Below are 72,089 nucleotides of genomic sequence, written 5' to 3'. Positions count from 1 at the left end.
TAACAACCTAGAACAGGTGCTCACTAGACTACGGGAACATGGGCTGCGAGCCAACCGCCCCAAGTGCGAATTTTTTAAGAAACAGATATCGTATTGTGGCCACGTGATTGATGAAGAGGGGTTACATAAGTCCCCTGACAAAAGTGAAGCGGTTGTTAAGGTCCCAGCGCCTGAAAATGTGTCGCAACTGAGGTCATTCCTCGGGTTGGTGAATTACTATCATAAGTTTTTGCCGAATTTGTCGACAATTCTGCACCCACTGAACGCCCTGCTGCGAACGGGGGTAGCATGGAAATGGAGCGATGATTGTAAACGTGCTTTTCAGAAGAGTAAGGACTTAATCACTTCGAAGGAAGTATTGGCTCACTACAACCCAGCACTGCCAATCAGGCTGGCGTGCGATGCGTCTCCCTACGGCATTGGGGCGGTACAGTCACATAAATTCCTTGATGGTTTGGAGAGGCCGATAGCTTTTGCGTCACGCTCGTTAACTTCTGCCGAGCGTAACTATGCCCAGATTGACAGAGAGGCCCTCAGCTTAGTGTGGGGGGTGAAGAAGTTCAATCACTATCTGCACGGTCAAAAATTTACTCTACTAACCGATCATCAACCTCTTGTCTCCATTTTCAACCCTCAGAAGGGCGTACCGATAATGACAGCACAACGGCTGCAGAGATGGTCCCTTTTCCTAGGGGCACACCAATATGACATCGAGTACAAAGGAACTAAACAGCATGGAAATGCTGATGGATTGTCACGTCTACCGTTGCCGACGGTGGAAGAAGAAGACCTTGCAGTGGATCCAATGGAGGTATTCCACTCGACCATAGTCGAATGTCTCCCTGTGACGAAGGCAAACATAGAAAAGGAAACACGGAATGACGCGACACTATCACGGGTCTATGATTTAACAGTGAAGGGATGGCCAGCACATGGAGAACCACTGCTGCCAGCATTTTCGCCAAGAAGAGAACAGCTGTCAGTGTGCAGAGGAACCTTGATGTGTGGATCCAGAGTAGTAATTCCACCTAAGTTGACGGATAGAGTGCTCAATGAGCTTCATGAGGGTCATCTGGGTGGGGTAAAAATGAAGAGCTTAGCCAGAGCGTTTGTGTGGTGGCCGGGAATCGATAGAGAAATCGAAGAGATGACCAAGAGCTGTGCAGGATGCCAGAAGGTCCAAAACGCCCCACCACAAGCTCCTCTGCATCCATGGGAGTGGCCCTCATCTCCATGGCAAAGGGTGCACATTGATTTTGCTGGTCCCTTCATGGACTCGATGTTTTTAATTGCGGTGGATGCACATTCAAAGTGGCCAGAGGTAATAAAAATGTCCTCAACCACCACGGAAAAAACTATCACAGTTTTACAAACCATATTCGCCAGGAATGGGTTGCCTGAACAGATTTGCTCTGACAATGGCCCACAGTTTGTGTCTGAAGAGTTCCGGAGGTTCTTAAAGAACAATGGTGTTAAGCATTACACATCTGCACCATATCATCCAGCCACTAATGGATTGGCCGAGAGGTTTGTCCAAACATTCAAGAAGGCTATCAAGGCAATGTGTAATGAAGAAATACCCCTACAACACAAGGTGGACAACTTCTTGTTTGCCTACCGGAATGCGACACATGCGGTTACCAACCAAACTCCAGCCATGATGTTCTTCAATTGAAGACCACGATGCCGCTTGGATTTGGTTAAGCCAAACGTCCGAAGAGATGTGGAGAACAGGCAGTTTCAGAATATGAATGAAAGGCCGACCAGGAGTTTTAAGATAGGTCAACCAGTTTTGGCCCGGGACTACCGCACTGAGAAATGGCAGCCAGGAACGATTTGTACATGACAAGGACCTCTCATGTATACCGTGGACGTTGGGGAGAGCATTGTAAGACGCCATGCTGACCAGATTCTAGAGTCACTGGAAAACGTCAACTCCACACCACGATCTGATACACCTGGTAATGAAATCGACGTTCCAATTGCAGCTACCGCAGAACCGGTAATATTGGAAGCAGATGAACCAAACAACGACATTGATTCTGACTCGACATTGATTCCGACTCAACATTGCCAGAAGAACCTGTTACCCCAAAGAGGCGTTATCCAGACAGAATCAGGAAGCCTCCTCAAAGACTGAACTTATAATTGCTTAAACTTAACCACTGTATCTAGTAACAGTAATTGTGATTGTAATTCGTTATCATTTAACTGTTAAATGAATGTTATGTACTGTTTATCTAAAAGGGGAGGAATTGTTATGTATGTACCTTTAAGAGAATAACTGGTCTCAGACTGCAGTACCGGCAGTGACCACCCCTGTATAAAAGGCGCTAGAGAGCCTCGGTTGTTTAGTTTCGTTATTGCCTTTCACCAGTAAAGATCTGTTGTTTTCACTCCTGCTAGTCCGTGTCTAAATCATTCACGGACTTAACACGCTCCCCTCAGATAGCCAGTGTGTCGTCCGACCATGGTGCAGGAGACCACTGCACATGCCAGCACTGGGACGTCTGCAGTGCAGCTGCCACCACCTGCAGGGCACACTGCTTCCAGCCATGGTCACATCAAGCATCCTGCGTCCACACCCTCCAAGCCCAGAGGTCGGCCAGGCCGTACCTCAGGGGCTTCTGTGCTTCCACACAGTCAGCAGGCGTCCCCCAGCCTTGAGCCCGCCACTGGGGTCCAATTACGTAGGAGCAACAGGGAGGGAAGGGGCCGGGCGCGAAAGAGAAGTCGTTCTCCCTCAAGGGGCCAGTTGTAGAGGGAGGTGCTGAGACGTTTCTTTGTCCAAATTCAAGGACACCCTCACCTGTTGTTATATTTGCAGAAGGTTTGTTGAGTTTTGCGGCTTTGCCGAAGAGTTCACAGTTATTTTGTAACTCATGGTTTCTGTTGACATTACGTTGTTTTGCTGTAATGAAAGACTTTTGTGCCAATAAACGGAAGTTTCAATGTGGCATGGTGCACGTGACTACTTTCAGTGATGCTGGCATTCAGAGGCTGTCAAACATCCAAAGTGCGCATGAGTTAAGACTCTCATCATTCCGCCACAGGGGTCTCGAAATGAGTCCTGATGAGCCTCTGATGTACGGCCCTTCCACTTTCAGCAGCCCTTCCATCTTACTCCTCCTCCTCCTCCTCCTCCGCCTGCGCTTCCTCCTCCTCCTCCTCCTCCTCCTCCACCTGCTCTTCCTCCTCCTCCTCCTCCTCCTCCTCCTCCTCCACCTGCTCTTCATCCTCCTCCTCCTCCTCCTCCGCCTGCTCTTCCTCCTCCTCCTCCTCCTCATACTCCTCCTCCTCCGCCTGCTCTGCTGGTCGTTGAGGGACAGCTGGAATTGGCTGGGTGCGTCGATTCGCCAAGTTGTGGAGCATGCAGCAGACGACGACGATGTGTCCCACTTGCTGCCGCGAGTACTGCAGGGATCCCCCCGAATGTTCCAGACATCGGAAACGCTTTTTGAGAACACCAATAGTGTGCTGTTTACTGTGCCTGGTCGCCTGATAGCCGCTGCTGATCAGCTCTTCTGCTGGGGTGTCGGCCACACGGAGTGTTGTCATCAGCCATGGGCAGAGAGGATAGCCCTTGTCCCCAGTAAGCCAGCCTCGTGTTCGAGCCAGCCCCTCAAAAAGGTTACAAACTGAGGTCAACCGCAGGATAAAGGCATCGTGGCTGCACCCTGGGAAATGCACGGTGACTGCCATGATGATTGGCGGTGGTCACAGACCAGCTGCATGTTGAGGGAGTGCAATCCCTTGCGGTTGCGGAAGTCCTAAAGATGATGGCATGGCGCCCTCAAAGCCACATGTGTGCTGTCAGTCGCCCCCTGCACCATGGGTAAGTCCGCAATAGAAGCGATACCCTGCGCGCGCTCCGCCTGCTTGTGCAGGGTCAGAGGGAAGGTCATGAATTGACGCCTTCGCCTATAAAGGGCATCTGTAACTTGTCGGATGCAACAGTGGACTGCAACCTGAGCGACAGTCGCAATGTCCCCAATGGCTGACTGAAAGAATCCGTTGGCATAAAACTTGAGGCCATCAGTCAGTTTAGCGATCACGGACAGAGAGGTTCTGCACCGTTCACGCGGCTGCAGATCCTGACCAAGCAGGTGGCACAGATCAGTAACAATGTCCCTCCAGAATAGGAGCCTTCCCAAACACTGCTCCTCCGACATGTCAAGGCTTGTCACCTGCTGCCTAAAGACCCTCGCAGCATCCCGTCGGATTGGCCGACCTCCATTGCCCCTCCTCCTTCTGGCCAATCCTGGCCCTCTCTCCCGCCATCTCTCTGCCCCTTCACAGTGTTGGGCGATGAGGCTGTCGCCCTCCAAAGCAGCTCCCATTCCGATGCCAGTTGGTCAAAAGGCTTTTAGGTGTAGTGCTGCAAGTGCTTCGGACAGGTTTGAAGGTCCCAAGTACTCTAAAGCTAAATTCCCAAAACTCTGCTCCACAGTAGCTCGCCAACTCTATCCAGCAACAATCGCAATGAGCAGGCCAAGTGGCTGAAGATTCTGCACTAGAGCTGTCCCCTTTAAATAGTGCCCCCCTACTCCAAGAAGGGCCTGCTAGCCCTCCCTCGAACTGTCACTAATAGCGCTAGGTGTAAAGGCTCCGGGCGCCACCCAATATGCGCTCAGGCGCTCCTAAAAGGCGTTGCACACTGAAATGACGTCATGATCTGCTTGCGCTCGCGCGCAAACACTTAGCGCAGGCGCTAAATGTATGGTCAATGTCTGAGTTGTCGCTATCTTCATAACGACCGCCCCAACATAGGGTATCGCCCCAATTCTAGGTCTCTTTAGGCGCTCAGCGCCGGCGCTACCAACTGAATTTCTAGGCCCATGTCTTTCAGGTAAAGCTCTAACTGTGATGCCTTGATTGACATTTTGGGTTGTATACAATTGCTCTGAAAATGCAATGTTGGCAATTTCAAGGCAGTGCCCAGCCATGACATGGTACTTTGCTATCAGCAGCTAAGAGGGCTGGCCGTGCTGAAAATTATGAGGCTTGACTCTCCCACTAATTGCAATAGGCTCCCAGAGCCTGGAAAATGGACACCTGGACCTAGTCTGGAAGCACAATTGGATGCAAAGCAGGATATACAGCGAAGCAGCAGATTTTTAAAAGATGAGTGCTTGCCCTTAAATAGGAGTGCTTCTTTCTGAATGAATAGATACAATTTAACAAAGCTGCAATTGGGCCAAAGGGCAATGTCGGGAGAACTACCCTGTTTATAGAAAACACATTGGAGAAGCAAGTGCATGAGGTTCAGCAAAGGAAGATGGCATTCTTTGGAACAGAACACCATCCCCTAGCAAAAGTAGAGATGCAAGCTGCATGGATGGAGGTAGCCGAGCACACACGTGGGCTGGAATTTTACCGGCACTCAGAGTGCAGGTTTGGAGGCGGGTCTGCTGTCAAAATCACAAAGATTGACAGCAGGTCGGCATCCCTCTGTAAACCTGCCGCCTTGTCAGTTTCCCAAGTGTCGGGTCAGTCACCCCTGAACAGACCCGACACCTAGCGGCGGGTCAGCCAATGGATACTTAAAAGCTTGTTAAAAGGTTGTTAAGAACCATTTTTCCATGTACTTACCATTTTACCAGGTTTTTAATGAGGTTCCCAGTGAGTGGGTATCACGTCAGGTAAGTAGGTCGGGTGCTGTGTCAGCATGGTATGATTTACTAACCTGACAACTGCGAATGTTCTATGAAAGCTCCCATTTCATAGGTCTTCACTTTCCAAGATTAGAAGCTGTTGCTTACTGCATTTGGAAGACAGATTGAGCTTTATGCAGCTAGCAAGTGTTTGAAGCAAAAACTCTATCCAGTGCCACTGTAATGTATATACCTTTAAGGGGGGAACTACTTTTTACAGCTCATGTATACTGTAGTTCCAGAGTGAGCCACATTGAGTAAACAGCTGTTATACCGTTCTCCTGCAGTCTTGTGTCATACTACTGACGGACACAACATTGGCGACGAGGCAAATTTGATCCTACCTGCAACTCTGCATCACCTCCCAGGGATTCCTTCCTGGAGACCTGTAGATTGGAGGTCAAGGCCAGAGACACGGGCGTCGACCATGGGCAACCGCCCAGTCATCCAGCAGAGACTCGAGAATTGCGGGGGAGGCTGTTGAGAGCCAGGCTTGGCTTTCCAGTCGTGGTGGTCCAGCAAAACAGGCTGGCAACAGGTAGTGCGCAGACCCTTCCCGGGCAGCAGCGGGCTAGAGCCCGACTGAGCGGCACAGCAAAGGGCCGAGCAGCGTCGACAGGAGAGAGAGGGCAGAGCGCACAGGGTGCAGCCGGTGTTCAGGGGCCGAGCAGCGTCGAGGAGAGGGAGAGAGATGCGCAGAAACCCGCGAGGCACTGCCATTGCCACGAGGACCGCCGAGAGCGGCGTTGGCAGCAGCGCAGGAGAAGCGTGCAAAACCTACAGGGCGCCGCCATTGCCATGAGGACCGCCGAGAGCGGCGTTGGCAGCAGCGGGGGAGGAAGGAAAGCGCGGGAGACGCCATTTTAAGCCATTTTAAACCACACCCAAAATGCTGAACAGTGGCTGCATCACCGCATTTGACAATGAAGTCGAAGATTGGACTACATATGTCGAACGAATAGAGGTATACTGCAAGGCAAATGAGGTGTCAGATGACAAGAAAGTGCCGGTATTGTTAAATTTAATGGGTGCAAAGACGTATGGCTTATTACGAAATCTAGTAACCCCAGCGAAGCCAGTGGAAAAGAGTTTTGGAGACATAGTGACGATACTACAGGAACATTTAAACCCCACACCGCTGCTGATAGCAGAAAGATTCAAGTTTCACAAACGGAACCAGCATAAGGATGAAAGCAATGCTGAATATTTAACAGAACTGCACAAACTATCGAAACACTGCCAGTTTGGAACGGGACTGGCAGATAACTTAAGGGACAAGTTTGTGTGTGGGCTTCAAAGTGAAGGAACCCAGAAATGGCTTTTATCTGAAAAGGACCTTACGCTGGACAAGGCTTTCAGCATTGTGGTATCATATGAAGCAGCAGCACGGGGCGCTGCAGAGATACAACAGAGACTGCAAGAATATGGCACAAACGAAATGTCATACAGAACAGAGAAGTGCTATCGCTGCGGCAGAACAACACACGACCACAATGATTGCTGGTTCAAAGACAAAGTGTGCAGACAGTGTGGAAAAGTAGGACACATAGCACGAGTCTGCAGGTCGGGAAAGAAAACCAGCAATAAGAAATCTCCAAAAGAAAAGTACAAGAAGGTACATAAGGTGACAGAGAATGGTTCAGATGAACAAAAGAGTGATACCGACTCCGAAAGCAGGGAGCTGAGTTGTCTGAAACTACATAATGTGATCAAAACGGAGTATCACCGAACCATTTGGGTCACTCTCAAGATAGCAGGAGTCCAGGTAAAAATGGAATTGGACACAGGATCAGCCCTAGCAGTCATAAACCGACGGGACTACGAGCGGCTATTCTCACACATACCCTTGAGAGACACAAAAATTATTTTGAAGACGTACACGGGGCAAAACGTCTACCCCAAAGGAAAAATAAGGGTGACCATTATATATAACGGTAAGGAAACACCAAAACTAGACCTGTATGTATTGCAAGATGGAGGACCACCATTACTGGGACGTGAATGGATCCGGAAAATACAGCTGGATTGGCATTCCATACAAGCACTGACTGTGGCTGCCAAAAAGGATGACGACGTCACACCTCGACGACTGTCAAAGATCCTAACCGACGCGCAAGAGGTGTTCCAGCTAGGACTCGGAACACTTAAAGGCATGACAGCAACAATTAAAATCGAAGAAAACGCAAGCCCAAAATTTTTGTAATGCCAGACCGGTACCTTATGCGATCCGCCCAGCCATCGAAGCAGAGCTGGAGAGTTTGGAACATTCAGGAGTACTGTCCAAGGTAGACTGGAGCGAGTGGGCTACACCCATCGTCCCTGTGATGAAAAAGTCGTTGAGCAGCACGCCTGGGGAACCAAGGAAGGTTCGCATCTGTGGGGACTTTAAGGTAACAGTGAACCCAATCCTTCACACCATGCAATATCCACTTCCGCGGATTGAAGATATTTTCGCCTCACTATCTGGAGGGAAACGCTTCACTAAGATTGATCTGGCCCAGGCGTATCTGCAAATGGAGGTAGAAGAAGCATCTAAAAAATACCTCACAATCAACACCCATAAAGGTCACTACCAATACAGCCGGCTGGTATTCGGGGTAGCATCAGCTCCGGCTATTTGGCAAAGGGCAATGGAACAAGTCCTGCAAGGGATCCCAGGGACCCAGTGTTATTTGGACGACATCCTGGTCACGGGCAAAAATGACAGTGATCACCTCGCCAACCTGGAGCAGGTGCTCACTAGATTGAAGGAATATGGGCTCCGAGCTAACCGCCCCAAATGCGAGTTTTTTAAAAAACAGATCTCGTATTGTGGCCACGTTATCGATAAAGAGGGGTTACATAAGTCCCCAGAAAAGATTGAGGCAGTAGTCAAGGCTCCAGCACCGGAAAACATGTCACAACTGAGGTCGTTCCTCGGGCTGGTAAACTACTACCATAAGTTCTTGCCAAATTTGTCTACACTACTACACCCACTGAACACCCTACTGCAAACTGGAGTGCCATGGAAGTGGAGTGACGAATGTAAACGAGCTTTCCAGAAGAGCAAAACACTAATCACATCGAAAGAGGTATTGGCCCATTTGAACCCAGCACTACCAATTCGGTTGGCGTGTGATGCATCACCCTACGGCATTGAAGTGGTGCTGTCGCACAAATTCTCAGACGGCTCAGAGAGGCCAATAGCCTTTGCGTCACGATCACTAACCTCAGCCGAGCGTAACTATGCCCAGATTGACAGGGAGGCCCTCAGCCTAGTGTGGGGAGTGAAAAAGTTCAATCACTATCTGCACAGGCAGAAATTCACCTTGCTGACTGACCACCAGCCTCTTGTCTCCATTTTTAATCCGAAGAAGGGCGTTCCGGTGATGACTGCGCAACGACTACAAAGATGGTCACTCTTTCTAGGGGCGCACCACTGTGAGATTGAATATAAGGGCACGAAACAGCATGGAAATGCTGATGGGCTATCATGCCTGCCACTGCCTACTGCGGAGGAAGCACCAGCAGTGGATCCTGTCGAAATATTTCATTCGACTATAGTTGAATACCTACCGGTGACTAACGCTTGTATAGAAAAGGAGACCCGAAATGACCCGACACTGTCTCAGGTATATGATTTGACGGTGAAGGGATGGCCAGCACATGGCGACTCACTGTTGCCAGCATTCGCGACAAGAAGAGAACAGCTGTCAGTGTGCCGGGTGACCTTGATGTGTGGATGCCGAGTTGTAATCAAATCAAATCAAATCAAATCAAATCAACTTTTATTGTCATTGTTAGTGCACAAGTGCAGTACAACGAAATGTAGGCTTGCGGCTCCCGAGAGTGTACATTTGGATTAAGACATTTAAACATTCAACATACATTTGGCTTGTAGTATATTAACATAAACATAACCATAATAAAGTGCATTGGCAGATGTGCAGGCTTTAGAGTTTATTTGTGGAGTTCAGTAGGATGACAGCCCTGGGAAAGAAGCTGTTCCTAAATCTGGTCGTACGGGTGCGAATGCATCTGTAGCGTCTCCCAGATGGCAGGAGGGCGAACAGACTGTGGCTGGGGTGGGTAGGGTCTTTGATGATGGACCGTGACCTCCGTAGACAGCGTTTCTGGTATATGTGCTCTATGGTCGGTAGCCGGGTGCCAGTAATGCGTTGGGCAGTTTTGACTACCCGCTGCAGGGCTTTCCGGTCATAGTAGCTACAGCTGCCATACCATACTGTGATACAGTTTGTCAGGATGCTCTCTATAGTGCAGTGGTAAAAGTTAGAGAGGATCAGGGGTGACAGGTTACATGCCTTCAGCCTCCTTAGGAAATATAGGCGCTGCTGGGCCTTCTTCACCAGAGAGGAGGTATTGAGGGACCAGGAGAGGTCTTCCGTGATGTGGACTCCGAGGAACTTAAAGCTGTCCACCCTTTCCGCCACAGCCCCATTTATGTGGATGGGGGTGTGACTTCCGCCTTTGGACTTCCTGAAGTCCACAATGATTTCTTTGGTTTTCTTGATGTTAAGGGCCAGGTTGTTATCGGCGCACCACTTCACGAGATGCTTCCACCCAAGTTAAGGGATAGATTGCTCAATGAGCTTCATGAGGGCCATCTGGGAGGGGTAAAAATGAAAAGCTTTGCCAGGGCTTATGTGTGGTGGCCGGGAATCGATAAACAAATCGAGGACCTGACCAAGAGCTGCTCAGGATGCCAGAAAGTCCAAAATGCACCACCACATGCCCCTCTACACCCATGGGAGTGGCCCTCATCTCCATGGCAATGGGTGCATATTGATTTTGCTGGTCCATTCATGGACTTAATGTTTTTAATAGCCGTGGATGCGCACTCAAAATGGCCTGAGGTCATCAAAATGTCCTCCACCACCACGGAGAAAACTATTGCAGTCCTACGGACCATTTTTGCCAGGAACGGCTTGCCAGAACAGATTTGTTCCGATAACGGACCACAGTTTGTGTCCGAAGAGTTCCGGAGGTTTATGAAAAAGAATGGGGTAAGGCATTACACATCTGCCCCGTATCATCCAGCCACAAATGGATTGGCTGAGAGGTTCGGACAAACCTTTAAGAACGCAATAAAGGCTATGTACAATGACAACATTCCGCTGCAGCACAAGGTGGACAATTTCCTGTTCACCGACCGGAATGCGACACATGCAGTCACCAACCAGGCCCCGGCCATGATGTTCTTTAACCAAAGGTTAAGATCTCGCCTGGATTTGCTCAGACCAAATGTACGAAGAGTTGTTGAGAGTAAGCAATTCCAGCATATCCATGAGAAGCCAACAAAGAGCTTCAATGTAGGGCAACCAGTCTTGGCCCGCGACTACCGAACAGAAAAATGGCAGCCAGGAATGATATGCACACGGCAGGGCCCACTAATGTACACAGTGGACGTTGGGGAGAACATCGTGAGACGCCATGCTGACCAAATCCTAGAGTCACAGGAACAAGTCAACCCCATGCCTCGCCCATACGTACCTGGTGAGGAACCCGACGTACAGGTCGCTTCTACCCCAGAAACAGTAGCATCGGAAGCTGATGACCCAACCGAAGACAGGGTGCCAGAATCGCCTCCGCACCAAGAGCGAGACACTCGGGAAAGGCGCTATCCAGAAAGGATCAGGAAGCCTCCCCAAAGACTGAATATATAAATGAACTATTTTCAGCTAACATTGTATGTTAAAAGTGTTCATTGTAATTAGTTGATATTTAATTGTTAAATGAGTGTTATGGTACTGTTAATCTAAAAGGGGAGGAATTGTAAAGTATATACCTTTAAGGGGGAACTACTTTTTACAGCTCATGTATACTGTAGTTCCAGAGTGAGCCACGTTGAGTAAACACCTGTTATACCATTCTCCTGCAGTCTTGTGTCTTACTACTGACAGACACAGCAGTCACCTCATTGGAACAACCTCTCTCACCATTAACAGATCGCTTCTGTTATCTCAACCTTACCTTTAAACTATCTCACCTTAGTCCTCAGAATCCCACCACAATCAGCCCCAACACCAGCATCACCGGGCACACCAGCAGCACCAATAACCACACCAACCTTCTCCTCAAACAACTGATGCTGCACAGGACACAGGGCATCATCACCCATGCACATTGCTGCCTGGGATGCCAGCGATGGCCTCACCATGTCCAGATTTACTTCACTTAACACTGTACACCCACATGATGCACTAGGTTGGCACCACCCCACACCAGCACCATAAAGCATACCTACAATGCCATTCCTTTCACACTTATCATCACTGAGGGGGGAGGGGGGAGCGTTATGTCTCACCATTCACTGGAACACACTAAGACACTACCAAAGATGCACACAAATCTGTCCAAGAAGACAAAGTGTTGAAAATAAAGATTTCAATGCTTGACAACACATTAACAGAAACTTTACATGAACATTGGCTAAAGCACACAAATGCTTACCCTTTTGTGTTGTTAGTTTGAATGATTGGACAAGGTGAGTGTAAGGGGTGGCTATGTAAGGGGTTTTCCTGAGAGATGTCCCTGAGGTTTCTCTCTCTAGAGGCCTCTCACTCTTGCACAGTAAAACCTTGAGTGGTTCGACCCACTCACCCCTTAGATTCTATACTCTGGACTTTGGGGCAGGAACTACAATGTAGAGAAAACTCTTGTAGACCAAGTTTGATGAAACAAAATGAAATTTTATTGCATAAGGAAAAATATCAAATGAAATGCAAGCAGATAAGAGAGTACATGGGAGGGAAAAACACAAAACAAATCATAATGACACAGTACTAACTAAAGCAAATACAGGCATCTTATACTCTACAAAGATCATCATGAAATAAGGAAACACACGGAACATCGAGGGACAACAACTCATGTTAATTGTACCCTTAAATCCACCCCCTTATTAAACCTATCTAGATCTGATTGTGAAGGGCCAGAAACATGCTCACCAATCCCACTAGGAAGTGCAAGGTTTTGAAATCGAGTCTGTGTTTGGTCCTTTCAGGCGTTTCATCTCCACGTGGATCGTGGAGCCCCTGCGAGCTGTGCCACACCTCTCTCCTGAGGTGGGGGTTGGGGGTGGCTGGACACCGGCGGGCCTGGATGTCGGCGGGGTCGAGGATCGTCGGCTCCACCCTGGTCAGAGGAGCCTTGGGCTGGCTCCCATCGCTTCTTCAGTTTGTTTTTATCTCTTCTCCTTCCAACCGGGGTGGCTGGAAGGTTTCTTCTCTTGGGGTTTTTATTTTTTTGTTTCTTCTCCCAAGTTGGGTCGATGGCCTCTCGTTCCGGCAATGGCCCAGGGATGGTCGATGCTCTCCCGATGTGTTTCCCCGGGGCGGGACGCCGGCTTCGAGACAGCCTTCTCGATGTTGGCTTTCTTCTTCCTCCTGCGAGTGCCTCTTTCTTCTTCTAGCTGTCCAGATTCAAACTCAACACAAGCTGCAACTGTCTCCAAGCTTGCAACTCTAACCCCCTCCAACTGTAACTCCAGTTATACCTTTTCTTCAGAGGCTTCACTTCCCGCCCAAAATAAGGTTAGTCTTTGTTTTATTTTTGGCGGGCTGGGAGCACAGCGGGGTAGTTATTATATTTTAAAATGTCTTAAACAGCTGGTAAAGGCCCATCTCTGGTCTGGAATTACCTTCATTGTTTTTAATGTCCTGCTGATCTCGTTATCTAGTCCTGGGTGCTGTTCTCATGAATATGAAATTGTCCCCTTTTGTCTGGGTCAACATTTTGATGGCCTCTGTCTCCAGGCCGATCTCGACTGGATCTGCATCTAATCCATATGCATACGTGTTGGTCTGGTTTCGTTCTCTCAGGAACGGCTTCCAGAACTTGCTGTAGGTTGAATCCACAAAGCTGTCTGAGGTTGCGCAGGAACCATTTTAAAGTGTCCCAATAAGCTGGTCACATGGTATGGTGGCCATTTTGTATGCCCCTTTTTCTGGGCTTCTTTTAAAACAGTCTTTAAAATTATGGCCTCTTCTGCCTTTTGACCCTTATTAATACAAAGTCCAATTTTGTGAATCCTACACTCCCCCCTGATGATACTGTAACTTGCTTGAAGTATCATAATTCTGGGTGAGCAAAATTTTCTGACTTTCCACAATCTAACCATCCCCAGTATTTACCTATCTATGACCCCATGACACATGCATTTCCTATTCCAGAAAAATCTAGTGTACATCAAGCATCTATAGATGGCAATACATTGGAGTTAAAAAATCTAACAACTTACTTCCAGGCATGGAGGGGCTCCTTATACCCCTACATCACCTAGTGCATACACATTACCTTCTAATAATAACATCACATCTAATTCAAATGCAATAATAAAATAAAGTACACACACGAAAAATTCAAAATGCACATGAATACATATCAAAAATAATACAGAGGAGGGAGGGAAAATTTTAACTTTATACAAAGCAGCAAAATCTAAACGGGTGTCTCTTCTACCCGCACATAATGCTCCCTCCATTCCCCCCTATTCACATACTTTTGTGAATGTTTGACCTTTTTACAGTGTACAAACAGTAAATAAACTACAATGACAACCTGGCACACTACAAGAATGTGGGAGGCTATCCTAATCCAGGAAGGGACTTCTATATTAGTGAACAGGTCCCACCATGGTGGGGTCACTATATCCAATATGTCTGCCCCTATCTCTAAAGTCTTCTGCTCCAGTATGTAGATGTGTTTCTGTGAAACAACAACGGCTTTTAATATCTTGGTGAGGTGTTCAGGGAGAGGGGGAATGATATATCCAAAATGTGCAATGAATCGCTGCAAATTGGTGAAATTCTCTTTCACAGTGATGTGAACAGTGGACGGTTCAGGAATGGGGACAATTCCCTCTTGGGCCACTTGAACTTCTGCCCTGGGCTTGAAACAGAAGCTGCTGTCACTAACTGGACACCAACTGTGCTGTCCATGCTGGTAGTGGGGCACTGCAGTGGTGACACAGTATGTCCCACCTCCTATATATGCCACCTGCGGGGGCACATGGCCTTGTGCCATTGCCTCCATGGTGCAATTTATAGGCTTCGCGCCAGCAGTTCTGAACCCGCACTGTGGTTTTGAATGGGCATTCAAGTGGTGGGGACACAGGATGATGTGTGCTCCCCAGCTCCGGCACCCCGAGAGGTCGGTACCCGTCATTGCATGCTCCCATCGAATGACGTAAGATGGGACCCCCGTGTAGCGAATGTGCGCACCCCCTGAATGACTCCAGTGTTCTCCACCCTGTATACCGGGGCGGGTTTTGCTGTCTTCCCCATCACCGGCATTCTTACCACAATACCCATAATGGTGTGATTAGACCGCCCACAGTCCACTGGGACTGGGTAGGCCTCTGAAGCTAGTCTGAGCTGGCATGGACTCAATGCATTCTCAAAAGGATGGAGGGCTGCGAGGTGCTTGTTGCTGATCCAGGAGGGGACTAAACCTTGTTTTAAATCCTCCAGATTACTGCGGCCCTCGCCCAGTAACCACGCCCCGTATAGCACACAAGCTTCGTTCTGCGCAGCCTGATCGGACGCATTCCGATCCTCCCTAATGAGGGCATTTACCGTTCTGGTGTGTTTCTCCAGCTCAGCTAAAGTCTCTTTTAAGTGTAGTGTCATGGCCTGGTCCTCATGTAACTCAGAACCCACTACCTTATTCTCATCAGTCAGTATCTTTCTTAACTGTGTTTTCAAACCATTGATCTGGGTTTGCAGCTTCACGTCATCCAGTGTGTTGATGACAGAAGTTCCTGTGTCAAAAGCTGTGAAAATATAATTTACTGCACCCCTTCATTGCCTCCCTATTCTTTCCAAGGCCTCATGTGGTGTGGTGTACAATTCGGCTCTTTCGACATCGGCAAAGTCGAATTCGTAAAACTGTTTAAACATGTTTGTTAACAGGACCTGGTATAATGGGAGTATGATATTGTTGCTATCACGGAGACATGGTTGAGGGAGGGGCAAGACTGGCAGCTCAATATTCCGGGGTACAGAATCTTCAGGCGAGACAGAGGGGGAGGTATAAGAGGAGGGGGTGTCGCAATATTAATTAAGGAGTCAATTACTGCACTAAGGAGGGATGATATATTAGCAGGGTCCTCTAATGAGGCCATATGGGTGGAGCTTAAAAACAAAAAGGGGGCAAGCACTTTGCTGGGAGTGTACTATAGGCCTCCAAACAGTCAGGGGGAGATAGAGGAACAGATATGTAGGCAAATCTCAGAGAAATGTGCAAATAATAGGGTAATAATAATGGGGGATTTCAACTTCCCCAATATTAACTGGGATAGTCAAAGTGTGAAAGGCTCAGAGGGTGTAGAATTCTTAAAGTGCATCCAGGAGAGCTTTTTGAGCCAGCATGTAGAAAGTCCTACAAGAGAGGGGGCGGTACTGGACCTAATTCTAGGGAATGTGGCCGGCCAAGTGGAAAAAGTGCTAGTAGGTGAGCACTTTGGTGATAGTGACCATAATATGGTAAAATTTAAGGTGGTCATGGAAAAGGACAGGGATGGGCCGGAAATAAAGGTTCTAAATTGGGGGAAGGCCGATTTTAATAGGATAAGGCAGGATCTGGCCAAAATGGACTGGGATCAGCTACTTGTAGGAAAATCCGCATCGGAGCAATGGGAGGCTTTCAGAAGGGAGATTGAGATCATACAAGGGCAACATGTTCCCATAAAGGTCAAGAGTGGTTCCAAAAACCACAGGGAACCGTGGATGTCAGGGGATATACGGGAATGGATTAGGAAAAAAAGGAGGGCTTTTGGTAGATACAAAAGGCTAAAGACGGAGGAAGCCCTAGAGGAGTACAAAAAGTGCAGGGGGATACTTAAAAAAGAAATTAGGAGATCAAGGAGGGGCCATGAAATAACACTGGCGAGCAAAATAAAGGAAAATCCGAAGATGTTTTATAAGTATATTAAGGGTAAAAGGATAACTAGGGAAAAAATAGGGCCCATTAGGGACAAAAGTGGCAATCTGTGTGTGGAGCCGGAAGATGTAGGAGGGGTTCTAAATGAATTTTTTGCATCTGTTTTCACTATGGAGAAGGACGATGTAGACATAGAAATAGGGCGGGGGGACTGTGATATGCTCGAACATATTAACATCGAGAGGGAGGAGGTATTGGCGGTTTTAGCTGGCCTAAAAATGGATAAATCCCCAGGCCCGGATGAAATGTACCCCAGGCTGCTGTGTGAGGCAAAGGAGGAGATTGCGGGGGCTCTAACACATATATTCAGGACCTCTCTGGCCACAGGGGATGTGCCAGAGGACTGGAGAACCGCTAATGTAGTACCATTATTCAAGAAGGGTAGTAGGGAAAAACCGGGGAACTACAGGCCAGTGAGCCTAACATCAGTGGTAGGAAAATTACTGGAAAAAATCCTGAGGGACAAAATTTGTCTCCACTTGGAGAGGCAAGGATTAATCAGGGATAGTCAACATGGCTTTGTCAAGGGAAGATCATGTCTGACTAATTTGATTGAATTTTTTGAGGGGGTGACTAGGTGTGTGGATGAGGGTAACGCAGTGGATGTGGTATACATGGATTTCAGTAAGGCCTTCGATAAAGTCCCGCACAGGAGACTGGTCAAGAAGGTAAGAGCCCATGGAATCCAGGGTGCCTTGGCACATTGGATACAAAACTGGCTTAGTGGCAGAAGGCAGAGGGTGATGGTCGAAGGTTGTTTTTGTGACTGGAAACCTGTGGCCAGTGGGGTACCACAGGGATCGGTGCTGGGTCCCTTGCTGTTTGTGGTCTACATTAATGACTTGGATATGAATGTAAAGGGTATGATCAGTAAATTCGCGGATGATACTAAAATTGGTAGGGTGGTAAATAGCGAGGAGGGTAGCCTCAGTCTGCAGAACGATATAGATGGGTTGGTCAGATGGGCGGAACAGTGGCAAATGGAATTTAACCCGGAAAAGTGCGAGTTGATGCACTTTGGGGGGTCTAACAAGGCAAGGGAATACACAATGAAGGGAAAGACCCTAGGCAAGACGGAGGGTCAGAGGGATCTGGGTGTGCAGGTACACAGATCCCTGAAGGCGGCGGAACAGGTGGATAAGGTGGTAAAAAAGGCATATGGGATACTTGCCTTCATTAGCCGAGGCATAGAATATAAGAGCAAGGAGGTTATGATGGAGCTGTATAAAACACTGGTTAGGCCACAGCTGGAATACTGTGTGCAGTTCTGGTCGCCACACTACAGGAAAGACGTGATCGCGTTAGAGAGGGTGCAGAGGAGGTTCACCAGGATGTTACCAGGGCTGGAGCGCTTCAGCTATGAAGAGAGACTGGGCAGATTGGGTTTGTTTTCCTTGGAGCAGAGGAGGCTGAGGGGGGACATGATTGAGGTGTACAAAATTGTGAGGGGCATAGATAGGATGGATGCTGAGGAGCTTTTCCCCTTAGTAGAGGGGTCAATAACTAGGGGGCATAGATTCAAGGTAAAGGGCGGGAGGTTTAGAGGGGATTTGAGAAAGAACTTTTTCACCCAGAGGGTGGTTGGAGTCTGGAACTCACTGCCTGAAAGGGTTGTGGAGGCAGAAACCCTCACAACATTTAAGAAGCATTTGGATGAGCATTTGAAATGCCATAGCATACAAGGCTACGGGCCAAATGCTGGAATATGGGATTAGATTAGACAGGGCTTGATGGCCGGCATGGACACGATGGGCCGAAGGGCCTCTATCCGTGCTGTATTACTCTATGACTCTATGACTCTAATTGCTCCATTTCCTTGGGGCACCACGCTGGCAAACTTACCTCTGTAATGATATCAGCAAATAGTGATGGTATTTGCCTGTTTGATTATGATGCCTTACCAGCATGTTTGCCTGATTGATTACTTATGCCTGACCAGCAGATGGCATGTGAGAGACAAGCAGTTTAGTTTTACTTTTGTTTTAGATGGATCTCTAAGATGGTGTCTCCTGTAATGCTGTTAACTGAGTTGAACATACTTTAGATAAAAAGACATCTCTTTCATGAATGTGTCGTCATTGAACCCACATACAAATCGATACATGGTGTCAGAAGTGATTGAAAGAGATGAAGAGGAAAAATCTGAAGTTAAATCAGCTCTCCACATATTAGCAAGCCAAAAGAGAACATCGTTACTTACCATTGGAGAATAGCTAATGAAGTGAAAAAATGGAAGGTTTACACCCACCGGCGAAGCTTCAGTTGACAGGTAATGTGGCTGAAAATTGGAGAAGGTTCAAACAACGTTTGGAGTTGTATTTATCAGCAATCGGAGCTGACGAGAATAGTGATAAAATGAAAGCGTCAGTGTTCTTACATGTCGTGGGTGATGAAGCGCTGGAGGTGTATAATAACTTCACATTCGCTGCTGATGGAGACAAAATGAAGCTAGATAAAATAATGGAACAGTTTGAGGCCTACTGCATACCTAAACGTAACGTGATGTTTGAGAGGCACAGATTTTTCACATGTGTACAGAAAACATGTTGTTAGTTAAAAGTAAAATACTTTTATTTTAAGAAAGGGAGATGTAATGATATCAGCAAATAGTGATGGTATTTGCCTGTTTGATTATGATGCCTTACCAGCATGTTTGCCTGATTGATTACTTATGCCTGACCAGCAGAGGGCATGTGAGAGACAAGCAGTTTAGTTTTACTTTCGTTTTAGATGGATCTCTAAGATGGTGTCTCCTGTAATGCTGTTAACTGAGTTGAACATACTTTAGATAAAAAGACATCTCTTTCATGAATGTGTTGTCATTGAACCCACATACAAATCGATACAACCTCGGTGAGGTTTAACATCACTGAAGCCATCGTGTAGTGGACCCCTTGGTACAGTACCTGACCTGTGGGTACCAATACCAATCCATTCCTGGGTCCCTTTGTCATGGTGGGGCACCCTTCCTTGAGGGCTTTAGCTACCGGAGTTGTGGGCAGGGGCTTGCGGGGTCGGGTGATGAGCTCAGTGGCATTTACTGGGATCTGAGAGTATGGGACTCCGCACGCCCGTGTGCTGACGTCCCACCTCATTCCTTGTCCAGCATCCTGCCACTGTCTTTGGAAAAAGATGGAGACGCCTGTGGGGCAAGCGCGTTCTGAACCCCACATACAGATGTAGATCCCCTCATCTGGTTCCCACCATTTGTCCCAACAGACACTCAACCCCCCGTGAGTTCCCGTTATTGTCTGATGGGTGTTATTACCCAATCTCTCCCATTCCACCGTGGAATTCTTCATGGTGCTGCTCAACTTGCTCAGCCACCACCAATGGTCCAAAGGTACATGTCCGTGCCAAACAAGACAAATCTTCTTGCCCACGGTGACGCTGATCCTGGGTGCAATGATCCGCACCCTGGGGCACATCAGAGACGTTTCTCTGTATGCAAATCCCGTCTGGCTGGAGTATTCAGTCGAGTTCGACCCCAGCCAGCCTGGCCAGCTCCCTTCATGGAAGTAGGCAGCAGTCTCTTCAGCGTCCCGTGAGCCAATTCCGCCAGTCGCGATGGGGCCTCTATTTCCAGAGCACCCATAGATGGTGGAGTCCTTAGTGCGGCCCCGATAGGCCCAGCTCCACCCGATCATCACGAACGCGATGAGGATCCCTCTCATCTTTCTCCTGGTTCCTGTAATAAATCAAACAATATAGCCAGGCTCCCGAGAGATTCTGGCTTAGGTGACGGCATTATCGGGTCTTTCGACCTCGATCCAAAAACACACACACACTGGGCAGATTTTAAAACTACTTAAACTCTAAATTCCCTTAATATTTACACACCTTAAACTTAAACCTAAACTTATGTACAGCGCCGCCCGTCCCCGGGCGGCTTGCCTAATCCCTGATTGGACTGCAGCTCGCCGCTCCCTGTGGCGGGGCTGCAGTGACCTGTGGCTCGGGTTCCCCACAGCCTTTTGCTGTTAATCGGGGACTGTGTTTTTTCATGGATTTCTGAAGTTGGCATCTACTGGGGGCGGGGGAATCGGGCCAAGGTTCTACAGGCTGAGGCGTTCGAGTCGACCTGCGAAAAGGTACTTTGGGCGTGGCTCCCTTAGCGAGTGGACCTTCGGGTGGGACCTTAGCTCTCACAGCCCGTGGCTCTTCCACGACTGTAGGCTTCGGCTCCCTTCCCTCAGGCTCCGCCCCTTTGGGCTTTGGGCAGGCTCCCTTGGCGAGTGGACCTTCGGGTGGGACTTTAGCTCTCACAGCCCGTGGCTCTTCCACGACTGTGGGCTTCGGCTCCCTCCCCTCAGGCTCCGCCTCTTCGGGAATTGGGCCTGTGGCAGATGGCTCCTCCTTACCTGTCCCTACAGGTGGAGAATCTCTGCCCCCAATTTCTACCTCCCCCACGCTCGAGTCGAGGGCGGGATCTCCGTCCTCCGACTCCAACTCCTCCAGAATCGTGTCGAGGGCGGGACCTTGTTGTTCGGGCCCCTCCTCGTCCGAGTCCCAGGCCATAGGGGAAGCCTCCCCACAGGTGGGCGGGGCAGCTTCTCTTTCCAAGCAGGCTACAATGCCAGCTTGTGTGGTCTGTGACTCATCGCACGCCACAGGCTGAGGATCTTTACCCTCAGACCTGGCTTCGGTTGCTGATGTTCTTGCACCCGGTTTAAACAGTTTGCACTGATTGATGTGAAACCATTTACAAGCCCTTAGCGGACCCTCTAAACTGCCAGCCTTCACTGTTAACCTAGCGTTCTCCTCCCTTAAAGCCTGCTCAACTAACTTAGCCTCCGCAACCTGGCACCGCAGGTATTCCTCCATTTTACAGGAGGTCTCTTCCTGTGCGTGTCTTTCTGGGGGACACAGGTCAACAGGCTGCGCTGGTTCTAGTCATGTGGGCACAGCGGTCGGGGTTTCGGGAGTGACAAGACCAGTGGTGATGGCTATTTTCCCCTGCGAAATCATCAGAGACCGCATTGTCTCTATGATCGATTCAATCGCAGCGGGATCCATAACTGCACCAGCTCCTTGCGTTGGGACAGGAGCTATGGCTTGGATTTGGGCTGGTGCTGGGGTGGCGGTCTGGGCTTGGGCTTGGGCTGCGGGAAATCTCCCTTTACTATCCTTCCACGGATTTCTACAGTCCTTGCGCCAATGTCCATCCTTCCCACACCAGTAGCAATTGAGCTTGGCTTGGACAGGGCGATTCCCCTCCTGACGCCACTCCTTCTTGCTTGGGGCTGCGGGTTTTGCCTCATGCACCTTTCCTTTCTGGGGAGGTGTTTCCTGACCTCTACAATTCTTGTACGCCACATTAAGCTGACGGAGTACCGTCTCTTCCGTGATGCCGGGACCTTGGGGATCAAACCAAGATCTGGCTAGGGCCCGTAGTATCTCTGGCAAGCTGTTGGTAACCAAGCAACGGAGCCAATGAACCCGCTGTTCGTTGCTCATTAGAGCCCGTTCAGGCATACCCGGAAAGCTGCGTCGATATACTGGCAACAGCGTTTCTGCGAAAACCCGTGGGGGTTCTCCAGATAGCTGCACGGTCCCTTCTACACGGTCGAACGGACTACCGTCGTCCACTCCCATTACTTCTAAAACTTCCTCCCTGAGATCAGCATACCCTTTCTGTCCCCTCTTACCATCCTCTGAGAGGCACTGAAGGATTGTGGAATCCAGGGAGAAAAGCAACAGTTTGACCTGTTCCTGATCATCACAGTCATTAATGGCTGCTGTTTCCTCTATTGCCCTGAAATGAATCGAGGGATCTCCCTTTACTGTGAGTCGTGCGAGGTGGCTCACCATGGACCTTAATTGCGGGCCAGTGTAGGGCACCACGAGCTGGTTCTGGTGGGGTTCGACACTGCCATCGGCAGCGTTGGGACCGAACGTTTGGTGCCGAGCGGGACACATTGGTGCCGGTCCCGGCTTTGCTACCAGTGGTTCTTCCTCACGCTCCACCTCAGCTACCTCCTCTTTCACTACACCCTCCTTTTCCGACCAAGTCTCACTATAGCTCGGCGGTGCTGAGGGCTCGGTGGCTGGTACCACAATTACCTCAGCTGGAATCGGCTGTTTTGATTCCTTCAAAAAGTCCATGTTACTGGCTTTCGGGCTGACGAGACACACCATGCCTTTTGCCTTAACCAGGGCCATTCTTAGGTCCTCTATGGTCTTTTGGCAGGGGCCGTTGTCTGTGCTCTCAAACCCGTGCTCGAGGGCTAGCTTGTAAGCTGCCTTAACCTCCACTACTCTCTCCTCCTGCGCTCTTAGCTGCTGTGCGAGGCGGGCGCTTTTCTCCCGTATCCTCGTTTCATTGATCTTTGCCTCAGTAACCTGGCACTCCAGGTACTCTATCCTAGCCTGATGTTGACTAGCCACCACTTGGCGTTCCTGATTCAGCGCGTGAAGCGCTGTGATGAGTTTTTCCCCGCCCATGGCCTTTTCCTCTATCTCTGCTGCTTGGGTTGTGATCTTGGCTGCCTGTGCTGCAACGACCCGGTCCAAGATCTGGACCTGCTTCTTGTAACACTTCAGCCACACTGCCTTTTCCACTGACTTCTTATGCTCTTTGCTCTCTGTCCACCTGATGGCTGCGTCCACTGGACGCCCATCCAGCAATAGGTCGGAAATCCACTGTTTAGTGAGATTTACCTTGCCAAAGACATAATCCACTATCCTCTCATCCATTGCATTTCGACCATTCAAACTTGGATCTACTACATTGCAATCCTGCTGCCAGAGTCCTGCCGCGGTCGCCATTTTCTGTAAGGGGTTTTCCTGAGCGATGTCCCTGAGGTTTCTCTCTTGAGAGGCCTCTCTCTCTTGCACAGCAAAACCTTGAGTGGTTCGACCCACTCACCCCTTAGATTCTATACTCTGGACTTTGGGGCAGGAACTACAATATAGAGAAAACTCTTGTAGACGAAGTTTGATGAAACAAAATGAAATTTTATTGCATAAGGAAAAATATCAAATCAAATGCAAGCAGATAAGAGAGTACATGGGAGGGACAAACACAAAACAAATCATAACGACACAGTACTAACTAAGGCAAATACAGGCATCTTATACTCTACAAAGATCATCGTGAAATAAGGAAACACACGGAACATCGAGGGACAACAACTCATGTTAATTGTACCCTTAAATCCACCCCCTTATTAAACCTATCTAGATCTGATTGTGAAGGGCCAGAAACATGCTCACCAATCCCACTAGGAAGTGCAAGGTTTTGAAATCGAGTCTGTGTTTGGTCCTTTCAGGCGTTTCGTCTCCACATGGATCGTGGAGCCCTGCGAGCTGCGCCACACCTCTCTCCTGAGGTGGGGGTCGGGGGCGGCTGGACACCGGCGGGCCTGGATGTCGGCAGGGTCGAGGATCGTCGGCTTGACCCTGGTCAGAGGAGCCTTGGGCTGGCTCCCATCGCTTCTTCAGTTTGTTTTTATCTCTTCTCCTTCCAACCAGGGTGGCTGGAAGCTTTCTTCTCTTGGGGTTTTTATTTTTTTGTTTCTTCTCCCAAGTTGGGTCGATGGCCTCTCGTTCCGGCAACGGCCCGGGGATGGTCGATGATCTCCCGATGTGTTTCCCCGGGGCGGGATGCCGGCTTCGAGACAGCCTTCTCGATGTTGGCTTTCTTCTTCCTCCTGTGAGTGCCTCTTTCTTCTTCTGGCTGTCCGGATTCAAACTCGACACAAGCTGCAACTGTCTCCAAGCTTGCAACTCTAACCCCCTCCAACTGTAACCCCAGTTATACCTTTTCTTCAGAGGCTTCACTTCCCGCCCAAAATCCGGTTGGTCTTTGTTTTATTTTTGGCGGGCTGGGAGCACAGCGGGGTAGTTATTATATTTTAAAATGTCTTAAACGGCTGGTAAAGACCCATCTCTGGTCTGGAATTACCTTCATTGTTTTTAATGTCCTGCTGATCTCGTTATCTAGTCCTGGGTGCTGTTCTCATGAATATGAAATTGTCCCCTTTTGTCTGTGTCAACATTTTGATGGCCTCAGTCTCCAGGCTGATCTCGACTGGATCTGCATCTAATCCATATGCATACGTGTGGGTCTATTTTCGTTCTCTCAGGAACGGCTTCCAGAACTTGCTGTAGGTTGAATCCACAAAGCTGTCTGAGGTTGCGCAGGAACCATTTTAAAGTGTCCCAATAAGCTGGTCACATGGTATGGTGGCCATTTTGTATGCCCCTTTTTCTGGGCTTCTTTTAAAACAGTCTTTAAAATCATGGCCTCTTCTGCCATTTGAACCTTATTAATGCAAAGTCCAATTTTGCGAATCCTACAGCTAATGGGATGGGGAAGTGATAACGTAGATAGAGAGGGATGGGTAGAGGTGCAAGGTAGGTTGGTGTGAGTAAGGATGTGCAGGAGTAGGGTAGGGAAGGCAGAGTGATGGGGATGTGATGAGTGGCACAGCAGGATGCGGTTGAGTGTGGCTTTGCAGTAATGTTTTGTGACCTACTGAGATCATTGAAAGGTTTGCGCCACTGCAGCCTGGTCCTCCTGATGACATCCCTGCTTGTGCCATCCTGTGCAATGTGCAACTATGCTGTGTTAGTCTCCTGGAGAGGTCTCTTCTGCCCATGGGAAGGGAAGAGAATCTCCCTGCGTGCTGTGACTCCCTCCATAAGCATATGGAGCAAGTCATGGGAGAGCCTGGGTGCAGCCATGCACATTTGTGCTGTGCTTGTCAGTGTTTAAAGCACCTCAATGCTGCAGAACACTGACAGCACAACTGGCAAAATGAATGTGGCCATGGTCCCTTTAAGGAAATCGGCTGATGACGCGTCATCGAATGATGTCATCAGACCCGCTTCCTATTAATTGGCCAGGAATCTCGCAGGGCTTAACAAGCCCCATTAATGGAAAATCACGATAGAGGCCGGGATCGAGACAGATGCAGGGTCCCCACGTGCAACGGACGTCGCCCGCCCCAGACCCGCCAAGGTTGGAAAATCTCACAGGATCATAGAATATGCTTATAAAAGGTTTAATGTTATCAGGATGAGTACCAAGATAAGTATGCACACTTTATAAATATTGAGGTATAGTACACATGGCACAAACCAATATTGTGAGCTGCGGCACCCTTACTAAAGAATCATGCAAAACACCCAAGAAGGTTTTCCACTCTTTGATTGCAGAAACAGCCTCAGGGCATAATTTTGCACACCACATAAATGGCTTGCAGTTTGATATCTAAACATTGGTGTGCTCCGAACCCACACTGCTATCAAAAGCTACACGTATGCAACATTGGATTGTGTTCACACAAGGAAGGACATGCACACTCCACAGGGCAGTCTTTCTGGATGATCTGCCAATTTCTAAAATTCAGATATCTTGCATGTGCCAAATGTAAATGGCTGCTCACAACCTTTGTAAGTGAATCTTCACAGACAATAGATCGTCATAGTTGAAGCAGTTGACTGAATATGAGCAGATATGGGAGGAGTTGGGGAGTAAGTAACTTCCTATTATTTCATGCATTCTTGCCAATGCTCATTCTCTCACTAAGTGACATAGAGTGGCCCTCAGGTAGCATCGAAGCAGGATGTTGGACTGGGCAACGGGTGAGGGGGGGGAAGGAGACAAGGGTTTGATTGTGAGGATTGTGGTGTTGAAGTAGGGGGAAATCACTCCTGCTCCTCCTGGTTCCACAAAAAGTAATTTTTAATTTTAAAAAAAACCTTGCTTTTAGGTGGCAGTCACAGGGGCCACTGAAGAATCCTAAGCAGTGCATTATAGAAACATAGAAACATAGAAGATAGGAGCAGGAGCAGGCCATTCGGCCCCTCCGAGCCTGCTCCGCCATTCAATGAGATCATGGCTGATCATCCAAATTCAGTACCCTGTCCCTGCTTTGTCCCCATGTCCCTTGATCCCTTTAGCCTTAAGAAATATATCCAATTCCTTCTTGAATATATTTAATGAATTGGCCTCTACTGCCTTCTGTGGTAGAGAATTCCACAGATTCACCATTCTCTGGGTGAAGAAATTCCTCCTCATCTCTGTCCTAAATGGCTTACCCCTTATCCTTAGACTGTGACCCCTGGGTCTGCACTCCCTGACCATCGGAAACATCCTTCCTGCATTTAGTCTGTCCAATGAGTATAAGCCCAATCAACCCAATCTCTCCTCATACGTCATTCCTGCTATCCCAGGTATCTTCGCTGCACTCCCTCCATGGCAAGAACATCCTTCCTCAGATAAGGTGACCAAAACTGCACACAATACTCAAGCTGTGGTCTCACCAAGGCCCTGTACAACTGTAGCAAGCTATCCTTGTTCCTGTACTCAAACCCTCTCACTACGAAGGCCAATATACCATTTACCTTCTTAACTGCCTGCTGCACCTGCATGCTTACCTTCAGCGACTGGTGCACAAGGACACCCAGGTCTCATTGCACTTCCCCTTCTCCCAATCTATTGCCATTCAGATAATAATCTGCCTTCCTGTTTTTGACACCAAAGTGGATAACCTCGCATTTATCCACGTTATATTGCATCTGCCATGCTTCTGCCCAATCACCCAACCTGTCCAAATCATACTGGAGTTTCTCGGCATCTTCCTCACAGCACACACGCCCACCCAGCTTTGTGTTGTCTGCAAACTTGGAGATATTACATCTAGTTCCCTCGTCTAGATAATTTATATATATTGTGAATAGCTGGGTTCCAAGGACCGATCCCTGCGGTACCCCACTAGTCACTGCCTGCCACTCGGAAAAAGACCCATTTATTCCAACTCTTTGCTTCCTGTCTGCCAACCAGTTCTCTATCCAAGTCAATACCTTGCCCCCAATCCCATGTGCCTTAACTTTCCACGCTAATCTCTTATGCGGGACCTTATCGAAAGCCTTTTGAAAGTCCAAATACACCACATCTACTGGTTCTCCCTTATCTATTTTACCAGTTACATCCTCAAAAACTTCCAGTAGATTAGTCAAGCACGATTTACTTTTTGTAAATCCATGTTGACTTTGTCCGATCCTGTCACTGTTTTCCAAATGCTCTGCTATTACATCTTTTATAATGGACTCTAGCATTTTCCCCACTACCGATGTCAGGCGTACCGGCCTGTAATTCCCCGTTTTCTCTCTGTGGTAAACCACTGTTTGTATTCCTGTTTGTCCTGTTTGTATTCCACTGTGTACATGCCTGGACATGCCTCGGCTGACTCCTCCCACAGGTCCTAGTATAAAGGTGACTGCTCCCCAGCCCTTAGTATCATGGACCGGTCGACCACGCGAGGCAGACCTCCATTCTGTTGTTAATAAAAGCCTTTAGTTACTCTTCTAACTCTCAGTCTTTTATGAGTAATTGATAGCGCATCACTCTCTGCCACCTTTTTTGAATAGTGGGGTAACATTAGCTACCCTCCAATCCATGGGTACTGTTCCAGATTCTATCGAATGTTGGAAGATGATCAGCAATGCATCTACTATTTCTAGGGCCACTTCTTTAAGTACCCTAGGATGTAGATAATCAAGCCCTGGGGATTTATCAGCCTTCAATCCCATCAGTTTCCCGAACACCATTTCACTACAAATACTGATTTCTTTCAGTTCCTCCCTTTCATCAGACCCTATATTCCCCGACATCTCTGGGAGGTTATTTGTGTCCTCCTTTGTGAAGAAAGAACCAAAATATGTATTTAATTGGTACGCCATTTCTTTGTTCCCCATTATAAATTCCCCTGATTCTGACTGCAAGGGACGTACGCTTGACATCACCAATCTTTTCCTCTTCACATATTTATAAAAACTTTTACAGTCAGTTTTTATGTTCCCTGCAAGCTTACTCTCACTCTATTTTCCCCTTCTTAATTAATCCCTTTGTCCTCCTTTGTTGAATCCTAAACTCTTCCCAATCCTCAGGTTTACTGCTTTTTCTGGACAATTTATATGTCCTCTCCTTGGATCTTATGCTATCCCTAATTTCCCTTGTTAGCAACGGTTGAGTCACCTTTTTTGTTTTATTTTTATGCCAAACTGGGATGAACAAATTCTGTAGTTCATCCATGCGGTCTTTGAATGTTTGCCATTGCCTTTCCACCGTCAACCCTTTGAGTGACATTCCCCAATCAATCCTACCCAACTCGCGCCTCACACCATCGTAGTTTCCTTTATTTAAATTCAGGACCCTAGTCTCTGAGTCAACTACTTCATTCTCCATCTTAATGAAGAATTCTATCATATTATGATCGCTCCGGCCCAAGGAGCCTCGCACAACAAGATTGGTAATTAATCCATTTTCATTACATAATACCCAGTCTAAGATGGCCTGATCTCTAGTTGGTTCCTCAACATATTGGTCCAGGAAACCATCCCGTATACACTCCAGGAATTCCTCCTCCACAGTATTGTTACTAATTTGGTTAGCCTAATCTATATGTAGATTAAAGTCACCCATGATAACTGCCGTGCCCTTATTGCACGCTTGTCTAATTTCCCTTTTAATGCCATCCCCAACCTCCGCATTACTGTTTGGAGGTCTATATACCACTCCCACTAATGTTTTCTGCCCCTTGGTATTTCTCAGTTCTACCCATACAGATTCCACATCATCAGAGCTAATATCCTTCCTTACAATTGTGTTAATCCCCTCTTTAACCAGCAATGCTACCCCACCTCCTTTTCCTTTTTGCCTATCTTTCCTCAATATTGAATACCCCTGGATGTTGAGTTCCCAGCCTTGGTCACCCTGGAGCCATGTTTCCGTAATCCCAATCAAATCATATTCGTTTACCTCTATTTGCGCAGCTAATTCATCCACCTTATTACGAATGCTCCTCACATTAAGACACAAAGCCTTAGGTATTAGGCCACTCATTAACATAATTAAGAGACCGAGGGCACAAAATTTGGTTACGCCCCGTTCGGGGCAGAAGTACCACCCTGGCCGCTAAATTTGGCATACCGCCCCACACAGGAAGTGGAGCGCAATCTCAGGCGCTCCACTTCCTGGTGGGGTGGTAACCGAGGCGATGTTGGGGCATGATCGGCACCATTCCACGGGGTGCTGTCACGTTTCAATGCACTTCCCCTTCAGTTAAAGGGGAGAGCTGCTGTGCACTCTGCAGGGCCTCCGATGGTCCCAGCTAGACCGCCAGGGTGGCATGGTGCCATGGCCACAGCGGTGCAATGGTGGCCAGGACCATGCCACAGACCACCACGGAGGGCCAAACTGGAGGTCGGCCAAAAAAAGAAAATGGCGGCGTGGGACACGGCTGCACCTTCCCTTTAAATACCGCCCAGCAAGCAGAGACCAGCCCAGCTCACGACCCATGAGGTTGGCGCTGACATCACCCATGGCAGCCTTGCGGGGCGCAGCCAAATTTCTGCCACGGGGCAGTAAGGGGATGACGTCATTGCCGGTGGCATAGCGGCTCGGGGCGCTACCAGCAGGGGCATGGCGCTATTGAGTAGCACTTCAGCGACGCTCCGACGAATTTCTCAGGAGGTGCTTTCTTCGCCGCCCCTGGTGATAAGCCCTTTGCAATCCCTGTTAGCACCCCCTGGAGGCACAAAATGCAGGTGCAATGAAGCCAAATTTCTCCCCCAGAATTCTGTAACTCCTCGCCAATGAGTGTACAGAGATTGAGTTCACGAGTTTGATACAGAAGTACTCTGTGAGACAATTCTAAAAATATATAGATTTATTAAAGAACCGACATGTAGTTAACAGCTGGTGATTTCAGTCGCAACATTAACAGTTCAAAATACAAATAGCTTACAATTCTTATTCTTCAGAGATCCTTATTCTCAAATCTTAACTTCGTTACATTTTTACATTTCTTATTATTTCTAATCCAGGATATCCACCAAAATCAAATTGCCCTGATTACCCGAGACTCAAAGAGTTAAAAACTTACAGAGCCTGCCTCTGAAGAGTGAGAGAATCACTTTGCCCCTTTCAGCAACTTCTGACTTTCTATCTGAAAGTTTTATATTTTATACTCTTTCTCAGTGGTATATCCTTTGAAGTTTTCTGCTGATGTAAGCTAATTACCTCTAGTCATTTCTGTTGACTTCTTTCTACTCTTACTGTCAATTCAGCTATTAACTTGCAGACTTCTGTCTGCTGTGTATGTGTTTCAAAACTTATCATAAATAATGGTTATGACAGATGTATCTATTTGATGCCATTCTTACGAGGTTTTTCCATTCAATTCTTAAATCACCTTAGCTGGTTGAAAGCAGGCTTCTCATCTCCCAGTTATTCTAATTTCAATAAAAAAAACATGTGATTGCTTGGTGCATCTACTGATATCATATCTACAAAGTCTTGTGTTGGTATCTTTTACAACATGTAAATTAAAAACACTTCAATTTGGGTGTTCTATGCATTTCTTAGCTACTTCAATTGGCTGTATTAAGAATTATGTCTCCTATCTTTAATTTGTTGTGATATTTATGAAGGCATATGATTCTTTAATGTTTTGTGTTTCTGTTTGAAGTGTTAGTTTATAACACTTTAAACTGGGTAATGGTATTGTGTTTCTCCCAAACTGCAGACTTTCTGGAAGCAACCCTTTGCTTCTTCAATAGGGCCATTGTCTCAGTGTTAACAACCAATTCCCATTTCAAAAGCTTGTATGGTGTTTACAGCTTGTGTCAACAACCCATCTTATCTCAGAAGCCTGTATTTACAGCTTTGTGTCTTTGAGGCTTTTAGATTTTTAAACCCAGTTTTCATGTTTTAATAATGTCAAAATTCCATTCATAGGATGGTGTATCTCTTGGAATATGGCTACTTCCTTTACAATGTCATATCAGGAGTGTTGTGGCAACTAAAAAGTAGCTACCTTATTCGTAAAAAAAATCAAACTGCTACACTTCATTACATTAATGGGGGCTGTACTGGCAGTCGACCTCACCCTCCAGGATCTACGGCGGAGGGAGCAGAGGCAGCAAGAAAGATTGGAGCTTGTGGCCATAGGGAGCAGGAGGGCCATCAGGGCTCTCAACAGGAGGCCTTACCCTCCAAGGGTATTCTGAGAGCATTTCTCCTACTTGCAATTAAGCAAGGAGCAGTGTAATAGAAGGCTCCACTTCACCAAGGAGGTGGTCACAGGACTCTGCCACATCCTACAAACAGACCTCCAGCCTCAGATCAGGTCAACCATGGCTCTCTCAGTGGCAGTCAAGGTCACCGTTGCCCTCAGTTTCTTCACCAGCAGATCCTTCCAGGCTGCAACAGGAGGTATAGCGAACATTTTGCAGTTTGCCATCTGTCGCTGCATCCGGGAGGTCACAGAAGCTCTCTACAGTAGGAGAAGAGATGACATTTCCTTCCTCATCACCAGAGAGAAGCAGGATGAACGTGCATGTGGCTTTGCCAGGATAGTGGTATTCACCAATGGTGTAGGGCGCCATTGACTGCACCCATGTGGCTTTGCGGGCACCACATAACAATCCTGAGGTTTTCCGTAACCGCAAAGGCTACCATTCACTTAATGTGCAGTTGATGTGTGACCACAGACAGCTAATCCTCAATGTGAATGCCCGCTATGCTGGCAGCAGCCATGATGCCTTCATCCTGCACCAGACCGGTGTGCCAGCTCTCTTCCAGGCACCACATCAAGCTCGTGACTGGCTGGCTCACGACTCCCCTCCACAAGCCCAACACTCCTGCCCAGCAACCATATAATGAGAGCCATGCTTCCACCAGGAACATCATCAAGCAGGCTATCAGCCAGCTGAAGCAATGGTCTTGACCACTCGGGAGGAGCCTCCCAGTACTCAGCTGAGTGAGTGTCCCATTTTGTGTTAGTCTGCTGCATGCTCCACAACTTGGCCATCATGAGGGCCCAGCCCTTGCCACCAGGGATTACGAGACCACCTCAGGAGGAGGAAGGGGGAAGGGAGGAGGAGGAGGAAGAGGATGAGGAGCAAGAGGAAGACGAGGAGGAGAAGGAGGATGTTGAGGAGGACAAGGAAGGAGGCAGCCACTCAATTGGCCTTCCGGAAGGGCAGTCCATGACCACCTCGTCAGACTGTGGTACCTATGAATTAACCCCAGAACCGCATTGCTCACCAGATCCCCATCATCCCATCCCTGTTGCAGGCCATATCACAGCGCAAAGATGAAATGAGAGACACCACAAAATAATCCAAACTGAATGAATAAATTTATCAATAATCAGTGAACACATATTTACAACAAAAATATTAGCTATTCACCCTTGTGCAATCCATTAGTGCCTTTCATTACTGTGCCTTTGCCTACTCCAGTGCTCCTATGAAGTGTTGGCCCAGTGGCTGCAGCACGGCTGGTGGAAGGCTGCCGAGTGCCATGCGGGAGACTTCGCATGGCCTTGCAGGATGCCCTCGACCAGCTCTGGGCCTGGAAGGCTCGGCTGTAGACTGCACCACCTCAGCATGGGCGGCAGCAGTCTGGGCTGGCTGGATGAGAGGTAGCAACAAGGGCAATGGCGGAGTGGCAGTGGTGCGAGCAGGAGTGCTGTCATCCTGAGAGAGGACAGCAGGTTCCTGCTCCACTGACCCACTGCCACTTCCCCGGGGCAGCACCTCGGCATCCCTAGAAATCTGTTGGAGCACAGATTGCTGGCCTGCTGTGAAACTGTGAAAGCCCCGGTTGGCGGTGGTAGACCCAGCCATGATGGCAGCAGTCAGAGCTTGCGTGGCATCAAGCTGAGACTGCATGAGAGCCATCTGAGATTGGATGCCACCAACCATAAACTGCATTACAGCACTAAGACGTTGCGTCGCTTCTGCCAATGCTGCAATGGAAGCTGCCAGATCACCCATCACATGTGGCATCAGGTCTGGATCACCACAGTCCACCAAAAGTGTCTAACCAGTTGCAGCAGGGAAGTGAGCAGCCTGCCTCTACCTCTGCTGAGGCCACAGGGGTTGCTCCTCATGGAAGCACTTGGAAAAGAAAAAAGACACAAAAGTAGATGCACAAGGGTAAGCACGTGGGTGCATTAACAAATGTTAGTGCTAAGTTTCAGTTATTTTTATGACACGCACAAATGTTTTACTTTGCACTGCTTTCGGGTCTTGTCCATTTTTGCCACAAAATTTGGAAGGGGCTTTGCCACTTGGAGTGAATGGTGACACATTATTTAACCTCAAACACTGGGGCTTTGGGTGAGAGGAATGGCTGGGTCATTGTAGGGATGCTTTATGGTGTTGTGTGGGGGTGGGGGGGCGCAGAACTTAGTACAGCATGTGGCATGCATGAGGCTGCATTGGAGCAAGTTAAGTAAATCTGGCCATGGTGAGGCCATCTTAAGCCTCCTGGGCAGCAATGTATGCCTCTGCTGGTGGCATCTGCATCTCAGCTTCCTTCTCCTCCTCATCTTCCACCTGCTCATCCTCCTCCTTCGAAGAAACTGTGTGCTGTGTGCCATGCCCTTTCACCAGCTCCAATCCTCGCTGCTGCGCTATGTTGTGCAGGACGCAGCAGACGACGATGATTCTGGAGGCACTGACTGGTGCATACTGAAGGGCTCCTCCAGATCTGTCAAGGCATCTGAAGCGCATCTTCAGCATGCATATTGCTTATTCAATAACACATCTGGTGGAGATGTGGCTCTCATTATAACGCTCCTCGGCCTCAGTACTTGGCCTCCTCAGGAGTGTCATGAGCCACATCTTCAGTGGATAGCCCTTGCCTCCAAGCAGCCAGCCGATAAGTCTGTTTGGAGGTGTGAAGAGCTGAGGGAGGGTGGAATGGCACGGTATGAAAGAGTCATGACAGCTGCCAGAGAATCTGGCGCACACATGCATATTGATCGTTTTATGGTTGCAGAGGTTTGCACATTGAGGGAGTGGAAGCCCTTGCGGTTCACAAACACTCCTGGGTGATGAGGGGGTGCCTTCATGGCCACATGTGTACAGTTGATGATGCCCTGCACCTGTGGGAAGCCAGCCAGAGCCGCAAAGCCAAGCGCCCGCTCAGTAACACTGGCTTCATCAGTGGCAAAGTTGATATAATTGGCTGGCTTGTGACATCGGTCACCTGGGTGAGGCATCTGTGGGTGGCCGACTGCGAGATCCTGCAAATGTCTGCTGCAGATCCCTGGAAAGAGTCTGAGGTGAAGAAGTTAAGAGCAGTGGTGACTTTGACAGCCACTGGCAAGGAGTGTCCAACAGGACTTCTGGGCAGCAGGTCTTATTCCAGCAAGCTGCAAATGTCTGCGACGACCTGGTGCGATAGCCTCTTGAAACACTGCTGCTCAATCATGTTGAGGAAGCTCATTCTCTGCCTGTATACGCTGTGTTGGGGGTATTGCCTCTGGTGTGCTGCAGCCCTGTGCTGACCCCCTCTCTCCTGTGGAGCATCAGGTCACAGAAATCACAGAAATCACAGAAACCCCACAGTGCAGATAGAGGCCATTTCAGCCCATCGAGCCTGCACCGACACATATCCCACCCGATCCCCGTAACCCCTACACCAACACATATCCCACCCTATCCCTGTAACCCCACGTATTTAATCCCCATAACACTAAGGGTCAATTTATCATTGCCAATCAACCTAACCCGCACATCTTTGGACTGTGGGAGGAAACCGGAGCACCCGGAGAAAACCCACGCAAACACGGGGAGAATGTGCAAACTCCACACAGACAGTTGCCCAAGGCCAGATTCGAACCCGGGTCTCTGACGCTGTGAGGCAACAGTGCTAACTACTATGCCACTGTGCTGCCTCTGAGGTCATTGAGGAGAAGGCTGTTGTTGTGGTTGCTGTTCATGTGGCTGGTGTTGTTGGTGATGATGCTCATCTTGGTCTTATGAGGATCAAAGTGAGACAGCATAAACGGCACCCATGCTGATGTCAAAGATGGCAGGTCAAGTAGCGATCAGAGGGCCAATCCCTCAATGTTGTGATAGTGACTGGCAATGTGGTGAGAGTGGTTTCTGAGGTTGCAGAAATTACCTGCAAACTCCAGAAACATAAATCTGTGCACAGAATGGAGTCATCAACAGCCTTTCCCATAGGCAACTAATCAGTTGTAAGGTGTGTCTATTTATCTGGTATTCCCAGCTGTCATTTAATGCCCTCACACAATGGCCACTGAACGTCCGCCTCCCCTTCACAGGCGAGGTTCCCGAGCTGCGTGCTTCCCGTGCTCATGCCGTTAAATTCAGAAGCTGCAGTTAAAAACCCTGTTAAGGGCCTGATAACAAGCCTTTAATGAGTTTAATTAGGTTGCCTGCTTCTCCCAATCGGGTCCGTGGCGCGCTGGCAAACCCGCCCGAGTTAAAGGTGCGAGGAGGCAGGATGATGGCTCCTGACGTGCTGCCTATTTTCGCTATTTTTACAGATGACCCGCCTCCAAACCCGCATGCACGGCAACGGGAAAATTCCGGCCATGGTGTCTGTGTCAAAGCATTCCATATCCAAATGAACCTTTGGGAAAAAGATGCTTGTAACTTCCTCAGTCTTCCAGTGATAATCCTCAGACTTGTTACTAATTCACCAACCAGTGGAAACAATCTTTCACTGTTTTTCTCTCAAAACATGACATCATTACGAAAGCATCCACTAGGTTCCCCACTTAATCCTCTTTCTCTTTCTGTTCAGTGAGTAAAGCCCCAGCCTTTCTGTGTAACTATAACCTTGCACTCTTGGTATAATTCCAGTGAAACTTTGTTGTGTCCTTCCCATAACTCAAATATCCTTTCTATAATGGGGTGCCCAGAAATGCATGTGATACTTCAGCTGCAGTCTAACCAATATCTTGTACACATTTACCATCACTTCCTTGGCTTTTATATTTAATGCATATGACTTAGAATCCATTAGCCCATTATGGCTTTTTTGCCTACACATTTAACTTTAAAGATCTAAATATCTGCATGCCGACCTCTCTGCTCTTGGTTCACTCTATTATGAATCTTACCATTTACAGTGCTCTTCCTTTCACAAAATATATGGCTTCATATGACAGGACATTGCAGGAGTTCCTCATGGCAGTGTCCTAGGCCCAACCATCTTCAGCTGTTTCATCACGGACCTTCCCGCCATCATAAGGTCAAAAGTGAGGATGTTCGCTGATGATTGCAGTGTTTAGTTCCATTCAAACTCCTCAGATAATGAAGTAGTCTGTGCCCACATGCAGCAAGACCTGGGCAACATTCAGACTTGGGCTGATAAATGACACACAAGTGCCAGGCAATGACCATCTCCAACAAGAGAAAGTCTAACCATCACCCCTTGACATTCAGTGACATTACCATCATCAAATCCTGCACTACCAACATCCAGCAGTGGGGGGCGGGGGGCAGGGGGGAGGTGTCACTATTGACCAGAAACTTAATTGGACCAGCCATATAAATATTGTGGCTACAAGAGCAGGTCAGAGGCTGGGAATTCTGCAGCGAGTGACTCAACTCCTGACTCCCCAAAGCCACTCCACCGTCTACAAGGCAAAATTCAGGAATTTTATGGAATACTCTCCACTTGCCTGGATGAGTACAGCTCCAACAACACTCAAGAAGCTCAACACCATCTAGGACAAAGCAGCTCACTTGATTGGCACCCCATCCACCTCCTTAAACATTCACTCCCTCCACCACTGGCGTGCCGTGGCTGCAGTGTGTACCATCTACAAGGTGCACTGCAGCAACTTACCAAGGCTTCTTTGACAGCACCTCCCAAACCCGTGACCTCTTCCACCTAGAAGGACAAGGGCAGCAGGCGCATGGGAACACCATCACCTACAAGTTCCCCTCCAAGTCACACACCATCCTGACTTGGAAATATATTGCCGTTCCTTCATCGTCGCTGGGTCAAAATCATGGAACTCCCTTCCCAACAGCACTGTGGGAGTACCTTCACCACACAGACTGCAGCAGTTCAAGAAGGTGGCTCACCAACATCTTCTCAAGGGCAACTAGGAATGGGCAATAAATGCTGGCCTTGCCAGTGACACCCACATCCTGTGAATGAATAATAAAAAATATTTCTCTGCATCAAACTTCTTCTGCCACCTATCTGCCCACTTTGCTAACACACAAGCTCTTGCTTTCTTCCTTATAGTTTGCCACATCCCAATTTGATATTTTTCCTCGTGCTGATGTCCAAGTCACTTATATAGGCAGAAGACAAAAGAGATCCCAGTAGAGACCTCTGTTGCGCACTCCTTCTTCCATTCCACCAATCCAAAGAACATCCATATACTGCAAATCTTTATTTTTTGTCTGTTAGCTATCTCTCTATCGCTTTAATACCATGTTTTTTTTAAATTTACACAACAAAATTCTTATGTGGTTCCTAACCAAATGCCTTCTAATAGTACATCCACACCTGTACTTCCATCTGAAGCAGACTCCAGTGAGCTAACTAACTCTTGCGGGGCAGAGGGGGGGTGGGTGATGCATGAAAATAACAAACAAACAATCCAAAACATTTGTAGAATGTAACATAGAAACATAGAAGATTGGAGCAGGAGTAGGCCATTCGGCCCCTCGAGCCTGCTCCGCCATTCAATGCGATCATGACTGAATTTGGATGATCAGCCCTGCTTTCTCCCCATATCCCTTGATCCCTTTAGCCTTAAGAAATATATCCAACTCCTTCTTGAATATATTTAATGAATTGGCCTCTACTGCCTTCTGTGGTAGAGAATTCCACAGGTTCACCACTCTCTGGGTGAAGAAATTCCTCCTCATCGCTGTCCTAAATGGCTTACCCCTTATCCTTAGAATGTGACCCCTGGTTCTGGACTCCCCGACCATCGGGAACATCCTTCCTGCATCTAGTCTGCCCAGTCCAGTCAGAATTTTATAAGTTTCAATGAGATCCCCTCTCATTCTTCTAAACTCCAGTGAGTATAAGCCCAATCGACCCAATCTCTCCTCATACGTCATTCCTGCCATCCCAGGTATCAGCCTGGTGAATCTTCGCTGAACTCCTTCCCCGGCAAGAACATCCTTCCTCAGATAAGGCGACCAAAACTGCACACTATACTCAAGATGTGGTCTCACCAAGGCCCTGTACAACTGCAGCAAGACATCCTTGTTCCTGTACTCAAACCTTCTCGCTACGAAGGCCAACATACCATTTGCCTTCTTAACCACCTGCTGCACCTGCATGCTTACCTTCAGCGACTGGTGCACAAGGACACCCAGGTCTCATTGCACTTCCCCTTCTCCCAATCTATTCCCATTCAGATAATAATCCGCCTTCCTGTTTTTGACACCAAAGTGGATAACCTCACATTTATCCACATTATATTGCATCTGCCATGCTTCTGCCCAATCACCCAACCTGTCCAAATCATACTGGAGTTTCTCGGCATCCTCCTCACAGCACACACGCCCACCCAGCTTAGTGTCGTCTGCAAACTTGGAGATATTACTTCTAGTTCCCTCGTCTAGATCATTAATATATATTGTGAATAGCTGGGGTCCAAGGATTGATCCCATCGGTACCCCACTAGTCACTGCCTGCCACTCGGAAAAAGACCCGTTTATTCCAACTCTTTGCTTTCTGTCTGCCAACCAGTTCTCTATCCAAGTCAATACCTTGCCCCCAATCCCATGTGCCTTAACTTTACACGCTAATCTCTTATGCGGGACCTTATGGAAAGCCTTTTGAAAGTCCAAATACACCACATCCACTGGTTCTCCCTTATCTATTTTACCAGTTACATCCTCAATATTACATTTAATAGTTAATTGCAGTTTACAAAATATATCACATAACTTTGCAAATTCAAAACACTTTGGCCTTGAGTTTTTTTTGTTATGTCTAGCACAAATTGAGTTTCTGTGATCTTTTGTGTTGGTTTAAGAAACATTGTGCTCGAAGTTGACCCCCGCCCACAAAACTGGCCACGCCCCCAGATCGAATTAATCACCTTGTCGAGTTTCCGCTAATTGCGCCCATTTGTGGGCCCTCGAAGAGGCTCTTAAAATGAAGCTGGCTCTTTTGGTGCAAGGGCACTAATAGGCACATTTTAAAAAGCTTTTGAATATAATTTTTTAAAATTTACTAGGAAACTGGCTACTGTACACCGATACAACTAGCAAATAGTTTTGTATAATTTTTTTAAGTCATTTTCAGTTATTTAAAATCGGGTTACTCTCGAGGTGGACTCTGATTAAATTTTGTTTTTAATTTACACTCTGATACGCTATCCAATCACACTGGCTCATGGCAGATTTTACGTTCGGAGATATGCAAATGAGTTTGAGCGAAAACTTAACACTTCTCAAAACTAGTGCAATTTTGGACGCAATTTTCACCCAGATCGCCGATTGTGCCCAAAGCAGAAAATCTACCCCGTAATATATTCGTAGGGGGATGGTTGGCTTCGTGTTAGTTTTTACAAATGCTTTCAATTCGACTACTCATTTATTAGTGCATTGATTTCACTTTCTATATGCATAGTGTGTGAGAACTTCACTTCACTGAGTGGCCTGAATTACTTTGTTTTATTTTTCTGACAGGATTTATGCACCTTATTGCTGATTCTAGCAAAACTGGCCCTGCAGTGCTTACCAGGCTATTTCGTTCAGGAAAAATTAGATTGTTTCAGGAACAATTTGCAGGACAAGATTTGTAAACTGTAATCAATCATTATTTCAAACATAGTTATAAACTACATCTATCCATTACTGTAACAACTTTTAGAATGGCCCAGTTATAATTCAGATTTTTTTACTGATGCAACACATCACTTAGTGCAAAAATTAGGCGTATAATCAGGGAGAGAAGTCGTCGACCAGTGTTTAAATTGAGCTATAGTACTCAGGAATGGTGTTCTCGATCTCCTGAAAATATACGGGGGTGAAATTAGGCTTGGTAGCGCCCATTTTTTGGGGTCAAACCCTTGGCCAGGACTTGATCATATAATCTGAACTGACACTTCCGTGCAGTTCAGATTATACCTGTTCAGGTAGACGTAAAAGGTTGCACATCATGATCCCCGCACCTGTTTTCGGGGGCAAATGAATTTAGCCCCCACAGACTATTTTTTGCTGGCTGCCTTTGCTCACTCTTCATTTCTGCTACTTTTTATATTTTTCACTGTAGTACCTCTGTTAGAAATTAAGGGTATCTCAAATATATATGGTTATGCGAATGAAATTGTGACATGAATAAGACTGTGTTTACATGACTGTACTAGAACTTGAGACAAAACATCTCTTCAGACTAGTATTAGAATAACTAGATAGATGCAGAGAAGCTGCTTGTGCTTTGGTTCTCTGAGGATATTATAGCATTCCGCATGTGACAGTTATATATAATCTTGTCTCCAACCTAACTATCTGTTGTTTTCAAGTTAGGATTTCGACTTTGTTTATGTATCTCTAATTTGACCAACTAAGGCTCAACACCTACGTTTCTTCTATCATTACTAATAACCATGTTATAATACTAAGGTCGGAACTGGAGTTTGCTTAACAAAACTGCTTGTGAAGATAATTAAAAGTTAATTAGTACAATAGATATAGAATAGAAGGAATTTATAGGAGTTAAGGTATCATCTCAGGATGGAGCAGTCTGTTGGATCAAAGGGAGATAGTTTGGATAACAACAGGCTGAGCAGACAGCTCTAACATGGGCCCCTGATTAAGAGGGCCTTGTACTGGTTGTATCAGGGAGGATAGGGACAAGAGAGATAAGACGAATTTCAATGGAGGAGCCTGCAGGATATATAACAGGAAAGGCAAATTGGCAAAAAAAATGAGACCCCTTTTGGGGAAGGTTTTCATCTGACAGTTGAGACAAAGAACTCGACGTGCCATTGGGAACCTTGATTTAGGAAGAACTCTTATATGTCAGATAGTCCTGTCCATATCCTACCTCTGGCCCACCCCTAAAAAGAGAATTTAAAAAAGACCTAGAGAGCTTTTTAGCACAGACGATGGAGGAGAGAGCCATACAAGGGTGGGGCTGGTCTAACACTCTTCCGGGAGTGGACCCATGCTGACATAAGTTAACATCCTTGGAGGTTCCAGATGAGAGGAAGAAAGGCCGTAAGCCGGAGAACTGTTCATGCACGCCAGCCGTCTGTCTGATCAGGACCGGTACCAGCTGCTTGTCATGGTTGTATGTTTTTGCTGTATAACCAGTGTGTTATATTCCATCTTAAACTCCTATTAAACACAATATTCCCACCATACTGGTTTGCAGTTGATCCTGATTATTTGAAAGACCAGAGATAATCTAATCTCCACATCTCATCTGCACTGCTGAGTTTCAAATTAATCAAATCAACATTTGTACTTCCATATAGCTGCACCAGTGCTCTCCAGTTTACAAACATGAGTGCTCCAGGAGCCGAATAGTAGCTAAGAGATTATAGAAAGTGCTGCAGTGTCTTGCAAGAAAAAGCTTTGATGAAAATCAATTGCTATATCTATCCAACTGGTCATTTGCGTTCACCTTTGTTTTCCTGCTGATGTTTTTGAACAGTTTGAAAAATGTAATTTAGATGCATGAGAAATATATTATAGATATTATGGTAGACTGCAAACCACCAGATTGGATTCCCTTAATTTAGCTTGTCAGATAATACTTTAACACTCCAAGACATATAAGAAATAGAAGCAAATTAAGTAATGAGATTACAGAAACAATAACAAGTAATGAGATTACAGAATTGGGTAATGATGCTGGATTTAATACAACAGCATTTAAAAAAAAAAAGTGTTATTCTTTGATGGGATGTGGGTATCGCTGGCTAGGCCTGCATTTAGTGCCCATCCCTAATTGCCCTTGAGAAGATGGTGGTGAGCCGCCTTCTTGAACCGCTGCAGTCCATATGGTGTAGGTACACCCACAATGCTGTTAGGAAGGGAGTTCCAGGATTTTGGCCCAGCGACAGTGAAGGAACGGTGATACAGGTCCAAGTCAGGATGGTGTGTGGCTTGGAGGGGAACTTGTAGGTGGTGATGTTCCCATGCGTCTGCTGCCCTTGTCCTTCTAAGTGGTAGAGGTCGCGGGTTTGGAAGGTGCTGTTGAAGGAGCTTTGGTGAGTTGCTGCAGTGCATCTTGTAGATGGTACACACTGCAGCCACAGTGCGCCGGTGGTGGATGGAGTGCCAATCAAGCGGGCTGCTTTATCCTGAATGGTGTCGAGCTTCTTGAGTGTTGTTGGAGCTGCACTCATCCAGGCAAGTGGAGAGTATTCCATCACACTCCTGACTTGTGCCTTGTAGATGGTGGAAAGGCTTTGGGAAGTCAGGAGGTGAGACACTCGCCGCAGAATTCCCAGCCTCTGGCCTGCTCTTGTAGCCACAGTATTTATATGGCTGGTCCAGTTCAGTTTCTGAACAATGGTAACCCCCAGGATGTTGATAGTGGGGGATTCAGCAATGGTAATGCCATTGAATGTCAAGGGGAGATGGTTAGAGTCTCGCTTGTTGGAGATGGTCATTGTCTGGCACTTGTGTGGTGTGAATGTTACTTGCCACTTGTCAGCCCAAGTCTGAATGTTGTCCAGGTCTTGCTGCATATGGACACGGACTGCGTCAGTATCTGACGAGTCTCGAATGGTGCTGAACAGTGTGCAATCATCAGCGAACATCCCCACTTCTGACCTTATGATGGAGGGAAGGACACCATCTTTTGTTACTTTGAATGTTCCTCTTTTGTCCTGTATCTGCTTGTCCAAAGCACCCTGGCTTTATATGTTTTCATAGACAATATTCTAAATAAGTAAACCAGTGGTGTTTGATTCCTCATTACAAGCTGGTAAACAGCATCAGTGTAGTACCTGCAGCAAGAATTTAGGAAGCTAGGTAGCAGATTAAAGAGTAGGACCTCAAAGGTTGTAATCTCTGGATTACTCCCGGTGCCACGTGCTAGTGAGTATAGGAATAGGAGGATAGAACAGATGAATGCGTGGCTAAAGAGTTGGTGCAGGAGGGAGGGCTTTAGTTTCCTGGATCACTGGGCCTGCTTCTGGGGAAGGTGGGACTTGTACAAGTCGGACGGGTTGCACCTGAACCAGAGCGGGACAAATATCCTTGCGGGGAGGTTTGCTAGCACTGTTCGGGGGGGTTTAAACTAAAATGGCAGGGGGTTGGAAACCTGAGCAGGGAGACAGAGGAAAGGAAAACAGGGATAAAAGCAAAAGATAGGAAGGAGAAAAACAAAAGTGGCTGTCAGAGAAATCAACGGTTTAAATCAAACGTGGCCACAGTAAATAATAATTCTAATAGGTCTAAGAGCGTTAAAAAAATAAGTCTGAAGGCTTTGTGTCTTAATGCGAGGAGCATTTGTAATAAGTTGGATGAGTTGGCTGCACAAATAGAGGTAAACAAATATGATTTGGTTGGGATTACGGAAACATGGCTCAAGGATGGCCAAGACTGGGAGCTCAACATCCAGGGGTATTCGATATTCAGGAAAGATAGGCAAAAAGGAAAGGGAGGTGGGGTAGCATTACTGGTTAAAGAAGGGATTAATACAATTGTAATGAAGGATATTAGCTCTGATAATGTGGAATCTGTATGGGTAGTATTGAGAAATACTAAGGGGAAAAAACATTACTGGGAGTGATATATAGACCTCCAAACAGTAAGGCAGAGGTTGGGGAAATTAAAGAAGAGTGCAATAAGGGCACAGCAGTCATCATGGGTGACTTTAATCTACATATAGATTGGGCCAACCAAATTAGTAACAATACTGTGGAGGAGGAAATCCTGGAGTGTTTACGGGATGGTTTCCTGGACCAATATGTCGAGGAACCAACCAGAGATCAGGTCATCTTAGACTGGGTATTATGTAACGAGAAAGGATGAATTAGCAATCTTGTTGTATGAGGCCCCTTGTGTCGGAGCGATCATAATATGATCGAATTCTTCGTTAAGATGGAGAATGAAGTAGTTGACTCAAAGACAAGGGTCCTCAATTTAAATAAAGGAAACTATGATGGTCTGAGGAGCGAGTTGGGTAGGATTGACTGGGGAATGGCACTCAAAGGGTTGACGGTGGATAGGCAATGGCAAACATTCAAAGACTGAATGGATGAGCTACAGAATTTGTTCATCCCAGTTTGGCATAAAAATAAAACAAAAAAGGTGACTCAACCATGGCTAACAAGGGAAATTAGGGATAGCATAAGGTCCAAGGAGAGGACATATAAATTGGCCAGAAAAAGCAATAATCCTGAAGATTGGGAGCAGTTTAGGAGTCAAAAAAGGAGGACAAAGGGATTAATTAAGAAAGGGAAAATAGAATATGAGAGTAAGCTTGCAGGGAACATAAAAACTGACTGTAAAAGCTTTTATAGATATGTGAAGAGAAAAAGATTGGTGAAGTCAAGCGTATGTCCCTTGCAGTCAGAATCAGGGGAATTTATAATGGGAAACAAGGAAATGGCAGACCAACTAAATACATACTTTGGTTCTGTCTTCACAAAGGAAGACACAAATAACCTCCCAGAGATGCTGGGGAACATAGGGTCTGATGAAAGGGAGGAACTGAAAGAAATCAGTATTTGTAGGGAAATGGTGTTAGGAAAATTGATGGGACTGAAGGCCGATATATCCCCAGGGCCTGATGGTCTACATCCCAAGGTACTTAAGGAAGTGGCCCTAGAGATAGTAGATGCATTGCTGGTCATCTTCCAGAACTCGATAGACTCTGGAACAGTACCCATGGATTGGAGGGTAGTTAATGTTACCCCACTATTCAAAAAAGGTGGTAGAGAAAAAGCAGGGAATTATAGACCGGTAAGCCTGACATCGGTAGTGGGGAAAATGCTAGAGTCTATTATAAAAGATGTAATAGCAGAGCACTTGGAATGCAGTGACAGGATCGGACAAAGTCAACATGGATTTACAAAAGGTAAATCATGCTTGACTAATCTACTGGAATTTTTTGAGGATGTAACTGGTAAAATAGATAAGGGAGAACCAGTGGATGTGGTGTATTTGGACTTTCAGAAGGCTTTCGATAAGGTCCCACATAAGAGATTAGCATGCAAAATTAAGGCACATGGGATTGGGGGCAAGGTATTGACTTGGATAGAGAACTGGTTGGTGGACAGAAAGCAAAGAGTTGGAATAAACGGGTCATTTTCTGAGTGGGGTACCGCAAGGATCGGTCCTAGGACCCCAGCTGTTCACAATATATATTAATGATCTGGATGAGGGAATTGGATGTAATATCTCCAAATTTGCAGATGACACAAAGCTGGGTGGAAGGGTAAGCTGTGAGGAGGATGTCGTGAAACTCCAGTACAATTTGGACAGGTTGGGTGATTGGGCAGAAACATGGCAAATGCACTATAATGTGGATAAATGTGAGGTTATCCACTTTGGTGGCAAAAACAGGAAGGCAGATTAATATTTGAATGGCAATAGATTGGGAGAAGGGGAAGTGCAAAGAGACCTGGGTGTTATTGTGCACCAGTCGCTGAAGGTATGCATGCAGGTGCAGCAGGCGGTTAAGGCGGCAAATGGTATGTTGGCCTTCGTAGCAAGAGAGTTCGACTACAGGAACAAGGATGTCTTGCTACAGTTGTACAGGGCCTTGGTGAGGCCGCACCTTGAGTATTGTGTGCAGTTTTGGTCGCCGTACCTGAGGAAGGACGTTCTTGCCATGGAGGGAGTGCAGCCAAGATTCACCAGGCTGATACCTGGGATGGCAGGAATGACGTATGAGGAGAGATTGTGTCGATTGGGCTTATACTCACTGGAGTTTAGAAGATTGAGAGGGGATCTCATTGACACCTATAAAATTCTGTCAGGCCTGGACAGACTAGATGCAGGAAGGATGTTTCTGATGGCCAGGGAGTCCAGAACCAGGGGTCATAGTCTAAGGATAAGGGGTAAGCCATTTAGGACTGAAGCGAGGAGGAATTTCTTCACCCAGAGAGTGGTGAACCTGTGGAATTCTCTACGACAGAGGGCGGTGGAGGCCAGTTCATTAAATATATTCAAGAAAGAGTTGGATATATTTCTTGAGTCCAAAGGGATCAAGGGATATGGGGAGAAGGCAGGGACAGGGTACTGAATTTGGCTGATCAGCCATGATCTCATTGAATGGCGGAGCAGGCTCGAGGGGCCGAATGGCCTACTCCTGCTCCTATCTTCTATGTTTCTATGAAGCTTTGCTAGTTGTATCTGAAGTAAGTTTTTCCAAGGTCAGTTTCAGGCTAACCTCTGCTCCCTATTTCAGAGTTTCCACCAACATACAATGCCTAAACTCAAGAGTGAAACACACCAGTGCTTGTTCATGGAACAGCAAAATACTGAAATTGATCTCTGCTGTAGAAGCTTTGATATCTGGATAACAGAGGGTGCGAGAAAGATGTTTTGCAACAGGTGAATATCCTTAACTCCCAACAGTAAGCGGCTATAACAAGAGCTGAAGGGATACTAAATCATGAAAAAATTTAATTAACTCACAAACCCAGTGTACATTGTGCCAATTAATCCAACTACTTTTGGCTGAATCCTCCAGCAGCTCTAGATGCATTTGAAGGTCTGAGCTGAACAAGAATTATAAACTAAGCAACAACTTCATATCTTGAGTTTTGAGTATGTGCTAAGTTGCATTGTGCAAACAGAGAAGAAATAGTTAAAAAGAAATGGATCAATTCATAACTCAGCCTACTGTAGAAGGCCATAGATTTGGAGAGCAATACAGGACGGTGATAGTCAGTTCAGATGGGCTTAAATAAATGGGACAATCAGGTAGATTGTCTGGCCTCTTGCCTTTTGAGCCTTCTAATATCTTCACCTTGCTCTTCAGTCTAGTGCTCTACTGACAATGATAGTCTTCTAGTGCTACATAAAGTTTGAATATGTTCATAAAGTTCCATTTGTACACTTTGATCTGGTCCTGTGTCAATGCAGCAGCTTGACTGTAAATGTGAAGATGTATTTTTAATGAGTTTGTTTAAAGGTTGCCAATTCCCATAAAAACGAGTCTGTGCTTCCATTTTATATGGGTTATGAAACTGGAGAGTTTGGTCTGGACCTTGAACTTCTCAAACAAATATAACAATAAAGTACAATGGCTATGGGAATAGATTAAGAAAGATTCATTTGACTGTTTTTTAGACTCCCTTGGAGACAGCTGCAGTGTGCCTGTTTTTCTTTATTTACCTAAATTAAAAATAAATAATCTTCGCTGTACAATAAACAAGATACAGTACTTAGCTGATTGGATTAAAAACAAATGTTCTAGTGTACTGTTCTTCAGCCGCCAAGGAGACTGAAATACAGAGGTAGCATGGCTACTGTTGGATCGAGTTAATGCATGTCTAACAACTCCATTTCCAATAGACTGAAGATGGTGTAATACAGCATCTGGGGTAAGATGAACAGTGATACGTTTTTTAATCCATTTATGCTATCCAGAAGCTGTAATTTGCATGTCTGTGGCCTTCCTGTTTATTTAAGTATGAGCTTGGCTCAGTGGAAGTCCCCTCACTTCTTATTAAGAAGACTGAGTTCAAACCCTCAGCCAGGACTTGATCATATAATCTGAATTCACACTTCAGTGCAATACTGAAGAAGTGCTGCATTGCGTAGGTGCTGTCTTTTGGATGACACATTCGAAAGATCCCGCCTACAGGTAGATGTAAAAGCTCCCATGGCACAATTTAAATAAGGGCAAGGGAATTCTCCCAGAGTGTTGGCCAACAATCCTCCCAAACACCATCAAAACAGATCAAGTGGTCATTTATCGCTTTGCTGTTTGCGGGACCATGCTGTAAACAAATTGGCTGCCGCATTTACCCAAGTAACACTTCAAAAGTAATTAATTGGCTCTGAGACATTTTGGGATGTTCATGAAACGAGCTATATAAATGAAAATAATTTGTTTTGCTTTCCTTCTTAAATGCCTTTTGAATGCATGGTGGGCACATATCTATGCAAAGGTGCAATTGTTCATTTTGAAGCTTGCTACTTAAGCTACTGCTGTGCCATGGACAGGCTGGCAACAGCAACCCAAGTAGGATTCTGGGCACGTATGACAATCAGCTTTGGGAGTTGGTAAAAGGGCAGCACTGCGTTTCCAAGCAGTAGGTGAAGAATCAGTGATAACCGCGAGTGTGACGAATAGGAGGAAGTGGCTAGTTTTATTGCGCGCGACTTTTCTTTTTTATTCAAGATCAGTGGAGTAGTTGTATGGGTTTCATATGCACTGCACCCAACAGGAAATAGTTGTCCGTGTTTTTCAAATCGCAGGCTTGCCCCCCGATTGACGGCAGCAGTCAGAAGGCTCTGAATGCTTCACATTATCCTGGGTGGTGGATTAAATATAGTTTAAAACTCCCCTGCATAATCTTAAGCCTGTCCCTGGAACCCCCGCAGACTCTCTGGTCCACACATATCTAGGGACAAGCCACTTCGCCAATTGTCTTCAGACCACCATCCCCCGCCCCCCGGTTAGGGAAATTTATTTATACAGGGGGTTGTTGGAGCATGAATGTTTTGCCATATGGAGTAGTTAAGGCAGTGACCATTACATAATTTAAGGAGAAAGTAAATAAATATTTAAAGCAGAGGAATACAGGAATCTAGGGAACAATTGGAGTAGGATTAATTCTGAATCGCTCGAGCAAAGAACCAACATAGGCACAATCAAAGCTTGTTCAGTTTTTATCTCTCAGGCTTTACTTGCCCGTTATTACCATCTTTCTGGCTGTTCAAAAAGCTAAATTATGCTTTTGTGAGCTCCAGCTATCAGTTTCTTTTTTATTTTTACATCAATACATAGTCTCGCTCTCTCTTATTTTCCGTCACCCTACTACGTCCGACTCATTGGCTGCCGCTATCATTCTCAATCTCCCAGCTCTATTCTTCGAGGTCTAAAATTGCATGGTTCTAAATGAAACACTAATATGTTTTCCCTTTTGATAAAAGACAATCGAATCAATTTTGGATGTTTAATGAAAAAGGAGAAAATAGCATCTTTTTATTTAATCAAGTCTGAATTCTGATATATAAATAAGATCAACTGGCATCAATACACAGGAAAACCTTTGCTTGAGAGTCCCATTTACACTGACGAGGTTTGTCTTGCTGCCTTCCATACACGAGCACCAGAAGGTACCGGCGAGGGCGCCATTTAGCTCTTCATCCACCCATTAACACATTTATTTTTGTCTGTATTAAATTATTGATTTGAAGTCATTACTAGGATTGGCATGTGAGAAGTTACAACCCAAGTTCACTTTGAATTAAATAGACATTTCAATAATTCAACAGCCAGATGAGATAACATATCTTTATTGTTGTGAATAGATATATTGAGAAGAGTAATGTTTATGAATTGCTGTAATACTTCTTTTGTTGCTAAATACTGTTTATTTAAATTATCTGACAGTTTATAGGCAGGACTTTCCGAAAGAGTGTCGGTTCACTCGATCAAAAGGAGAATCACGGGGCGACGTGCGATAGGTTCCAGTAAACCGCTGCAGAGTGCTAAGACTTTACCTTTAAGTGGCTCACTCAAATTAACCTCGATGTTGAGCAGGCGAAGCCGCACTCCAGACTGCAAAGTCTTCTTACGGACTGATTGGTGATGATGAACCAGATTAGAGTATCTAGCGTCAAACTGAAAAATTAACACCCTCCATCGCAGAGTCCAGCTGTTTCTTAAATTATTCCAGCGTCTCTGCCTTCTGGAAGTCCCTTCCCCTATGTTGCTCACTCTTAGAATAACTTCCTAATATCAGTCCTAAATTTACCTCGCATTAATTTGAACCCGTGTCCCCTTATCTTATGGTCACAGATTAGTTTGAAGTCGTGTTCTGAAGCTACCTTTTCTGCACTGTTTATTAAATATATACCTTTCAAAGCTGAAAATCAAAGCGTGTTCAGTTTTTATCTTTTAGGCTTTACCTGCCCGTTATTCCCATCTTTCTGGCTGTTCAACAAGCTAAATTAGTCCTTTGTGAGCTCCATCTATCAGTTTCTTCTATATTTTTACATCAATACATAGTCTCTCTCTTGTTTGTCTCAGTTATTCTCTGTCACCCTACTACGTCCGACTCATTGGCTGCCGCTATCATTCTCAATCTCCCAGTTCTATTAGAGCAGAACAAGGCCATTGAGCCCATTAAGCTCATCCATTTCACCGTCTGAATATCATTTGCTCCCTCGTGTCCTCTTATCATGCTGATTTACTCACATGAGCAATGGCAAACTACAGTAAAACTTCAAGATTAGGCTCTGTGAATTATTTCCCTGCCACTACTGTAATCTAGCCAAGTTCCACGATGCCAATCAAACATTACAGACTATTATTCAGTGTTGATAAATTGTATTCCACAGATGATACTTCCATTTCCAATGGCGCAGAATCTAGTATTTTGGAGAATTTGATTGTGTGTGTCTATTCTTATCCTCAGAAACTTTAATAATGTTCTTAACCAGATAATTATCCAGTTCTGTTTTCGGAAGTGTTAGTTGACATAGCAACAACTGCTCCTTGCTTGGATGCTGCTCCACAAATCTGCTACTTGAGAAATGGCTAACCGTCCTCGGGCTCAGGTGGGCAGTTACGGTCGAGGGATTTTTTGGGAGGGGAGGGGAGCTGGGGTAGAACCAAGTCAGATTTGGCCGACTTCACCCCCAGATTTGGTTGAGTGGGTGAATAATTGCTGGGTTTAAAACAATTATTCACTTGTCCGCTGTAAAATCACAGCTGATTTGTTTTAAGCACATGGGGTAAATTAATCAAAGACACGGGAAGAACTTCCCCGATCCCTCAGAGAGTTCGCCCAGTCAGTAACTGAAGGGGCCAATGGGGCAGACCGGGTAATATCAGGCCGCAGATACCAGGTCCAAGTCTCAGAACATTCCCTGCAAACACAGCAAGTCAGTCCCTTAAAATGTTGGACAATGGGCTGAGGTGGGGAGAAGAAATCATTCTCATTTATTGCTACCATGGAGATCATCATCCAAAATCAAAGTTTAGCCAGTGAATTCATCTTCTCCATCATGTACACTCTCCCTTCTCACCTCTGTCCACGCCTCGGGCTGGTGCTGGTGCTGCCGCCAGTTACCTGGCCCCCTTCTGCAGCCGTCGGCTCTTGTTCACCTCTGGCTTCAGTATCCTCTGTTGTTTCAGCCCCTTAGATTTACGATGGGTCTTTTGGCAACCTCATCTCCCTGCTGGCTCTCACTTTGGCAACCTCATCTCCCTGCTGGCTCTCACTTACAGCCAGCCTCCTTCCTTACCTACTGTTCATTCCATGCTAATTCCCAGCCCCTCGCTGTAACCCGCTGTCCTACCCTATCCGACTCCTTTTCACATCCCAACCCCCAGCTGCTCCTCACCTCCCTCCCCCTCTCCCTAGGGCCAGGGCCAACCCGAACCCGAACTGGAACATGCGGAGAGTGGGCCAGCTTCCCTCCACTTGCCACTCTTATTGGCCGCCCTGAAACATCATCCTCCCACCAAGTGACTCTCCCCTGACAGAATCCTCTTTTTCGGCTCGAACCTTCGTCACTCTTAATAACTCCTGCAATTCTGGCACCAAAACTGCCACCAATTCGCTTCCAGGTTCCTGCTCCCGCCTCCTTCTGTCTGCCGGTATTACTCGTCGTGTTCTCCTTTCCAAACCTCTGAGAGTCTCGGCCCCAATCCTTTGGAAAAGGAAAAACGAAGAGACCCATGCAGGGATGACAATGTTCTCAAGAGCCACATTGACCAACCTCACTGATTGTGGGGGGTGGTGCATGACCCGCTACTGCCTCTACTTGGGCTTGTTAATTTTGTATTTGTATACTCTGTGTTCATAGTCACATTTAAGTAACCTTATACCGATATTATCCATGCCTTCCATTATATTAAACACTTGGATCATGTGCTCTTTCTTTTCTTCAGTGAAAACAAGCCTTGTGATTCTCTTTTTTAACTTACCTTTATCTCCCTGTTGCCTCCATCTTCCACAATATCCAAAATCTGTTGTATCCTTCGTGCCTTAAACCCTTACAATCTCATAGATCTGTCTTTCTTGCCTTGGAACCTCCTAAATTATGTTTAACTCCTATATTCCCATAAAATATAATAATGCCTACATTTAATCACAATGATACTACTTTGCACAAAAGGCCAGTTCATAAGTGCAGTGTTGGTTGTTACAAATGTGATAACCATTCTGTGACAATAATGTGCCACAGACAGCAGGGAGATTAATGACCAGTTAATCCTTTTATTGCATTAGTTGAGGGAAGAATGTTAGCCAGGACACTGGAAGAAATCCGACACTTCGACTAGAGCAATGGGATAATTAATATTCATGACAACAGGCCAATCTCTCAACTCTATGCCATGACGTATTAGCTTTACATCAATACACCAATGTAGACACACAGTTTAACGACTTCTGTTGTGAAGTTACTGCTCATGTTTTAAATTCTACTCTCTATTTCACTTCCTTTAAGAACAGAGTTAAATTACATTTGTATTTTCCCACCCAATTTTCTTTGTTCTTTTCCTTAAAACAAGGGGGGGAAATTTGGTTGGTTAGCGCCTCCTGTTAGCGCCTCCGGGAGACGCTAATGGGGCGCTAGCCACTTAGTGCCCAAGTGCGCCCATTTTAGCGCCGCTCACAAAATTGACCTGGTTTTGTGTGGTGGCATTAAACACTACCACCACAATCTCCTGCGCCCGGAGATCGTGACGACATCCAAGCGCCCAGGACCAGAAATTGATTCTCACCCCATGCCTTAGCGCCTGCCGCTAGGAACGACAGGTAGAGGGGGACGTTTTGAAGTTGGGAAGGGGCTGGCGGAGCGCTATTTAAAGGCATGCGCTTCCTGCTTTTTCTTGTCAGCAAAACTTTTGGCATATGCAGGTTGAGAGGGAGAGAGACGTCTGGAGAGATTTAATGCTGTCCTAAGGAGTTTTTGTCCTGAGCAACACTTCAGGTTCCTATTTCTCTGAGCTTCATATTTACCACGTATACAAGATTAAATGGGGGCTGTACTAACTCGGGGTGTCATCCTCCAGCTTCACCTTCGGAGGCAGCAGAGGCGCAGAGAGAGAGTGGCAAACACGGTCAGAGGGAGGAGGACCAACAGGCCTCTGCACAGGAGACCTTACCCTCCCAGGGTATTCCAGGAGCAATTATCCGACATTCATTTGTCCGAGGAGCAGTGTTTCAGAAAGGCTGCGCTTCAGCAAGGAGGTGGTCACTGAGCTCTGCCACCTCCTGCACCCAGATCTGCAGCCTCAGCTCAGGACCAGGAAGTCTCAGTCGGTGGCAGTGAAGGTGACGGTGGCTCTGGATTTCTATGCCAGTGGATCCTTCCAGGCTTCAACCGGGGACATAGCGAATATCTCCCAGTTCGCTGTCTATTGCTGCATCCAGGAGGTCACAAATGCTCTGTGCAAAAGGAGAAGGGAGTACATCTCTTTCCCCATGACCCAGGACAAACAACATGAAAATGCAGAGGTGTTCCAAAACTGCAAGGGCTTCCATTCTCTGAACGTCCAGTTGGTGTGTGACCACAGACAGCACATCCTCGCCGTCAATGCCTGCTATCCTGGCAGCAGCCACGGTGCTTTTATCCTGCGCCAGACTGGTGTCCCAGACCCTCTTCCAACCACGGTGTCCACCTCATGGCTGGCTCCTCGGGGACAAGGGTTATCCACTCTGCACCTGGCTGATGACACCGCTCCATAACCCCAACACTCCTGCTGAGCTCGCATACAATGAGAGACATAGCGGCACCAGGAACCTCATTGAGCAGACAATCGGCGTCTTGAAACAATGGTTCCAGTGTCGTGACCACTCTGGAGGAGCCCTGCAGTACTCTCCCGAGCGAGTCTCACTTTTCATTGTAGTGTTCTGCATGCTTCACAACCTTGCAATTATGAAGACCTAGCCATTGCCACCAGGGATTGAAGGAGGAAGAAGGAGAGGAGGAGGAGGAGGAGGATGAAGAGGAGGATCAGCAGCACCAACGTGGGAGGGAGGTGCACAATGTTGCCTCTGCAAGGGTTGTCCATGAACGCCTGATAAGACACCGCTTCTAATAAAATGTTTTAGTTATTTATTCAGGACAAACAATTAGAAACAAACACAACAATTCATAAAGTAACAAAACTCATTCTTACCACATCATGATGAGCGTCAACACAGTAAACAAATATATTAAGATGAACATCAAACTTTCCCACAAACTTTACCCCCATTTATTGCATAATTTTTACTTTTCGGCCTTCGAGGGTGACCTCCATCCCCTGTGCACTTGCCCCTTTCCCACCCTACTGCTCCAGTGGCTGCAGCAAGGCTGGCAGAAGGCTGCTGAATTCTGGATCCAGAGACTGTAGATGGCCTTGAAGGACGCCCTCGACCAGCTCTGGACCTGGAGGCCCCGGCTGCAGACTGCACCAACTCTGCATGGGCGGCAGCAGTCTGGGCTGGCTGTGTTACAGGCCATGGCAATTGCAATGGCGGAGTGGCAGTGGTGGGAGCAGGAATGCCATCATTCTGAAAGAGGACAGCACCTTCCTGCTCGACTGACACACTGCCACTCCCAAAGGGCAGTACCTCAGCATTCAGAGCAATCTGCTTGACCACAGATTGCTGGCCTGCTGCGGCACCGTAAGATCCCCGGTGGACTGTGGGCTGCATAAGAGCAGTCTGAGATTGGATGGCTCCAGCCAATGTCTCAATTGCAGCACTAAGCCATTGCGTTGCGTTGGCCTGTACTGCAATGGATCCTGCCACCTCACCCATTACACGCGGCATAGGCTCTGGTTCCCCATGGTCTCCCTATAATTCAACCATCCTCTGCAATGAGGCAAGGATGGGTTCAAGGGTTAGCGCACAGATGACAGCTGTGCTGGCAGCAGACTCCTCCATGCTCCTAGCCAGTGCATCTATGCTCTCGGGCACCCTTGCCATTGCACCCATGAGCTATAAGTATGCTCATTGCCTGCGTATTTATGGCCGCTATGTCGAGGTCCTCATCCGAGTCCTGTGCCCCCCGAGCTTCCCTTCCCCCATGACATTGCTGCAGCCTGCTGAGTCCCGGAGTTTCAATCACATCAGATGCAAAACCCCTGCTCCCCTCCAGTGAACGTGTGGCCCTAGTGTCGGAAGTTTCACCCTCGGGAGACGCAGGTGGTGAGGCTCCGGCTTCCTCTTCCTCCTCCTCTGGCATGTCACTGCCACTGGCAGGCTGTGGGACAGGCTGGTCAGCTGGTGGTTCACTTTCTGAATGCAGGAAGGCACAAGAGTGGCTTTAGCGTGAGGCAGGGGGGCAGGAAGGGAGCAAGGACTGTTACTTAGATTGAAAGTGTAAAAGACTAGTGTTGTGAGGGGCAAGTGGTATGAGAGAGGAGAGAAAGCTGATGAACATACCAGTGCTTTCCCCAAGGGGTCAACTGGCCACAGCACCTACTATCTGGCTGGCAATGAGTCTGTGGACTCTCTCCTCCAATTCTGTGAGGGGTGTAGGTCCGCCTGTCCTCCTCCCATCCGCTGGGTCTCTCGGCAGTTATGTGAAAGCTTGGCCTGCAAGAAAAAGGACAGTGTGTGAGTGAGTATGCAGCCATGTGTTTGGCAGATGTGCCTACCATAGTTGAATAGCCGTTAATATGTGCAAGATGTGGGATGTGCATGTAAGTTTTATGAGATGCCCAAAGTTGTAGGATGAGTGTTGGTCATTTGGGTATTTACACCGTCTGGGCACAGAGTGAATTTGAGATGGTGGGATGTAGAGGTATTGAAAAGCAGGTGCTCACCCTGACCACCCGAGTGAGGTCATTGAACTTTTTACAACACTGTGTATGTGCCCTTTGCACCAGGCTCCGCGATAACAGATGCTGGGCCACCTGCCTCCAGACTCTTCTAAACTTGCAGGGCAATGGCCTCCTGCCACTCTCTGGAAAGAGCACTGCCCGCGCCGTTCAACTGCGCCAACCAGAGCCACCAATGCCTGGTCGCTAAAGTGCCGAGCTCTCTCCCTGGGCCTCTGAGTATCCATCAAAATTGTTTGAGCAATATCAATGAGTAGGTTTTTGCAGGCCAAGGTCAAATGCTGCAATGAGCAGGGTGTGGCTGTGCAGCAAGATGGACCCTCCCCTTTAAGAACTGGACAGCGCCAGTCTGTCTGAGTTCCAGGGTAATTGACAGGGCCTGAGCTTCGGCAGCGTTGTGAGGTAGCACCTCACTCCCAGACGTTAGCACCCTAAAAGAGGTGTGTAGTGCTTGATTTAGTGCTCCAATCACCTCCAGGGATGATGGAGACGAATTTCGCAGTCAGTGGCAATAATTAGTGCCAAGTGCTAAACTTTGCACCTGGCCGATATTAGCGCCCCAAAATCGGCAATACCCAAGTTTTCCCCCATTAACTCTTACCCGGCCATTGCCCCAGAGTCTGCTCACCGCTTCCAATCCACAAACACTGACTCCTACCAGGTAATTGTCCCAGGGCCTGCCCACCTCCTCCAATCCACTCACACCGACTCCTACCAGGTAATTAATTGGCCCAGGGCCTGCCCACCTCCTCCAATCCACTCACACCGACTCCGACCAGGTAATTAATTGGCCCAGGGCCTGCCCACCTCCTCCAATCCACACACACCGACTCCTACCAGGTAATTAATTGGCCCAGGGCCTGCCCACCTCCTCCAATCCACACACACCGACTCCTACCAGGTAATTCCCAGGGCCTGCCCACCTCCTCCAATCCACACACACCGACTCCTACCAGATAATTGGCCCAGAGCCTGCCCACCTCCTCCAATCTACACACAATGACTCCTAAACGGCCATTGGCCCAGAGCCTGCCCACCTCCTCCAATCCACACACACCGACTCCTACCAGATAATTGGCCCAGGGGCCTGTCCACCTCCTCCAATCCACACATACCGACTCCTACCAGATAATTGGCCCAAAGCCTGCCCACCTCTTCCAATCCACACACAATGACTCCTAAATGGCCATTGGCCCAGAGCCTGCCCACCTCCTCCAATCCACACACAATGACTCCTCAATGGCCATTGGTCCAGAGCGTGCTTTCCTCCTCCAATCCACACACTGACTGCAACTGTGCCATTGGCCAATAACATGTTCACCTCTGCCAATCCACACACTTTGCATGCAACTGTGCCATTGGCCCAGGGCCTGCTCACTTCCTCCAATCCACACACACTGAGTCCCACCCTACCATTGGCCCAGAGTGTGTGCACCTCCTCCAATCCACACATACGGACGCCTATAGTGCAATTGGCACAGAGATTGTTCACCTCCTCCAATCCACACACACTCTCTCACACCCTACCAATGGCCCAGAGATTGCTCACTTCCTCCAATCCACACACAGAGACTACTACCCTGCTATTGGCCCAGAGCCTGCTCACCTCCTCCAATCCACACGCACTGACTCCTACCCTATGATTGGCCCAGAGTCTGCTCACCTCCTCCAATCCACACACACTGACTCCAACGCTGCCATTGGCCCAGAGCCTGCTCACCTCCTCCAATCCACACACACTGACTGCAATCCTGCCATGGGCCCACAGCCTGCTCACCTCCTCCAATCCACACACACTGACTCTGACACTGCCATTGTCCCAGAGCCTGCTCACCTCCTCCAATCCACACACACTGACTCCTACCCTGCCATTGGCCCAGAGTGTATGCACCTCCTCCAATCCACACACACTGACTCCTACCCTGCCATTGGCCCAGAATGTATGCACCTCCTCCAATCCACACACACTGACTCTGACACTGCCATGAGCCCACAGTCTGCTCACCTCCTGGAATTCACACACACTGAATGCACTGTGTAAGAGCTGACAGCCAATCAGATGAAACTCTCCCCCAGCCCCGCTCCCAGTGACACTGTGTCCCTCACTCTCTGCTGTCTAGCGCTCTGGTCATTGGGCCCCACCCCGGGAATTTGACTGTGCGGGACCTTACAAATTGCCGCACACCCATGCCCCTTAGAGGGAACATTGCTCATTACCTCTCACCATTGACCAATCACTTCTGTCATCTCTACTTCACCTGCCATCTATTTCATCAGCATGTGTGCCCTTTATATGCTCTCACCTTGGTCCTCAAATTCCCACCACAATCAGCACCAACAACAACACCAGCAAACTTCTCCACAATCACCTGATGCTGCACAGGACAGAGGGCATCCGACCACATTGCTGCCCGGGAGACCAGGGAGGGCCTCACCATGGTCAGATTTACTTCACTTGACGCAGTACACCCTGGTTGCCACATGATGCGCCAGGTTGGCACCACCCCACACCAACACCATAAAGCATTCCTACTGTGAAGGAATAAGCCATATAACCTTTTCAGAAAAATACACCATTCTATGAAATAATTCTGGCTTTATTAAAACATGACAAACTGGGTCTGGAAATCTAGAAACCTAACGATGAAAAAGCTGTGATAGCATTCTGGCTATAGAGATAAGATAGTTGTTGACACTGAATCCATAACCTTATTGAAACAGAAGGTTAAAGGCTGACCTTTTGGAACAAGACAATTGTTCACCCTGGTTAAGGTGTTCTAATTTACACCTGCCGTTACACCATTTTTTATGGTAAACTTAGAACACCTAGAGAAGAGACATAGGCCTAGAAATTCGGTTGGTAGCGCCAGCGATTAGCACCTAAAGAGCCCAAGAATTGGGGCGTTACCCAATTTTCGGGTGGGCGCAGTGAGTATTGCACCACCTCCCATATTGAGTATCCTTTTAGCGCCGGCACTAACACTTTGCGCGCGCCCGCGGGCGCAGGCAGATCATGACGTCATTTCAGTGTGCAAAGCCTTTTTGGCGCCCCAGACCGGATATTCGGTGGTGCCCACAACCTTTCTGCCTGGCGCTATTAGTGACAGTTGGATGGAGTGTTCCCAGGCCCTTCTCGGACTCGGGGGGCGCTCTTTAAAGGGGACAGCACTAGTATAAAAGCTGCAGCCATTTGGGCTGGCCATTCTGATCATTGCTGGAGAGAGTTGCTGACCTTCTGTTGGACAGTAATTTTCTCATTGAGCCTTCGGAGGCACTGGCACTGGCAGCTTGAGGGCCCGGCTCCCGAGCTGGTGATGCAGCATCTGAAAGCAGGGAGGTGGAAGAGTGGCTTTAGCAAAAGGACAGCTTGGCAGCAAGGGATGCCAGATTGCGGCAAGGCTATGACATGGGTCCACAGTGAGAAAGCATGCTGGCGGGGGGAACAAGGGGAAGGAGACAGTTGTAAAAGGTGAGAACCTTACCATCGCTGTCGACAATGGGGTCGGCAGCTGCAGTGGTTACAGGACCACTCAGACATCCTCCAGGAATCTGGTGGACTCTCTCCTCGAGATCCGTGAGCGTGACCACTTGTGGAGGTCCTCCACCGGTGCGAAGCTGGTCTTTGCGAATCCTCGCCAGCTTGGACTGCAGGGGGAAAGGAGGGGAAGTTATGTTACATGATGCCCTGAGTGATCATCTCATGCCCCCCATGGTGGAAGAGCCCTTACATGATGCCCTGAATGATCATCTCATGCCCCCCATGGTGCAAGAGTCCTTACATGACGCCTTGAGTCAAATGTGCATGTGTGTGCCCAGAAAGGGCCATGGGTGCTTGCTGGCAGATGACCAATGGGGCACAGCCCACCCTGTAGCCATAAAATCAGGTGCAAATGAAGGGATGCAGAAGTTTGCAGAAACAACGCTCACCCTCATGACCCGAGTGAGGTTGTTGAATTTCTTTCTGCATTGGACAGGGCTCCTGGTCACCATGCTGCTGGAGTTGACCCTCTGGCATACATCCCTCCAAGCTCATCGGTAGTCCTTATGATTCGGCCTCCTGCCATTGTCTGGGTAGAGAACATCTCGCCGGCGCTCCACTGCAGCCACCAATTGCTCCAGAGCCTCATTGGTGAAGCGCTTTGCTCTCTGTCTCACCTTCTCCATCTGGTCCAAGTTTTTAGCACCAGAGAAGGGCCTGCACCGATTCTGAGGCCTACAAGGCGCAGAGTGTGGATGCTGAAGCTGACTGACCCACCCCTTTAAGAGCTGGCTGGCGCCTGGAAGTCTCGTGGTCATCGGTAATTGAGAGCACCTGCGCTGCGCCCGTCCGCTCCGATATTGGGTTGTGCCGGAAGTTTAGCGCCTTAGCAGTCCCGTGTAATGCCTGAATTCGCGCCTCAATCACCTTTAGGGGCGATGCAACCCAATATCGCACCAGGTGGCGATAAGTTGCGTCTGGCTACAAACTTTGCGCTGCGCCAATTCTAACGCCCCAAGCGGGGCTATACCCAATTTCTAGGCCATAATTCTGTAATGCTACCAGCTGAGGTGACTGTAAGAATTGCAGGGGTCAGCAGAAAAATGACGAGATAATTAGTTTACATCAGCAGAAAACCTGAAAGGAAATACCACTGGAAAAGGGTGTAAATATTGAACTCTCAAATGGGATATTCGACTCGCTTTAAAGGGGCAAAGCAATTCTCAGCTTCAGAGGTGGCTCTGTAAGTCTCCAACTCTTTGTACCTCGGGTATCAAAGGTATTTGATTTTGGTGGATATCCTGTAGAAAACTAAGAACTGTAAAACTGTTTCACACTCATCACCATTTTGGGGGGTACCATTATGTCTCACCATTAACTGCAACTCTCTAAGCCACTTCCAAAAGTGCACACAAATCTGTCCAAGAATGCAAAGTGTTGAAAATACAGGCTTCAATGTTTGACACCACATTAACAGAAACTTTACATGAACATTGCATAAAACAACCAAGTGCCCACCTTAGTGTGTTGTTAGTTGGAATGATTGCACTAGGATGAGGGTGAGTATGAGGGGTGGCTAGTGAGATGGGGATGTGATAATGTAGATAAAGAGGAATGGGTGGAGGTGCAAGCTAAGTTGGTGTGAGTAAGGATGTGCAGGAGTAAGGTAGGGAAGGCAGAGTGATGGGATGTGTTGAGAGGCACAGCAGAATGAGGTTGTATGTGGCTTTACAGTAATGTTTCGTGATCTACTGAGATCATTGAAACATTTGTGGCACTGCACCCAGGTCCTCCTGACCACATCCCTGCTTGTGCCCTACTCTGCAATGTGCCACCAGGCTGCATTGATCTCATGGGGAGGTCTCTTCCGCCAATGGGAACAGAAGAGGATCTCCCTGTGTGTTGTGACTCCCTCCATAAGCATATGGAGGAAGTCATGGGAGAGCCTGGGTGCAGCCCTGCACCTCTGTGCAGAGCTTGTCAGTATTTGCAGCACTTCAATGTTGTAGAACACCGACAGCCCAAATGTCAAAATAAATTTAGACATGGTCCCTTTAAGGGAACCGGCTGATAACGCATCATCAAATGATGTCACTAGACCCGCTTTCTCTAATTGGCCGGGAAATGCGCTGGGCGGGCTTAGTGAGCCCAATCAGGGGAAATTCAATTCAGAGGCTGGGATGGAGACAGCAGCGCGGTCAGGACCCGCCCTGATGTCGCTCGCCACGGACCCGCCCAGGTTAGTAAAATCACGGACAATGTCTTCAGACCCCAGCACAAAGTTTGTTCCCTAGCCATTGACTCCATCCCTCTACATAGCATCTGCCTGAGGCTGAACCAGACTCTTCACAACCTTGGTGTCATATTTGAACCAGAAATGAGCTTTCGGCCACATATCCGTGGCATAACTAAGACCGCCTGTTTCCACCTCCGTAACATTGCCCAACTCCATCCCTGCCTCTGCTCATTTGCTGCTGAAACCCTCATCCATGCCTTTGTTAACTCTAGACTTGACTATTCCAATGCACTCCAGGCTGGCCTCCCACATTCTACCCTACACAAACTTGAGGTCATCCAAAACTCAGCTATCCGTGTCCTAACTCGCACCAAGTCCCATTCACCCATCACCCCCGTGCTCGCTGACCTACATTGGCTCCTGGTTAAGCAACACCTTGATATTAAAATTCTTATCCTTGTTTACAAATCCCTCCAAGACCTTGCCCCTCCCCATCTCTGTAATCTCCTCCAGCCCACAACCTTCCCAAGATATCTGCGCTCCTCTAATTCTGGCTTCTAGAGCAATCCTGATTTTAATCGCTCAACCATTGGTGGCTGTGTGTTCAGCTGCCAAATCCCTAAGCTCCGGAATTCCCTCCCTAAACCTCTCTGCTTCTCTACCTCTCTTTCTTCCTTTAAGACGCTCCTTAAAAGCTGCCTCTTTGACCAAGCTATTGTTCATCTGACTTAATTTCTCCTGTGTGACTCGGTTTATAAAACTCCTGTGAAGCGCCTTGTGACATTTTACTGCTTTAAAGACGCTATATTAATATAAGTTGTTGTGGTTGTTGCTGAGTGAGTGAAGAGCTACAGACCTCTCTCTGAATAGGTGCTGCATAATGGTGCAACATCAATCATTCATCAGTGAAATCGGACTGATGGATTTTTGTTGGGTAAGGTTATGGAGCAATCATGGTTGAAAGGAGTTGAGGCACAGATCAGCCAAGATCTCACAGAATGGTGGAGCACATCCGAGGGGCTGAATGGCCTCCTTCTGTTCCTATCTTCCTGCCTTTTTTGCAGGGGTGGACGCAGCTGGAAATAAGGTTGGAAGGTGGTAGGGGGTTACGGGTGATAAAATGAATGGTCAGAGATGGCCTCGTCAGTGATTGAGACCATGCAAGCAGTGAGGCTGGGAGAGACGGCAAAGTAGAGGGGTGGACGTGATGGGTAAGGGTGTTTAAGGGACAACAGGAGGGCAGTAAAATTGGAGGAGAAAGGATAAGGGGAGTTGAGATGGAGATTGAAATGATCGAGGATGAGGAGTCACTGAGTGTAGAGGCTGAAGGAGGAAAGCAGGGAGGATATGTGAGTGAGAAATCTGTGGTGGCAAGCAATAGACTACAAGGATTTTAAAAGAGACGAGTGGAACAAATATCACAACGGGCCACTCTGATGTCACAACGGACCACTCTGATTTCACAACAGGCCGCTCTGATGTCACAACGGGCCGTTCTGATGTCACAGCAACTTCCTGATGACATCATTAAGAAGCTTCAATCCCTGACACATGGAGATCCCAATTTGGGGCAATTCTGCTAGAAATGTCTGTCCTACACTCCCATTTCCACATCTTTTGTCACAAGTACTTTGAGTGTCTGTGGTGCGGTGGGTTCTTTATTAGGAACAAACAGCTGCTCAATCCAATATGGCTGCCAAGTTTTGGGAATGTTGCCTTGTCCATATGGTCTGTATCTCAGGTCTGGGCCTTAACCCCCAGCATCTACCTTAAACTGCCACAAAGAGCTGGCAGGACTTATATGGACACATGACCCAGGGCCACATCACAGCTGAGGGCTCATGTAACCTGGCCTCACAATTAAAACCATGACAACACAGAAACCCAGGGTGGACAAAAGACAGCAAAGTGCTACAAACTGTGCATTTCTGCATGAGCTGGATGTTGTGACAGAGATAAAGGCCTAGAAATTCGGTTGGTTGTGCCAGCGATTAGCGCCTAATGAGCCCGAGATTTGGGGCGCTACCCAATGTTCAGGCGGGCGCAATGAGGATAGCGACAACTCCCATATTTAGCGCCTGTGCTAACTGTTAGCGTGCGCCCGCGTGCGCAGGCAGATCATGATGTCATTTCAGTGTGCAACGCCCTTTTGGCGCCACTGACCGGATATTCAGTGGCGCCCGGAACCTTTCCGCCTGGCGCTATTAGTGACAGTTCGATGGAACGTTTCCAGGCCCTTCTCGGAGTCGGGGGGCGCTATTTAAAGGGGACAGCTCTAGTATAAAAGCTGCAGCCACTTGGCCTGTTCATTCTGATCGTTGCTGGAGAGAGTTGATGAGCTACTGTTGCACAGGATTTATCGGATTTAGCCTTCGAATACTTGGGACCTTCAGCCCTGTCCGGAGCAGTTGGAGCACTAGACATTACAGCGTGTTGCCCGTCTGGCATAGCAATGGGAGCTGCTTTGGAGGGGAACGTCCTCATGGTCGGACACTTTGAAGGGCACAGAGACGGCGGGAGAGAGGGCCGGGATTGGCCAGAAAGAGGAGGGGCAATGGAGGTCGGCCACTCCGAAGAAACGCTGCGAGGGTTTTCAGGCAGCAGGTGTCATACCTTACCATGTCGGAGGAGCAGTGTCTGCGAAGGCTCCGATTTGGTAAGGAGGTTGTGACTGAGCTGTACCACCTGCTTGCTGAGGATCTGCAGCCGCGTCTACGGTGCAGGACCTCTCTGTCAGTGGCCGTCAAAGTTACTGTTGCCCTCAACTTTTACACCACCGGATCCTTTCAGTCAGCCACTGGGGACATAGCGAATATATATCAATTTGCAGTGCATTGTTGCATCCGGCAAGTGACAGCTGCCCTCTATAGAAGAAGGCGTCAATTAATCACCTTCCCTCTGACCCTGGAGAAGCAGACGGAGCGCGCACAGGGCTTCGCTGCTATTGCGGACTTCCCCATGGTGCAGGGGGCCATTGATTGCACACACGTGGCTTTGCGGGCGCCATTACTGAATCCTGAGGAGTTCCACAACCGCAAGGGGTTCCACTCCCTCAATGTCCAGCTGGTCTGTGACCACCGCCAGATGATCATGGCAGTCAACGCGCAATTCCCTGGGAGCAGCCACGATGCGTTCATCCTGCGGCAGACCTCAGTTTCTGACCTTTTTGAGGGGCCGGCTCACCCACGAGGCTGGCTTCTTGGCAACAAGGGCGATCCTCTTTGCCCATGGCTCATGACCCCACTCCGTTTGCCCGCCACCCCGGCAGAAGAGCTTTACAATAGCAGCCATCAGGCGACCAGGAACATTGTGGAGCACACTATTGGTGTGCTCAAACAGCGTTTCTGCTGTCTAGACCATTCGGGGGGAGCCCTGCAGTACTCGCCGGAGCAAGTGGGTCGCATCGTCGTCGTCTGCTGCATGCTCCACAACTTGGCCATTCGATGAACCCAGCCAATGCCAGCTGCCCCTCAAGGTCCAGCAGAGCAGGCGGACAAGGAGGAGGAGGAGGAGGAGGAAGAGCAGGCAGACGAGGAGGAGGAGGAGGAGCACGCGGACGAGGAGGAGGAGGAGGAGGAAGATGGGAGGGCTCCTGAAACTGGAAGGGCCGTCCGTCAGAGGCTCATAAGGACTCGGTTCGAGGACCCTCTGACGGAATGATGGGTCTCATTCGTCCTGCGCACTTCTGATCGTTCAAAGCCTATGAAGGCCACCATGAGTGTAAATAGTTACGAGTACCATTGTAAATTTAAAAAATTCTTTATTTTCAAAAAAGTGCTTCCTTCCAGCATGTCATGTCAACAGAAACCATAACTAACAAAATAGCAGTTAACTCTCTGGCAAAGCCGCAAAACTAAGCAAACCATCACCAACAATCAGAACAGGTGAGGGCGTCCTTGAATTTGGGGAAAGAAATGTCTCAGCACCTCCCTGTACTGCTGGCCCCTTGATGGAGACCGACTTCTCTTTCGTGGTCGGCCCCTTCCCTCCCTGCTGCTCCTCCGTAGTTGAACCCCAGTGGCGGCGTCAAGGATGGGGGACGCCTGGTGACTGTCTGCAACTGCAGAAGCCCCTGAGCGAAGGCCTGGACGACCTCTGGGCTTGGAGGGTGCGGAGGCTGGCTGCTTGATCTGGCCATGGCTGGAAGCAGTGTGCACTGCAGGTGGTGGCAGCTGCACTGCAGACGTTCCAGCGGTGACATGAGCAATGGTCACCTGCCGAGAGAGGACACCTGCACCATGGTCGGACGACACACTGGCTCTCGGAGGGGACCAGCTCGGCTCTACCGCCACAAGTGACTGCTCCACTGATTCCTGGCCTCGTGTGGTACTGGAAGGGCCTGAGGTGATCCTAGCTGATGCAGATAAGGTGGCAGCAGTGAGAGTTCGCGTTGCCTCAGTCTGGGTCTGGACGAGGCCAGCAACTGCCCTGGACAGTTCTCTCCATTGCTTCGGACAAGGCCGGAGCAGTCCGTTCCACTGCCTCGGACAAGCCCTGGACAGACCTTTCCAGGGATTGTCCAAAGCTCTGAACAGCCCTTTCCATAGCGGCCTCGAAGCCCTGGACAGTCCTCTCCATTGCTGGCCCGAAGCCCTGGACAGTCCTCTCCATTGCAGCGCCAAAGACCAGCACACTCTTTGCCAGTGTTTCTATCGACTGAGGCATCCTCCCCACTGCAGCCATAAGCTCAGTGTGCCTGAGCCGGGCCTGGGTGCTCATTTCAGCCAGGCTACGCACCTCCTCTGCACTCTGTGCAGCAGTCATCACTCCCTGCCTCGCCCTCCGGGGAGCCGGTGCCCGAACTTGCCTAACCCCCTCGCGTTGATGCAGGCCGCTTGTTCCGGCAACTGGCTCCTCATCAGAGCCACCCCCCTCCCCTTCAGAGAGCTACTATCCCCAGTCTGCAGATGTGTTGGCTCCCTTGCGGCTGGAACGGATGGTGCGACTTCCTCCTGATCCTCGCCTCCGGAGGCACTGGCACTGGCAGCTTCATAAGAACATAAGAACATAAGAAATAGGAGCAGGAGTAGGCCAATCGGCCCCTCGAGCCTGCTCCGCCATTCAATAAGATCATGGCTGATCTGATCCTAACCGCCAATCTACTATCACAGAACCATCTCCTGAATCTAACAAAATTAGACACACGAAATAGGAGCAGGATCAGGCTACACGGCCCCTGGGCCCGCTCCGCTACCCACAGGGCCATGTCCGATCCGAACCTAGACTCATGTCCAAATTCCTGCCCGCTCCCCGTAACCCTTAATTCCCTTTACTTCTAGGAAACTGTCTACTTCTGTTTTAAATTTATGTAATGATGTAGCTTCTACAGCTTTTTGGGGCAGCATATTCCATGGACCTACCACCCTCTGAGTGAAGTAGTCCCTCCTCATCTCAGTTTTGAAAAAGCAGCCCCTTATTCTAAGACTATGCCCCCTAGATCTAGTTTCACCCATCATCGGGAACATCCTCCCTGCATCCACCCGATCCAACCCCTTCACAATCTTATATGTTTCAATAAGATCGCCCCTCATTCTTCTGAACTCCAATGAGTAGAGTCCCAATCTACTCAACCTCTCCTCATATGTCCATCCCCTCATCCCCGGGATTAACCGAGTGAACCTTCTTTGTACTGACTCGAGAGCAGGTATGTCTTTTCTTAAGTATGGACAACAAAACTGTATGCAGTATTCCAGGTGCGGTCTCACCAATACCTTGTACAACTGAAGCAATACCTCCCTATTTTTATATTCTATCCCCCTAGCAATGAAAGCCAACATTCCATTGGCCTTCTTAATCACTTGCTGCACCTGCATACTAACCTTTTGAGTTTCGTGCACCAGGACCCCCAGATCCCTTTGTACTTCAGTACTTTCCAGTTTCTTGCCATTAAGATAATAACTTGCTCTACGATTTTTCCTGCCAAAGTGCATAACCTCACACTTTCCAGTATTGTATTCCATCTGCCAAATCTCTGCCCACCTACTTGACCTGTCTATGTCCCCTTGCAGCTTTTTTATGTCCTCCTCACTCACTACTTTCCCTCCCATCTTAGTATCATCTGCAAACTTTGATATGTTACACTCGGTCCCCTCCTCCAAATCATTAATATAAATTGTAAAGAGTTGGGGACCCAGCACTGACCCCTGCGGAACAGCACTAGTTACTGATTGCCAGTCTGAGAATGAACCATTTATCCTTACTCTCTGCCTTCTGTTAGATAGCCAATCCTCTATCCATGCCAGAATATTACCCCCAAATCGTGATTTTTTATCTTAAGCAATAATCTTTTGTGTGACACCTTGTCAAATGCCTTTTGGAAGTCTAAATACACTACGTCCACTGGTTTCCTTTTATCCACCCTATATGTTACTTCCTCAAAGAACTCCAGCAAATTTGTCAAACATGACTTCCCCTTCATAAAACCATGCTGACTTTGTCCTATTAAATTATGATTATCCAAATGTCCTGTTACTGTCTCCTCAATAATGGACTCCAAAATTTTACCTACCACAGATGTTAGGCTAACCGGTCTATAGTTTCCAGCCTTCTGTCTGTAATGATCAATAACATGTCATTTTATAGTGGACACTAGGTGGAGCCGTAGAGCTGTATATAGCTGTATGTATAAGACTACACTACCCAGCTGTATGATATTAAGACTACATTACCCATGAGGCACTAGGCTACCCACAAGGCAGCAGTCAAGATGGAAGCCTCTACACATACTGTACCTAGTCCACATGTGCTCAATAAAGTAACTAGCAAAAGCTAGCTGTGTTCATAGTAAGAATGTCTATTTATTAATGAACATAAGATGGTACCAGGGTGGTGAAGATCTGCTGAAAATTGTGAAAAGCGACATGGAGAATTTGAAGCCACCAGAGCATTTGAAACTCACAGAAAAAATCGACTACAATTGGCAGACTTTTAAACAGCAATTTGAACTCTACATTGCAGCCATCGGATTCGGTACGAAGCCAGACGCAAGGAAGATAGCGTTGCTGCTTACGGTTGCAGGCCCACAGGCGATAGAGGTATTTAATACATTTGTATTTAATCCAGAGGAGAATAGAGGAAAATTAGAAGATGTGCTAAAAAAATTTGATGCACATTGCTCTCCCAAAAAGAATGAGACGTATGAAAGATACATCTTCTGTTCTCGGACACAGCAGCAAAATGAGACTTTTGATAGCTTTATAACTGATCTGAAACTGAAAGCACAGACATATAATTTCTCTGAGCTCAAAGCATCCATGATTCGTGACCAGATTGTGTTTGGTATTCATGATAAAAAAGTCAGGGAACGTCTGTTGAGAGAAACCGAACTAAATTTGGAAAATGCAGTGAAAATATGCCAAGCCAGCGAGCTAGCTCGAAAGCACACGAAGACTTTCAGTGAAATCAATAATGATGCAATTGTAATGAGTGATAATGCTGCTGTCGGTGCTGTGTCCTACAAGGGGAAGAAACGTGGGCAGAACAGAAATGAAAATAAATCGGAGGATGAAATTTTTAATTGTCAACGCTGCGGTTACAAACACCAGTTAAGACAATGCCCAGCGTTTGGAAAAATGTGCACAAAGTGTAATGTAAAGAATCACTTTGCCAAACAATGCTTTTCAAAAGTAAAATCAACGAAAGGGCAACAAGTTAATGTGATTGAGGACACTGATTTAAGTGAGACATTTTTTGTAGGAATGGTGTCATGTGATGATATCAAAAAAGATACAGAAAATGTGCAGCCCTCAGAAATAGACAATGTTGAACATAAAGTCAATGCAGTAAAAGTGGACAAATGGATGATCCCACTGCAGATAAATGGAGCATTAGTTACATTGAAACTGGACACTGGGGCAAAAGCAAACTTAATCAGCATGAGTGACATAAAAAATATGAAAGAAAAGCCCAAAATACAGAAAAAGTCAGTACTACTGAAGAGTTATAATGGACAGAAAATAGATAGCTTAGGTGTATGCAGACTTAAAGTGACAGTCAAAGACAAAGTGCATCATCTCATGTTTTCTGTTGTGGCTGAAAGACTTGATTCACTACTGGGTGACAAAGCTTGTGAGGACTTAGAACTGGTCAAGAGAGTCTACCGTATAAACTGTGCCATAAGCAGACCAGATGACTCAGGTGATGAAGCAGAGAGCCCATCAAGGATGAAAAGGCCAAAGGGTATCCATGTCTTCAAAAAGCCTAGTTTCTCCAAGAAGAAAGAAAAAGACTTTAAGGTCAAAGAGAAGCCAAAGGAAGAAAAGCACAATGAGGAAAAACACAAGGAGAAAAAGTCCAAAGATATAACCGCAGCAGATGTTGTTAAGCAGTGGAAAGAGAAAATGAAAAAGAAGAAGCCTTCACCAGAGCAGGAAGCAGTTCCGGTGGATACTCCTTCTTCCCTCAGGCCAATCTTTGGTGTTCCATTAGCCAAGGCTGCTGAGAGGACCATGCTGTATGATGGGATCCAGCTGCCAGCAGTTTTTCGAGAGTGCATTGACTACATTGAGAGTTATGGCATGAAGAGTGAAGGAAACACTGAAACCCTCTCCAAGCAAAGATCGCAAGGAGACCTCGATCTATACAAGAGCAGATTGATGACAATGTCGCAACTGCATCTTGTCATTCACCGCCAGAACAATCTCATGAAGACACATCAGACTTACCCGTGTTGAGAAGATCCACACGTGAAAGAAAAGAGCCTGATAGACTTAATCTTTGAGTACAATGTAAAGCTTTGAAAATGTGTTGACTGTTTTGAAAATGTTTATGTTTATAGAGCACTAACAAAAGTGTTACTGATATTATCTTTATTGTTTTCTTGAAAGTTGATTGATATTGATTTTGTTAAACCTCAAAGAAAGGGGGATGTAATGATCAGTAACATGTCATTCTATAGTGGACACTAGGTGGAGCTGTAGAGCTGTATATAGCTGTATGTATAAGACTACACTACCCAGCTGTATGATATTAAGACTACATTACCCATGAGGCACTAGGCTACCACAAGGCAGCAGTCAAGATGGAAGCCTCTACACATACTGTACCTAGTCCACATGTGCTCAATAAAGTAACTAGCAAAAGCTAGCTGTGTTCATAATAAGAATGTCTATTTATTAATGAACATAAGACTGTCTGCTGCCCTTTTTAAATAAGGGTGTTACATTAGCAGTTTTCCAGTCTACCGGGACCTTTGCTGAGTCCAGGGAGTTTTGGAAAATTATTACTAATGCATCCACAATCCCTACCGCCACTTCCCTCAAGACCCTAGCATGTAAGCCATCAGGTCCAGGTGATTTATTCGCCTTGAGTCCCATTATTTTACCGAGTACCACTTCCTTCGTGATTTTGATCGTGTTTAGCTCCTCCCCCCCTATAGCCCCCTGTTTGTCCAGTGTTGGGATATTCTTAGTGTCCTCTACTGTAAAGACTGATACAAAATATTCATTCAGTGTTTTTGCCATCTCCATATTTCCCACCATTAATTTCCCGGTCTCATCCTCTAAGGGACCAAAATTTACTTCAGCCACCCTTTTTATTTTTATATAACTATAAAAACTCTTACTATCTGTTTTTATATTTTTTGCTAATTTACTTTCATAATCTATCTTCCCTTTCTTAATCAATCTTTTTGTTATTTTTTGCTGTCTTTTAAAGTTTTCCCAATCCTCTATCCTCCCACTAGATTTGGCTACCTTATATGCCCTTGTTTTTAATTGAATACTATCCTTAATTTCTTTACTTAGCCACGGATGGTTGTTTTTTCTTTTACATCCTTTTCTTCTCAGTGGAATATATATTTTTTGGAAGTTGTAAAATAGCTCCTTAAATGTACACCACTGATCATGTATCGTCTTACCCTTTAATCTATTTTCCCAATCCACTCCACTCAATTCCGCTCTCATACCTTCATAGTCTCCTTTATTCAAGCTTAGCACGCTTGTTTGAGATCCAACCTTCTCACCCTCTAATTGAATATGGAATTCAACCATGTTATGTTCACTCATTCCAAGGGGATCCTTTACTAGGACATTTTTAATTAATCCTGTCTCGTTACACAGGACCAGATCTAAGGTTGGTTGC

The sequence above is a fragment of the Somniosus microcephalus genome, chromosome 8, assembly GCF_052327205.1.
Source record: "Somniosus microcephalus isolate GS21.2 chromosome 8, FLI_Smic_1.0, whole genome shotgun sequence".
Taxonomy (NCBI): Eukaryota; Metazoa; Chordata; class Chondrichthyes; order Squaliformes; family Somniosidae; genus Somniosus; species Somniosus microcephalus.
This window is presented reverse-complemented; position numbering follows the sequence as displayed.